Here is a 72,089-nt window from a genome sequence, read left to right as displayed (position 1 = left end):
CGGCATCTGGCTGCAACGTGGACTAAACCACATGTTTCTGTTTCGGTTTTTTGGCTTCAGTCTTGTTGAATGATGGCAGAGTGGATTAAAGCTGCATCGTCGTTTATCGTTTATATCGAGGGCGGTATTTGTTTATACTGTACCAAGACATGCTGCGCTGCTCAGCCAAATCTTTTAAAAGTGCACCAAATTACGCCTAGAACATTTTTTTTACGCGTTAAAACCTCAAACATGACTGGTCCCTCAACCTGATGCTGGTGCGTTTGCCACATGCCTGCTGTTACCATGGAAACATCTGTAAACAGGTCGGTGCTGCGTGAAGCTGACAGAAACATCTGAGAAGAGGGTGATTATGTAGATGGTTTGAGATGCAGAAGCTTGCGCAGATCAACATGACGGCGCCTCTTTGATACGTTGGGATCTTCTTTAATGATCGCTTCCACCATGTGATTGATCAGTTATCGGTAAAACGGGATGGTTTCTCGGGAAGCCGTCTGGAAACGCTCCAGCCAACACCTCTGGCTTGGAGGTGAGAGACTGTGCTGCTTATTTGCAGACTGCTGCTGCCCCCCAGTGTTTCATCAGTTCACTGCTCAACACAAACGGCTTCAACATAATGAGCAAAAAGCAAACCTTGATGTTCTGTTTGTGCATTCTCTGATTAACATGTAGTTGCATCTATAGATATATATCTATATATATAATAAACATAGCATCCATCTCCCCCTGATTTACCTGGACTGATACTAGACCCCTTTACAGCTCCTTTATTGTGTTTTAAATACACTCACGCTGCATTACAAGTAACAAAAGAAATCAGAAATTGGTGCTGCGATTAATTTGCTGCCCCATTTAGCAGCTCACTTTAGTTTTACAGTCAGTGCGAGAGTTTCTTCTGAACGGATTAGAGGAGTTCATGGAGTTTGGGAAGGTTTTTATGTGAATTTTATGTTTGTTTAGAGCTCAGTTTAATACCGTCACAAAGATGTCAGGTGGTAATCTTTAACAGCAGCAGAGATCTCCCAAAACAAGTTTCTCTGCTGCTTTTATTGCTTCAGTAGATAAAATCAGCCAGAAGGGCAGATATTCACGAAATTTGGATTTACTTCACTGAAACTGGAAAAAAGATAAGATATAAAACTAAAAACATCTCGGTCAATCTGGCCCCCTTTCAAAATATTCCCTGGCTGCTTCATTTGGAGCCCGAGTAGCAGGCTGGTCCAACTTTAGCCTTAATTCTTTGTTATAGTTAATAAAATATGCTGGAAACCTTTACTGGAGAGCGGGATAACATCACGGGGCTGCTGCACGTCCACGATGAGAATCTCCATGTCTGGCATATCTTGAAGGTGCTCTGAAGAGCCGGTGTGCGGCGGCGGGGGCCCGGCTTGTTCTATAGGGCTCTGACATTTGCTGCTGATTGAATTTGCTATAGGAAGGAGATTAAGTTCAGCCCCCTCAGCCTCCCTCTCAAGAGTGAGTCTCCTCGTTCTTTCACCCTTCACACACTATGTATCTGCCCAGCTAGTCCATGTGACTAGTTGAGTAGTCAAGGCAAGTTTATTTGTGTAGCAAAATTCAACACAAGGTAATTCAAAGTGCCTTACATCATTAAAAGCGGCAGGACACAATTAAACAGTAAATAACAAATAAAATGAAATAAAATGATAAGAAAAGAGGTAAAATAATAAAAAGCACAAGTTGTTAAAAAGTAAGGGCAGTAGAATACAGCAGGTACATCTCATTCTTACAATGGCAAGAATTATGTTTCTATACGGTCAAAACGTACAAAGACCGGGTCAAATACAGTATTACAAAGTAATCTGTGCCGATTCGTGCGGTGAATCAGACCAATTTGACAATTCTATTGTACGTCACAATGCCTGCATTCAGGGCTTATCCATCACTAGTGTAATTTTGCACAATTTTCAAAAACCATAAGTATTTAATTTAAGAGTGCGCTTGAGTAAACAGTAATGTTTTTAGGCCTGGTTTAAAGGAGCTGACAGTTGGAGCAGACCTCAGGTCTACAGGAAGTTTGTTCCACCGGTGAGGAGCAGAATAACTGAACGCTGCCTCACCTTGCTTGGTTCTGGTTCTGGAACCACAACAAACCAGATCCAGATGAACCTCAGGGGTCTGGGAGCTTCATAGGAACTAACAGATCAAACATGTATTTTGGTCCAAGACCATTCAGGTCTTTGTAGACCAGCAGTAAGATTTTAAACTCTATCCTTCGACTCACAGGAAGTGATTTCATGACCATGTAATGTGGTCCAGTTTATGTATACATTTACATTTATGTGTAAAATTATTTATCTCCACTAATGTGCTAAACATGAATCGTTACACCACACAATATAGAATATCTAAACAAATGCGTCGCTCTTTCAAACTGATGTTTACGAGTTGTTTGTCTGCACTATTGTTTTTCACCATTAATCAATATATGTGTATATGTATATATTAGACCCTCCAGAAAAACGCGGGCAAAAATCCTTTATTCCGCGGGCAGAAATCCTTTATTCCGCGGGCAGAAATCCTTTATTCCGCGGGCTAAAATCCTTGATTTTGCGGGCTAAAATCATTGATTATGCGATTAAATGTGCGGGTTTTTTATGTGCTTTTATGCGTTGAAATTGCGGAATATGTTGGAAGTTGCGGATTCGGCGCTGAGCTCTTCCCTCTAATTCAGCGGGATGTCTGATCTGATCTGAGGTCGTAGAGAAAAAAAAAAGGAGAGCGCAGGTGGAGAGGAGAGGGGCGGTGGCCGTCTCTCTCCCTCCAGCCCGCGGCTCAGTGCTCGGGTGATTGCCGGGCGCACCGCACACACGCACATATATATATATATATATATATATACAAATGGACATACGGTTATGTACGTGTCACTGACTGTATATCTGACTGCATGAACATGACATTGGTACATTTACATGTGTACCAGCATTTAAAGATGTATGTATTCGGGCCGCTGGGTGACTCAGTGGTTAAAGCGAGCGGCCCACGTACTGAGGCTGCAGTCCTCCTGCAGCAGTCGCAGGTTTGAGTCCCGGCCTGCGGCCCTTTGCTGCAGGTCGTTCCCATCTCTCTCTCCACCCCCTTCCTGTCTAACACTTCAAATAAAGGCCACTAGAGCCACAAAATCCTTCAAAAGAAAATAGTTATCTTTACTAATGTGCTAACCATGAATCGTTACATAACACACACCTACCACACAATATATCATATCTAAATAGATGATACACTTAGGATGTGTCGCACTTTAAAATAGCCGTTTACAAGGTTTCTTTCACCATTAATTGAATATATGAATATATATATATATATATATATATATATATATATATATATATATATATATATATATATATATATATATATATATATATATATATATATATATATATATATATATATATATATATACGTGTAACTGACTGTATATCTAACTGAATGAATATGACGCTGGTACATTTACATGTGCACGAGCATTTAAAGATGCATGTATTTCTATACATAGACAGTCTGTACCTGAGAAAGCTTATTCGAACCAACGAGGACAGATATTCTTCCTTCACACCGTCCATCTCTTGTCTGAGGAAGCTAAAATGGCAGGTTGTAGCAGGTTTAGGGGAACTCTGGTACCATATGCAGTCACCTCACTGCCCTATTCACTAAATCAGCCTCAGATGAGAAGACTTTAACGTCCGTATCTTCGTTCTGGGTTAAATAACCACTGTCTTTCAGGCAAACGTCCTGAGGCTGATGACGTAAATCAACTGTTCACATATGAAAGCAGTGTCGTATTTGTTTGTCTTGCTTCATTTCTCTGTACCACTGATGATGTAATGCTCAGGTCATCCTCTGGATGCCTCTATACAGACAAGTGAGTTGTATTTGTGTGTTTTGTTTGGAGCTAAGAGGGTTAATGCCTGTTTTCTTTTATATTGATATCTCGCTAGGTGCTCCTGGTTTGACAAAGACTTGCAAGACCGTTTGGCTGCTTTGAGGTTCCTGTGTCGATGCTGAGTCAGCATCCAGACTACTGGGATGCTATCTGTTTTTATTCCTCTTCTACGTTCTGCCATTTCTGCTGCCGATCAAGTTGCTTAAATGTGTCTGTAACCTTTCTATTTCTTCTAATTCACTGCTTTTCTTTCTTTGTGGCTGGTTTCAGTTACTCCCACTAATGTGCTCTTGGTGTTACTCCGATCTGTCACGGTTGGTGTTTGTTGAGGACCCAAATGCAGGAGAGCAGGAGTTGCAAAAAGGCAGGGTTTATTAATAACCAAAAACCAAAGCGCTGCTTAGCAGGATCAAAAAACACAAAACAGGGATTCAAAAAACTGGAGCAAAAACTTGGTAGGAAACATGGAGGTAGAAACAGTACGGACCGACAGGGAGAAGGGGGATGACTTAACGACTTAATGATTTAACCCCCCCCCCCCCCCCAGCAGCTTGAGCGGTGGATACGAGGCAGGACGGAGCCATGCTCTCATGTAGTTTACACCTAATTCTGACTCTGGCCTTCAGCAGAGGTCCACACTCTTTTCTGATGTCGAGTCATCCATCTTCGGGGAGCCGGGAGGTTTTAATGTGAAGCAGCTTCATTTTCATGTTCTCAGCCGACTGGAGGATAATGGTCCTCTGCTGCTGCAGACCACAGGCTTCAGGGTTCAGCGTGCGGTGCATGCTGGGATGATGTGTTTACTTGAGTTACTGCTGCCTTTGCATCTTCTTGAAACAGTCTGGTTGTTCTGCTCTGACCTCTGACCTCTGACCTCTGTCCCAGAGAGCTGCAGCTCACTGCATCCCTTCGCTTTCAGGACTCTCTGCAGACCCTGGACATGGTTGTACTACGTTTAAACTCACAGAATCAGTACGTACTCCAACTCCAAAAGAAATGCAGTGTCTTTCCATGGGTACGTACCTTACGGCACTGTCGGATCCTGCCGCGTCTCTGTTCTGGCCCTCAGTTTGAGTTGCAGCATGTCAAGTTAACCTTTCGTCTAAACACATCCAGCTGTAGCCGTGTGATTGGCTGATCAGATATCTGGATCAAAGAGCAGCTGAATACTTGCACCTAATAGAGTACCCTGAGAGTATATAAATACTAGTAAGGAAATGAGGTGAATTAGAAGTGGAAAAACCTCCCAGAAGAAGCTGTTTCTCTGCTCGGTTTCGGTGCATCACTTGGCAGGAGCTTTGCCGGAACAATCAATATCTCTGCAGAACATCGGGGGACATGTGTTTGTGAAGTCAAAACAACAAAAGACATCTCAAAGACGGCGCCTACAGCGAGCCTCGAGGCCATAAAGCCCACCAGCCGGCAGCGGAGAACCTTCATAACATAAACCCTTGTCATGTACAGTATAATACTGTTTGCATACGATGGGTCAGAACAGTTGATATTGACGTGTAGTACAAGTATTCATTTTCCTCCAACAGTGTGTTTGGAAAGAGCTCCTTTCACTGCTGCTTCTATAGCTGCATATGTCGGGGTCTTTACGGCTCAAGGATAATAAAAGTCAAGTATTTATACACATCGCATTCTCCTTTCCCTTCAGGGACGGCTACTGCAACTCCTTCCCCACCCTACAGCTTCTTCACATTAGCAATAATTCATTCATCGTACTTTTGTCCAGGCATAATTCATGACAACGCAGCCGAAGGAAAAAGCTTCGACAATAACATCCAGGCAACATTCAGCGTCCACATTCCGCGCCACACAAGTGGCTCAAGGTTGGCGGCACAAAGAGACAACGTAATACAAAGAGAAACAATACGGCAAAAGCGGAGGCCTATATTTGTTCTGCAGATGTAGATTCATACAATTCTCTGAAAAAGATGAACACTGCACCGAGTGTCTTCTGTTAGCTCCCAGACTGACGACTCTGAATTTTGACAAATTTGGGTTTTTTGCAAACTTTGCTGCCTGAGTATTCTTAGATCCTCAGATGTTTTTATGACATATTGAATAGCCTTTATGAGCATCTCACAAAGCTTCTATTGGCAAATATCTGTGGTCTTCTGCTCATCCATCCGCTTTCTGAGGACTGGCCGCAGATTCAAGGAGGGATTAAGATCTGGAGGGTTTCCTGGTCATGCATCAATGCCATGATCACTTAGTTCATTTGATATCTTTTTCCCGGTGACATGGTGCTTCTTCATGCCTGAAACTGCACGGATCAGCACCACACAGCTCCAGGTTTATTGTGAGAAGTTGCTCTTGGAGCACATTCTGATATGAATATTTTGTCATGATGGTCCTATTTGGGTGGAGAACCCCCTCCCCTCAGGAACAACCCCAAACATGGATGGTTTCAGGCTGTTTCACTGGTGCAGGAGTCGTGGTATCTTTAACCTCGTTAACATGTGCATCTGTACACCGGTACACCAGAACACTGGACAAGAGAGGAAGGCGGTAATCTCCTATCAAAAGGTGAAAAATGATAAGAGCCCTACGATTGGTTGCTGGCTGAAGGAGTTATCAACATGCCTTGTCCTTGAAAAACTGACGTACACGATGAAAAAGAAATCAGCCAAATTCCATGAGATCTGGAATCCCTTTCTTTCGTTCTTGGAGAACTGTGATCTTGGAGAATTTTTAGAAACTTGAAGGGGATATATTCATTTAAAAATATTGATGTAACCTCTGCATCATCTATCTGATATTTCAAATAAGTAATGTCGTTCCCTGTTTGTTTGTTTGTTTGTTTTTTCTTTGTTTTTGTGTTTTTTTTTTGTTTTTTTTTTCCTGATTTCCCTTTGGGAGGGGGGAGGGTGGGGTTTTTGCTTAATTTTATGCTTCATGTGCAACTGTTTATGTGCAATACTGTTTTGTTTTGATTTAAAAGAAAATCAATAAACACATGTGTATAAAAAAAAAAGGTGAAAAATTAGAGGGATGATGAGACAAAAAAATTCCTTCAATTTGTTTGGATTTTTTATCATCATTTTATGAAACAATCTGAATAAAGAAAACAAAGAATCCAAATCAAACATTACATTCAAAAGAACAATTAAAGCCTGTATGTTAAGTAAATATAATGAAATATGTTAGTTAAGTTTGATTGACATACCCATAGACGGCGGTAATTTTATTTTATTTTAGTTTTTTATTTACTTCGTTGTTGTTTTTTTAATTTTTAATTTATGTTATTTGTGAATTTATTTCTTGGAAAAAGGGGCAGATTAGATAAGATTCTTCTTCCTTCTGCTCCCTTTTCATTCACAATTTATGAACATGTGTATTTGTATTTGTATTGAATTGTTTGTTTTATTTTTTGAATGAAATAAAGAATAAAATGAAATGAAATAATTCAAAAGTCAAACAATGCTGATAACCTGGCGGCATCTCAGATGATTGTTGTTTCCGGTAAGAGCAGTGCAGTTTAAATTAGGAGCTCCTTTACACAGATTACTGTAGTAAACTGTGGTCGGGTGGGCTCCTGAAAGTATGCCATTTTGGGATCATTTTTCTCGATTTCCTAAACAGATCCCTCTATCCATCCATAATCTATACCCACTCCTCTCTGTCCAGGGCTGCAGGGATCTGCTGGGACCTTTCATAGCGTGGCCCCGATGATTTTTTTGGAGTGGCCTCTATGTTGCCCTCCTTGACACCAGACCATCGTTGAAAGCTCTCGGCCTCACTGTTTGTGCGAACGCATTCACACCCACCAGTTAGCACCGTTGAGACGCTCTGCAGAGATGGAGGGACGATTCATCGGCTGAATCCTCACAAGGAGGTCCTGTGAGTCCCGGTGGCTCCTCAACGTCTGGACGTCCTCAGGCTTCCTTCGCTGCAGCTGAGCCTTTTGTGTTTGATGTTAGTGTTTTTCTCAGGTGGAATACGGCCCGTGCAGTCCCAGAGTCTCTCTTCTGGGCGGCGCTATAGGCTTCCCAAGGCCAATAGCAATAGGTATACATTTTCTTTTATACCAACCGCCGTTAAAATGATCAATTCACATATATTTTAATTATTTTTAATACATTTTTATCATTCTGCCTGCACTGCTGGAAGCACTTCTGCTTTTACTCATTTATTATGGTTACTATGTCATGTTTTAATGTTTTAATTCTTCTTATTTGTATGTCTGTCTTTGTATGATGACTGTTTCCCATACTGCTAAATGAATTTCCCCTCGAGGGACAATAAAAATGACTCTGACTCTCTGACTCTGACTCTGAGAGTGGTTCAGAAGAAGAAATTAACATGCAAAATGTAAAGAGGATACGGACGCCATGGTTCTTGCAAGAACATATTGTGAAAAGAGGAAGAAAATAAACATGACTTTACAAAAAAAACTGTTATTTTATAGTTTATCAACATTTCACAACAAAACTTGTGTTTTGTGGCAAAATCAATCTTCTTTTATTATGTACCTGCCTTGTATTTGTTAGAGCTGCTTTGTGTGGCGGCGCCTCTCCTAACGAGGTTAGCACAGTGATCTGCTGCCCCCATGCGGTCAGAGCTGGTATTACCACCTGGACTTCTGCTCTGGCAGGATAGTTATTGCCAGAATAGAGATACAGTTAATTAAAATATTCATTTATTGCCAGTGGAGGTGTTTCCAGCAGTTATAGCTGCATCTGTTGATTTCATAAAACAACCAAGAAACAAAATGAATCATCTCCACTGAATGAATGTAAGACTGAAGCAGCCAGATGCATCTCTGCCAAACCTTTGACCACAGCTATGATTAGGGCTCTGTGGAGTTCAGCTGCTTGACTTTGCATGTTTGACTTCACTGTTGGTCAGATGCTTTGCTGAAATAGAAACTAAAGTGCTTAAAACTTTTACACTGCAGTGCCTGCATAAAGGACCCATAACCTCCATTTAGAGTAAGTACTGGCTCGTTCAGCGGATCCTGCTGACTGGGGGAAAATCGGAGCGAGATTTCCTGCCTCAGAAGTCGTTGTGCATTTGCACACTGTGATAAAAGCACGTAAATGTGGATGGGGGGTGGGGGGGTCACAGATTCTCTGCTGCTCTGGAGTTGAACTTTCTGCACCAGGAAACCAGTGATAACAAGCAGAGGCTCAGAGCTGCGATCAGGTGTTTAAATGTGCAAAAATAAAGCAGAAAATAAAAGTGGCATCTTGCTGCTGCCACAGGATTTGAGAGGGTAAGTTGCAGCCAGTTGCGGCTAATTATCAACCCTCCATGAGCTGATCGGAGCAGATGTGTGCAGCTCTGTAAAAGCAGAGTTTGGCAGGTTGCAGGTTGGTGTTAACATAATGCCAAGAGGAAAAGACATTAGCAATGGTCTTGTACATCAATCTGGAGGGGGTTATGAGACCATTTCCAGACTAAATGGAGCTGAAGATTCTTCAGAGAGAAAACAGTCCAGACGCGCCGACCATGATCTCCTCTGTGCACCAGGATGTTGCAGGTAAATATGAGGACTTGTGTCTGACAGCTAAAGCTGAAGCAGCAGGACAATAATCTAATGCACACAAGCATATTTACATCAGAATGGCTGAAAAATAAAATAACTTACGTTAAAGTTTCTTGTGAAAGTCCACACCACAAACTATTTGGAACACCTTCAGAGAGCTGTACTTTAGCATATACCAAACAGAGATGTTTTAATCATGTTTATGCACAAATAAAGACCACAACAGGGCTAAAAGAGAGGGTGTTAGTCCGGGATACTGCATGTCCCAGGTGAGTCTTATTGCAGGTCTGGAGGTTTTGCTGGCCTCCAATGTTTCAAAGCAAACATTTTGACCTACAATTACTGGTTTACACCACCATGACTACAACGGAGCAGCAATAAAACCAATAAAAGCATTTAACAACCAGAGAACTGTCAGAAGTGTGTGAAAGAAACACAGTCTTTTCATTTTTCCTCCCTGTTTCCCTCTTTAAACAGTTCATTTTAGCAGCTTTAAGTTGTTCTGCAGTTATTATGATCTGAGAGGGCTGGAGTTAAATTAAACACCTGTTGTCCTAACACTGTTTCTGCTCCGCTTTTATTTATTGTGTCTTCACACATTTCCATCGAGGCCCAGCTGGTTTACTCTGCAGCCGGTGAATGTGCCTCTCCTCCTCCTGGGATTCACTCTGCAGCCCAAACATGCTCGCATTCGGCCTGAAATGAGTTTATATTTGGCCTGTATTATTGCACTTCCACAAATAAAATGCTAGTGTTGCTTTTAATCGAGTTTTTATTGGATTTTTGTGGTTCCTCCTGCATTCGGTAACTCACAGGTGGCACACTTAACAGCAGAGAGTGCATTAGCAGCTTCCAGATTTATTTCCTGCCACAAGGCTGCTCATCTCCTTTCTACCTGCTTACTATCCACCCGGGGGAGGGAATAAAAGTGTTTATTTAGCTCTTTTTTGCTGCTTAGTAAACTTAAACCATACCAGTTTGTCTTTTAAATTAATATTCTCCCTCCAGCCTGAGATCCTGTTAAATGCTCAGACCTCATTGGACGCCTGCAGACGCTGAACTTCATGAAGTGGGTGAGATCCTGCAGAGTCGGCACAAACTCAGCTACTGGAACGACACAATCGACGGATCGGTGCGCCGAACACGGCAGCTACTTACACGGGGAATCAGTCAGAGCATTTTAATGAGGAATATTCAGTTGTTAGGGAAGTCTCTGGACTAGAAATTCCACTTACAACATCTTTTATAAAGATTTTATATTAGGAAATGAGTGTTTTAGTAGATTCTATCTTTGTTGTAACAATGCTTCTTCGTAATAAATCTGATCCCGTTGGAAAGCCTTTTTATTTCCCTTTTAAATGGGAATAAACAGGAACATGCGTCTGTGGGATGAGCTGCAGGGCTGAGTTTGGGGGTTGTGCCCTTGAAACATTCACCAAATCTTCTCTGCCAAGGCCAAACAACTTATTTGGCTGTTGCTATTGACTCTTTAACTGGTGTCGGCAACACGTGCACTGGATCCTGACATGTGGAGTCCAGTAAAGAGTCCTACGGCAGTTGGATCATAGGGTCAAAGGGTTGAAAATATACATTATATATATATAATGTATATATAATGTACATATATGTGTATCAATGTCAATGTCTAAAATGTTTAATCAATGTTTCAATTGGTCACTAGTAGTCCAAAAAAAACTCCAGTTTTTTAGTTTGAACAAATTGTTTTTACTAATACTATTCATGATCATAACACTAGAGGGTCCAGTAATGGTCTGCTTGTATTGCCTCGTTCAAAAACAAATGCTTTACAATGTTCTTTTATCTACAGGTCAATGTCTCTCTGGAATTATCTACCTCAGTATCTCCGCTGTATTTACAGTAAATGCATTTTTAAGAGGAACCTAAATTCTATTTAAGACAGTAATTTCATCCGTTTGGTGTGTTGTGGAAAGGATTTGTTTTAGATGACGGGTTTGTCTATTATCTATTGTATGTATTGTTTTGGCTTTGGGGCTAATGGGGCTCCTTAATTAATATATATATATATATATATATATATAGTCAGTAGTAGTTTTGGAGTGTAACTGGAGCGTCACTGCATCTCGAGAACCTCAGAGGGCGCTCCACTCAAAGGAAGCACCTGGGCAGTCAACACACACACACACACACACACACACACACACACACACACACACACACACACACACACACACACACACACACACACACACACACACTCTCAGAGGTTCACTCAGTCACAAATGGACGACGTTTCCATGGTAGCAGACGATGTTTGAGCTCACATTATTACTTAAATGAACAAGTTTCAGCCTCCAGAATATTATAAGAGCCTTTTACTTTACTCACATGTTTTTATGCAGGTCTACTGAACCTGAAAATATGTACATTTTCCTGGTAAAGGCTTGAAGTGAATTAGTTATGAAAGAAATGATAATTTTTTTCTTTATTCTGAGCACATATTTATGTATCTGAAGTGATTATCATCTCAAAGGCTTTGACATGATGACCTGACACTTTGTTGGGGTTTTCCAGGTCCTTAAACAGATTTCTACAAAGTAGAGCAGTTGTAAGGTAATTATGTGCTTGCAGAGGTATGAAGCATATTTTCTGTAGAAATTTGGACTTGACATCGTATCATAAAGCTGCAAGACTGGTCTTAAATAAGAGCTGGGCCAGGGTGAAGCTCAACCAGCGGTTTGAAACAGCTGTAAAGACATAATGCTGCTCTGTCTGTCTGAGGTCTTTTAACTAAAGCACAGACAGGCGACACAGGGTTGAAAAAGTTACAAAAAGTATTTATTTATAAACACATTTTACAAATTTATTTCATATTCCAAGCGCTTTTATATGAAAAGGGACAAAAAAACGATGCTATATACAAAGTGCTGATTGTAAAATAAAACGTTTGCTGCATTCAGCCTGTATGCCATCTTAACGGAAAGTGGACGTGTCCTCCTGGTCGTGGTTCAGGCCTGACAGGTGGCAGGTGACGGCTTCCTGCCTCCGTTTCTGCTTCGTTTGTTTGATATTTAAAGTTCCAGTGCAATTGATCGGCTCACACAAGCTCCCAGCTTCCAGATTCACCAAATACTGTTTTTTCTTTGCTTTCAGTCTGCAGACATTTCTCTATTTCAACTCTTTCCCTTTTAAACTGTTGTTAAACCTGACTTGAGACATGTCGCACCATTTCGACAAGGTTTCTGTCATTATCAGCACTTCCGATCGCCGATGGTTGCACCTCACCATCACGTCGCTCCGTCCATCTGTCTGATCAATAATCGAAGACGTCCCATGAGATAATTCATTCAGAGTTTAGGCTTCATCAACCTTTTTCGTGGTGTTTTCAGCCCAGAAACAATGTTACAAGTAGTATTTTCCAACCCAAATCATGACAATCGTTGCTCCAGCCAATCACAGACAGGGGGAGGGTCCAGCCTCATGATGGTGTTTTAATATGCTAAATACCTCTATGCTGAGCTGAGTTTAGAGGCTAAAATCCAGATGCTTGAGATTACTAGGTTACTTCTGGGTTCTGAAATGTCCAAATGCCACAAATGGCAGAGAAAAATACATAGTTTCAGTCTGCAATGCCAGTAAAGCCAGTAGATTGCCGTTGTTTATGTTAATCAACCATTCGAACCCTAGTTTTCACAGCAACAGCTGAAAACGTTCAAGAAAAACTTCATAATTTTGACTTTTAAGGAGCTGGCAGAACTGATAATTCAATATCTTGTTTTCTTTTTTTTATGTTTCTTTTCTGGAAAAGAGCAAACCTGCGATCCGTCGTCAGGGTTTAGTTGTCATATGTGGTTTAGATGGTTAAACGTTTTGTCCATACTTTCATATTTTTAGCTCTGACTTGCTCTGACCTCCAGTGACATCTACTGGCATAAGTTGCTGACTGAAACCATCTATTGTTGCTGTTTTTTTTTTTCCTTTTTAATGCAAAACAAACATATTCTTACTTTCTTTACACTTGAAAGACATTTTCTGAATGTTATATTTTGTTTCTGCTAATAAATGCTTCACAAAAGAACTAACCCGTGTTGCTTTTGGCTTTAACTCCATCTCCATCTCTTCAGCTTTTTTATTGCCTCCTCCTCCTCTTTGTCCCCAGAACCTCACTTCCTCCGACGTTATGTACACTTCTGATATGTAAATCACATCTTAATAAGACATTGCCTTTAATATCCCAACGTTTTCTCTGACAGAAACTGCTCGGCCGTCTCTCGGCCACGTCCAGCGCTCAGCTATTGGTAGAGTCCAGAGGGCGCGGCCAGGCCGGGCCTCTTGTCAGAGTTCGTGGGGCCGCTGCCCGTAGCCGTAGCTGTAGCCGCGGCGCCGGCGTCCAGGCCGAGGGAGCGGCGGTACGCTGCTGACAGTCGGTACAGGATGTCGGGCGAAGGGCCCGGGTGGGCGTCGGCCTTCTGCGTCATCAGCATTTCGAATAGCGTGCTAACTTCGGAAAGCAGGGCTCCGCCCAGTTGGCCGTCCTTCTCGGGAGTTTTACCTGACAAGACAAGGGACACGAGGAGGTTTAACTGCTGCTGCTGCAAGGAATCAGACATAGAACTTCCTTCAGAGTCAGCAACCTTGAACAAACAACTCAAAATCACATTAAATCTACGATAAATTCAAAATCAGCTGTTAAAATGTTTAATATCCATAACATTTTTGATTTCAGGATATCAGCACATAAAGATTGTTATCTCCTCAACACAAAAGTTTCACTCAACCTTTATTACTCTATAATTTATCCCTTTATTAGTTACTGCAACATTGCTTGGGCCTGTACTCACCAAACAAAATTACAACCAAATCTTAGGTTGCAGTGACGAGTGGTGAGAATCATTCGCCTCTTCACCTCTAAGAAGTCACTCATTACTTTTGTTTCATAAATCTGGCATCCTTAATATCTATCAGATGAATAACCTGCAAATTGCTCAATTTGTATATGGTTCTTTAAATAAAACTCTTCCTAACTTTTTTCACAATTTATTTTCCCCGAACAAGGAATGTCAGAATTATTCAACCCGTAAAGCCTCCCAGCTTCGGCCCCCACAATCGCCAACTATTTCATCTCAATTTAAGAATAATAATTTGGATATCATTTCCTCCCCACCTTGTCAAACTTTCTCATTAATTATTTAAAAAATCTGTGAAACATATCTTGCTATATAAATAGCTTAATAATATTATGTAAACGTCTACTTCTTACTCACATTTGTCTTTTTTCCTCATTTTTTATACAGTATTGTAGTTTTTTCTTTCTTTCTTTTGTCTTTTCTATTTTTTGGGGTATGTACTTTTTTCTTTTCTTTGTGTGAGTGTGCTGTGTGTGAGCGTGCTGTGTGCGGGGGTGTATGTGTGTGTGGCGTGTGTGTGCTGCGTATGATATGCATTTATGGTCCATGATAATATCCATTTTTATGCTCATTACAGAAGTCCTCTTGTGAAGCCCCTAGAGGGTTTTTTGGACCTCCTTGCATGTATGCTGTCTATTGTTCTTTTGATGGTAATTGTATAACTGACTTTTTAATATGTGCTAAATAAAAAAATGAACATATAAAGGTCGACTCTGCTTTTTACCAAAGGTGGAGAAGGAGGATGAAGAGTCCAGGCCCTCCCGCGGGGGGGGCTCGTCCCCCCCCACGTTGTCGTGGTAATCAGCTGCCAGAGGGAGGGAGAGTCTGGCCATCCAGGCGGGGTCGCTGCCCTCCGAGAAAACATCGTCTGCAGACGGAAGCACATGAGACATGAGACATGAGACATGAGACATGAGACAGGAGACACTCGGTCCAATGAAAATGGTGGGTTTTAAAAGTACCGCAGGAACCATTTCACCGACACGGACCATCAGGTCGTCGACGCAGGGAGGAAGCAGGATCTCATTTTTCACTTTGAGTCAAGTAAAGCGTTTTATTTCATTTTACATTCACCATAAAACCAAGAAGACTCCATTTGTCTTCGTTGATACGTCAGATGGAGAGGCAGCTTGTTCACCTGGTGAAGCCACCAGGAAACACATTCATTCACTCATTTATTCTATAGTTATCATAGTTGTTGTCCAATCAATAATCAATCTGTTATCAGTTTTATTTCCTTTTAATCAATATTATCAGGTTCCTGGGGGTCTGCACATGTATGTGTCATCATTGGCCCAGCAGTCCAGCAACTGAACTTCCTTTTAGTCGTGTGTAATGATAAATAAAAGTAAAAATAATTGGGCCCCAGTGACCGAAGTTAAACCTCAAAGAAGTTTCTGGAAATTGTACAACATTATCAAAAGTCCCAACTGGGGTTCAGTTCAATTTATTTTTTTTCTTAAATATTTTTATCCTGCTTTTTTCCCGTTTTATCCCCCAGTGCTCCTAGCAAAGTCAGTCCTGGGCATTGCTCCCTCTACCAACCCCGGGAGACCCCACACTGAGCTCAAGTCTCATCCTTAACTTTTCAATTCATTTAGTTCAATTTATTTAACACATATTCCACAAAACCCAAAGTTAATTCAAATAATATTTTTCTATTTCCAGATAAAGTAACAGATATGTTGATAATGCAGTTCTCCATCTATGTTATATGTTTCTGTTCGTTCAGTTGTTGGCAGAGTGAGATCATGTGATCTGGTCTTGTTTGGGCCACCAAAATCCCAGGGCCGGCCCTGCTCCTAACCCATATTTCATTCTGAGTAGAGCCTTAACAACAAACGGGATGTTCAAACGGAGACATGGAGCCTAGAAGTCAGTTTTCTTTTGTGATTTTAAAAATCTCTGAAGCTAAAACCTTCTTGTTCCTCCTCTAGTTAAATCTGCAGGTGCAGGGATGAGTAAGTGTGTCCTCGGTAGTTTTTATGTGACTGCTGGATGAAAACAAGGAAGGAAGAGAAGGAAACGACACGGCGGTTTTATCTGGCGGCCGTTAACAGGCCTTTCCTGCCATCCTACGTGCTCTTGGACGTGCGTCGAGCATCACGTCTGCAGAGCCTCGGCGAGCCTATCGGCCTCTGCCTCAGGCGTCTGCTGCAGTCTGAGAGTCCAGTCAGGGCCACAGGCGTAAACATCGGGTGTGTCAGTGTGGAAACACACACTTTGTAATTTTCAATCAGACCCACGGTGATTATACGGTGGATTTCTTCATCTTGACCCGCCGGGGCGAGTTCGAGTGAAGAAACCTCTGAAATCCTTCGTCCTGTTTACGCCGCGTTTCTTCCTGCTCGTGTCTTCGTGTGACAGCTTGATTTCCCTCCGAGCTATTTAAGCTTCATTTGATCTAATTTACCCAAAATAGCATGAAAGAAGCTCTCAACATGTGGTTGGAAGCAGATCAAGTAAACAGCAGACTGCGAGGCAGGTGAGCAGCACAGGAGCTTTATTCTGTCACAGCTGCGACTGGAGAGACACACAAGGACGTTGGGAGGGAATCCTGAAGGAATAGCACCTTTGTCAATATTTTGTAGCCTAAAGTTTCACCCACAAAAAAACTGGACAATTAATAGCTTGATAGCTTGAATTGTGCAATATCTTCTATGTGCATAGTGCAAAGTGCAGCAATGCACTAAAGAGGACTACAATGTATAGAGCAGTAACATATTGGAATAAGCTTCCACCACATTTAACCCTGATAAACAATAAAGCTAGATTCAAAAATAAATTAAGAAAAGCAGTACTTAGCAATGAATTCAGTTTTAGTTAGTTGGTTTATTCTGAAATTCTTGGTTTATTCTGAAATTCTGAGTGTGTAAAATGGAATATTTTTGGTTGTTTGGTTCTGGCTGGTTTCAACAATTTAAGGGTTGAATTCCATCACATCTCAGATCATTTTTGTTTAGATTTAGTTGTGTTTTAATTGTAAGGATTGTATTCTATTGTTTTATGTGTGCAATGTTGGACCCCAGGAAGAATAGTCTTCACTGCAGTGAGGACTAATGGGGATCTGTAATAAATACAGTAAATACAGTAAATACAATACCTCATACACATCCTACCTGGTTTTTTTGCACTGTTTTTTTTTTCTTTCTTGTACTGCACTACTTTTATTTTCATTCCACTGTATATGCTGTTTATATTTTGTAATAATATATTTTTTTCCTTTTTTTATGTGTGTGTGTTGTGTGTACTGCTGCTGCACAAAGAGAATTTCCCCACTGAGGGATGAATAAAGGACAATCTAATCTAATCTAATTCTGCATTTTTTAGACTTTAAAATATACAGACTAACAGTAGAAAGAGCGTGCACAAGCAAAAACCCTCAAAGTACCAGCGTTTCTCAGAGTTTTGAGTCTCAAAATGTCATAAATCTTTTTATAAATGTTTTAGGTAAGAGAGTAAAAAGCTCTTTGGTGCTCTGTTTTGGTCTGATCGGCCTGTTAAAGAGCTGCGGTCGCCTTAATGTAACCACGACCACATGTGGGGAGTAGTACACACACACGCACACACACACACACACACACACACACACACACACACACACACACACACACACACACACACACACACACACACACACACACACACACACAGACGGACCACACCGCCCCCAGAGGTAGCCCCTTCCCTTTCATACACCCCCTTTCCTCTCTTTGTTTTGCTCCTATTTCACCACGAAGCCTTGAAACACAAATCCTCACAAACAAGTCAAATTCCAGCCGTCTTCACGAGCTAAAATCTCGCTTTTAATCAAATCCCACTTCGTCCCTTGTGTTATCAAACCTTTCTCCCGGTCGAGCAAACACACATCGCCCTGACAGATGGACAAAGAGTCACTCTGAGACACACAACACAAAAGAAGCATGCGGTGATTCAGGTGTGAGTCTCTCTGATTTTACAGCCTTCAGGCAGAAAGGTGAGTCAGGCATCACACAGCACTCGGCCGACTCCCACTGACGCTGGGGTTTTTTCTGTCTTCCGTCCTTTCATGCAGCGAGCCGGGCCTCCCACCGTCAGGTGATAAACCCCTCTGGTTGCCCCGAGGCTCGCACCGCCACAATGCCAGGAAGAAACTGTTTAACACACCTACTGCACACATTCGGGAGTGTTGTCCTGCATAACACTGAGGAATTTACCACAAAACAATGAGTTTTGAGAGGGTTGGGAGTTATTCACTCATAAAGAATACTAACTGCTGCTCAATTTACTTATAATCGGGAATGAAGGTAAGAAAGCTGTTTCAGGTCTGGACTAAATCTGTCACATGTTGTGACTTTCACAGCCTTATTTTAAATCATTATTCTGAAAGAAGAACCAAAGAGGTGTTCAAATACATTACATCAAAAGCAGTGGTGGACAGTAACAGAGTAAATTTACTTGAGTACTGTACTTAAGTACATATCCAGAGGATTTGTACTTTACTTGAGTATTAGATTTCTTTGGTACTTATTACTCTTACTTGAATACAGTTCCAAGACAAATATTTTTACTTTTACTTGAGTACATTTCTAGGAAGGCTGAAAAGTACTCGTTACTTTCAGGTCTGCTCTTTTTTCTTCTTCCCTAAAATCCTATTGGACACAAGCTGTTTTTGTCAAAGGAGGAGACCTATCACAGTGCACGCTCTCCACTGGGATGTACGTAAAGCGGAAATACGTCAAGCCTCCTCAAAACGATACCGCCAAAGTAGCCTGCGTTTGTCAAGACAGAGCTGCAACAAGTGAAGACAGAGCCGCAACGATGGCTACGCCTGCGTCAGGAGAAGAAAGACAATCCGCTGAGTCGTCTGAGTCTGATAATGAGCCGGACTCGGAGCAGGGACTTTCACAAAATCCTTGGCCGTATCTTAACTCAATGTTTGAGTTCGACCGAGTAAAAAACGAGGGCAGAGACAAACCACAGACATTTATTTTCAAATGTTTATTGTGACTGCCGAAGCAGAACTACCTCTCTGCTTTCAACAACTATACATCGAATTCTCAGAAACAAGAGTTAAAAGATCCTTAAATTAATTTAGAAAAAATATATTAATTTACTGATGTGGAAAATAAGAAATTTACTCTTACTCTTACTCTTACTTTTACTTAAAGTAAATTTAAAAGCATTTACTTTTGGATACTTAAGTACCTTTAAAAGCAAGTACTTTTCTACTCTTACTCGAGTAATATTTTGACTGAGCTACTTTTACTTGTAACGGAGTAAATTTTGACCAGTAGTATTTGTACTCTTACTCAAGTACTGGGGTCGAGTCCTCTGTTCACCTCTGATCAAAAGTATGAACAAAACAAGCCTCCAGCGTGACCTCTCGCTGAATAAATATATCTTTTCTGGAGAATTTTAAAACTGGTTTCCACGTCTTTTTGTTGCGATGGCGGCAGAGAAAACAGCAGCACCATCAGAGCTGGTTGTCAGGGCGTTAGATCAGGTCGGGAAATTGATGAAGTGAAATTGTTCTAGCCGTTCAACGGTGCAGCCGAGCAGCAGACTGCTCACTTAGCAACTCTAGCGCCTCCAGGGGACAACTATGTACTGCAGTCACCTACGTAAAGTTGCTTTCGTCCACGAAAATTAGGACTAAATATCGTCGTCAATGAAGCTTTATCACTTGAGTCCGTAAATGCGGAAAAATAAATATGTCGTAAACTCAAATTAGAGTCTTCTGTATCTGTAATGAATGTATTCTTGAGTCTTTAAGGTAACAATAATATAATAATAAGATAACCTTGTTTGAATTGTAAAATGGGTTTGGCTAAATACAATCTTTGACTAAAGCGAAACTAAAATGTCATCAGTTTTCGTCGACTAAAATAAGACTAAAATGCTCAGACTTTTAGTCGACTGAAACTTGACACGACTAAAAGGAGAATGAAGGTGACTAAAACTAATAAAAACTAAAATGATAGCTTGACCCAAAGACTAGACTAAAAGTAAAATTGAAACAGCACAGAAACAACCCTACGCCTGCGCTTGGCATATTCTTGTTACCTGCAGGCATGCAAGCCTAAGAGCGTGCACAGGTGAGAAATGATGACAAAAAGATGCTGTTGTGTGACTGACCCCCCACCCCCCCCACACACACACACACACACATACACTCTTATTTGCATCAGCGTGGGGAGCAGCGGCAGACAGATGTGGATTTGTTTGGGATTTGCTTGTCCAGCTGTTTGCTCTGCACAACTTTCCCTTCCTTTTAGAAGCGGCATGCTTTTATCTGTGTTTTCACATCTTGGCAAAGTTGTGGATATTAAGTCTGGGGCAATAATTTTCTCCCGCTGCATCTGTTATTTGCTTCTTTTTTTTTGCAGTGTAAGCAAATGTTATTGTATTTAAGTGGTGCAGACTGACCTGCAGGGACGGGATAAGCCTGCGTTTATGATGTGGAGCTGGAAAGTACCAGTGGAAGGTACTTAAAGTGCAAATGATCAGATATGGCAGACGATGAAAGATGTTCCACGTCTTTATCTTTTCTTAAATTGCATTTACATCATTAGTCTACATGTCACCTTGTTCTTTTTTATTTATTTGTTTTATTTTCTGCAGCAGTGACTGTAAAATGCTGCTGGAAGAAGGTTCCTTATCCTTCCTCTCTTCCAGTTCGTTGTCCAAATCCATGTGAGGACTTACTGAAATATTCACACAAGCCCAACAACCTGCCAACGATATGATGTTAGACTAAGGGACTAAAAGGTAAATGCTAATATTACACATCTCATCTCCTACAGTGAAACAACGGTGAGCTCCACTTATCCCAGAAGTCAGAAGTGAGACTGACAACATGCCAGACATGACTTAGTTAAACACTTACGCTGGGAATAAATAAACATCTTGCTTAATGAAAACACTGGACATGTTATGAAAAGCAGCATGAGTCTTTAGTTTTTCCAGCTTCTGACTCTGAGGGTTCAGTTTCCAGTTTCTTGCTTGGAACCTGGTAATCCCAACCTCTGGAAATGCACTTTAACTGCACAGCAGCTTCACCAAAATCGCAATTAACATCCATCCATCCATCATCTCTCCCCTCTCCTAGGTCAGACCTCCTCTGGTCCTTCATGGGAATGCCCAAGGTCGCCCATACCCCTTTTCCACCAAACCGGTTCCAGGGCTGGTCCTGGTTCACAACTAGTTCAACTTGGAACCAGCTGAGAACCAGTTTGTTTTCCCACAGCTCGGCTTCTAAGGGGAGCCACGTCATTACGTTGCTGTAAACGTCAGTTACGTCGCTGCGTTGGCGTGAAAGTTGAAGCAGCAACAAGGTATTTTCTCTAACAGGACTTGGTCCACGTAGCTCCTCCGTGGACACATCTCTAAAAGACAGGTTGTCCCCTCCTCCTCCCATGATGCTTTGCTGCATCCAGGTTCATTCTTATTTGAAAATGTCTCCGTCTCCCAGTCTTGCTATTGCCGTTGGTCTTAATAACTCCACCCCCTCCGCTTACATAAGCGGTTCTTTCCTCTAAACCAGGGGTTGGCAACCCAAAATGTTGAAAGAGCCATATTGGACCAAAAACACAAAAAACAAATATGGCTGGAAATGTTGAGAAAAAAGTCGAAATGTCGAGAAAAAAGTCGTAATGTCGAGAAAAAAGTCAACATTTCATGAAAAAAGTCAAAATGTCGAGAAAAAAGTCAAAATTTTGAGATTAAAAAGGAAAGGAAAAAGTAAGGAAAAAAAGAAGAAAAAAGAAGAAAAAAAAGAGAAAAAAGGAAAAGAGAAAAAAGAAGAAAAAAGGAAAAAAGAAGAAAAAAAGGTCAAACATTTTTGAAAAAGCTCCAGGGAGCCACTAGGGCGGCGCTAAAGAGCCGCGAGTTGCTGACCCCTGGTATAGACCAGCAAAGAGTTGGTGCTACCTTGGAACCGGAGCCAGTTCTTTGTCGGTGGAAACAGAAAGCTCGGTTCCAAACTCAGCACTGGCCCAGAACCAGAACCAGAACCAGAACCAGCCCTGGAACCGGTTTGGTGGAAAAGGGGTAACAGAGATCTAAATCTCTCCATTGTGTCCTGAGGCATCCCAGCCAGATACCTAGATCACCCCATCAACAGAACTTCTCACCCTATCCTATTACTGTTTAATTGTGTACTGTTTACTGAAGCGTAGTCTTAAATTTAATACTCATGATTTCTGAAAACCGTGCGAAGTTACACTAGTGATGGATAAGCCCTGAATGCAGGCATTGTGACGTAGAATTGTCGAATTTTTTTGATTCACCGCACGAATCGGCACATATTACTTTTGTAATACTGTATTTGACCCGGTCTTTGTACATTTTGACCGTATAAAAACTTAATTCTTGCCATTGTAAGAATGACATGTGTACCTGCTGTACTCTACTGCCCTTACTTTTTAACAACTTGTGCTTTTTATTATTTTACCTCTTTTCTTATCATTTTATTTCATTTTATTTGTTATTTACTGTTTAATTGTGTCTTGCCGCTTTTAATGTTGATGTAAAGCCCTTTGAATTACCTTGTGTTGAATTGTGCTATACAAATAAACTTGCCTTGCCTATCCCTAAGAGAGTCCAGCCTGGAGGAAACTCATTTCCACCGCTTATGCATGAGTCCTTGCTCTTTCTGTCACCACCCACAGTGTGTTGAGCCCAGCCCAGGGTGGGAACGTGGATCAGCTGCTAAACAGAGACTCTGAGCAGAGACTAATGTGCTTTGATCATATTTCAGGAGTCTAACTTGTCACATCGTGTGAACCGTGCTCATGAACTCACGCAGCACATTTACAGCAAATCACTGATGTTACTAACGTGTTAACGACGTCAACAGAACTGAGTTCACATTTCTGCAGCAGGATTTTCACTTTTGAGAGGACGACGAGTCTCAAGTCGTTGGCATCTCGGAGACTGGATGTTAGGAGGAACCACAGATGAGAGGAGTGTGTGGGTGCCTCTCTGTTATTTCCTGCTGTCTTCCTGTTTTCTCCAGTTATGGCGTACGTTCATTGTTAGCCGCCAGTCTGTATGTTTTTCAGGAGTTCAGTTTGAAGTTCGGTCGCTCTCGTCTGACAAAGCAAAGCGTTTTGATCGGAGCTCGATGCTAATCTCAGAGATTCCTGTTTAGATTCGAAACAGACGACGCAGCGGTCACAAGATCAACATTTACAGAACTTAAGAAAAATAGATTTTATGTTGGCAAGAGAGTGGTGCAAGATATGCACGCAAGTACCTCACAATGTCTTTATTAGGTGTAGTTCATACACAAAGAGGGGAATTGTTGACCACATTAAACATCAGAAGGAAAAAAAAAAGCTATAATTCGTAAAGTGATGTGCAAATTTGTGACTAGTTCCAACTTGGAGGCCGGGCAGCAACATCTGGACACTTTCTAAGCGCACTTGTCGTGCAACATCATCAGTTTTCTGTGCAGGAGATCTTTTAGCTCAAGTTCATCGATGTTTCTTTTTCTTTTCTTGTTTTTTGTGAGCAGAGGTGTCACTTCGTTACCTTACTTAAGTAGAAATTTTGGTTATCTATACTTCACTGGAGTAATTATTTTTCAGACGACTTTTTACTTTTACTCCTTACATTTTCACGCAATTATCTGTACTTTTTACTCCTTACATTTTAAAAACAGCCTCGTTACTCTATTTCATTTCGGCCTTTAAAAAAAAAACTATCCAGTTAAATTGCTCCATCCGGATAGAGTGAATTTGATTGTGGTTGTTTCAGATGTTCTTGTCCAGTTTTGTTCTTACATCCGTTCCCTCAGATTCCTGCAACTAAACTTGGATGTACATTCCAATAAAGGTTAGGATAAATGATAACATGCCTCTGAAGTTTGACTTTTTGCACCATTACAATACTTATAGGCAACTAGTCATCATATCTCCTGCTCTCTGAAACACATGTTAATGCTCAATAGTACACATATATGGTTCTTTAATATATTTGCATTATACTAAGATGCATTCATTTTCAATGGCTTTTGTCCTTAATGGCTTTTTTCCCCCTTACATTACTTTTACTTTTATACTTTAAGTAGTTTTGAAACCAGTACTTTTATACTTTTACTTGAGTAAAAAACTTGAGTTGATACTTCAACTTCTACAGGAGTATTTTTAAACTCTCGTATCTATACTTCTACCTGAGTAATGAATGTGAATACTTTTGACACCTCTGTTTGTGAGGAATAACTCATATTCAGCCCTCAGCTGATAATTCATGTTCTGTTGTGTCAGATAAACAGTGGTGTCTGTGCGGTGTTGGATCAGCGTGAGTTCACCTGGGTTACTGAGCAGGTGGGTCAGTCCCTCCTCCAGCTGGGGGTCTATGGGCGAGTCTCGTCCCGGTTCCCAGTCCACGTCCCCGGCCTCGCTCTCCCCGTGCCCGCTGTCTTTGGTGCTCTGCCAGTCCGAGCAGTCCTGACCTCCATATCTGCACACAAGCGCCGTGAAACATCACCACCCACATCTGGATCTTACCTGTTCACTTTTATGTGAATAAATATTGGACGAAAGTTTTTGGTGAACATTTGGTGGCTTCAGCTGGGGCTTGCTAACTCAGATTAAGTCAAAGGTAAATACTGTACTCCATTTACACGATGTTAATACACAAGCGCTGCATTTATACGACATAGATTAATGTTGTCAAAACCGATCTTGGATCTTACCTGTTGACTTTTACGTTAATACATTTTGGTCGAAAGTTTTAGGTGGACATTGTTTGACTAAATCACCATTTTTACTTTCTAATAATCAGCTTCAGCTAGGGCTTGCTAACTCAGATTAAGTCAAAGGTAAATACGATGTTAATACATAAATGCTGCATTTATACGACATAGATTAATATTGTCGAAACCGAAAAGTAGACTAAATAATAGTATTCCTGAATCTAGTCAAAAATCTTATATTAACCTGTTAACCCAGAGGGATTTTGGAGGTGAATTTCACCTGAACAGGCCTATCCAAATAAAATCTACAATATCTCCACAATTATAAGGACAATATGCATAATCTTGGTCTCAATGGATAGCTAAGGCCTTACAGCCTACATTTCCAGTATCACAAAATTGTGAATGTTCACATGCCTGAGTGAATTATGATAAAACAAAGAAAAAAAATGAAATTTTTATCCTCGTCTAATTTATTTTCAGTTTCCACAGTGGAAAACAACATGATAGCAATGCATATAATTATAAAGACACCACTGCCTGGATTCAGCAACTCCTTGACTACAACTGTATCAAGTTACATGAGAATAGCTTAAAGCACATAGATTTTATAAAGGTTTTAGTGTGGATAGTACCAGGCCGACTCTCTATTTGGTCACTTGGATACCTATACTGTGCCAAAATGTGCCAAATGTGTTTTTTACCTCTTTGAAGGGAATCCGGCTATAAAATACTTATGACAAAGATTAATGTTGTCATAATCAAAGAGTAGACTAATACAAAATCTTACAATAAACTACAGTAGTAGTAGTAGTAGTAAACCTTTATTTTACCAGGCAAGAATTGCTAAGAATACATTCTTATTTAAGGCAATGGCCTGGTAGGAGGTGAAAGATCTCCTAAGGGGAAGGGAGAAGGGGAGTAACATTAAGATATACAGTAGACAATAAAAGCACATACAACAACAGTGACACAACAGAAAAGGAATAAATGAGACTGTAACAAAACAACAGCAGCTAGTCAGGTTAGTGAGGTGACAGGATCAGAGAGAGCTTTGGCTGGGACAGCTGCAGGTATATTTCATGGATTTAGTTATGACATTTTTGAAGGAGTTGACAGAGGTAAGAGTTTGTAACTGTAAGGATTTTTGGAGTTGATTCCAGCTGTCGGCAGCAGCAACCTGGAAGGAGGAACGGCCCAGGGAAGAGTGCGACCGTGGGGCATTTAACAGGATGAGAGGGGCAGAACGGGTGTTGTGTATAGGAGGAGGGCGCAGATGCAGAAGCTGTGTTAGGTAGGGAGGAGTAAGACCTAGGAGGGTTTTGAATACCAGCATCAGCCAGTGCATGTTGCGCCTGGTTTCCAGGGGGGGCCAGTTTACCAGGGTGTAGAGGTCACAGTGATGGGTCCTGTATGGGGCGTTGGTAGCAAATCGAATGGCGGAGTGGTAGAGAACGTTGAGCCGTTCAAGTGCTCCTTTGCAGGCAGATCTATATATGACGTCACCGTAATCAAAAAGTGGAAGCACAGTGAGCTGGACCAAGGAGCGTTTGGCAGTGGCAGTGAACGAGGAGCGGTTACGGTAAAGAAAGCTGAGCCTGGCCTTCACTTTTGACTGCAGAGAGGATAAGTGCTCAGTGAATGACAGGCTGCTATCTATCCAGACTCCCAGATATTTATAAGAGGATACCAGGTCAAGTTTATGGTCGTCAGCAGTAATTTACTTCATATTATCCTACATCTATCTATCTATCTATCTATCTATCTATCTATCTATCTATCTATCTATCTATCTATCTATCTATCTATCTATCTATCTATCTATCTATCTATCTATCTATCTATCTATCTACACTGTAAAAACACCTCCTCTAGAAATAATACTATTCCCAAATCTAGTCAAATGTCTTATATTAAGCAAAACTATCTGGCGATGGGGTAAGTGCATTTATCAAGACTAGATTTCTTGAAACTAGCTAAATATTCTCCCCACTAAACAAAACGTAAGACTAATTTTCCTGAAATAAGGCTCTTTTTTTTACTTTTTTAGAAATATTTTTTTCAATAAAGTGTTAATAAAAAGTTTTTCATAGCTGAGCTTAATTTACAGTAAAAACAGTATCTGCTAACAATACAAATGATTACATAAGGTTATCTTGACTTAAGACGGGTTAAGAAGATGACTATCCTTTATTATCTAAGACAGTGCTGTACAGTATTACATCAACATGAAAAATGTATCCGTAGTAAATATGATCTGTTAGTAGCCACTATCGAGCAATCTTACTTATCCCTTTTTTTTATTTGTTCTCCCTCAAACACCATAAATCAATCAGGACAGATCTGTAGTTCAGATTTAGAGATGTAGCTGGAGGCTGCGTGTCTCGGGGATGAGAGAGGTGATAACATTCCTGAGGTTTTCTGGAGACAAATCCATCGATAACCACACGACCGCAGCAGCAGGCGGCTCAGACAGGAAGTTCCCCGCAGACACCGCTGAGCTCACACGTGAGTCACGATCATAACTCTGTTTTTACTCTCCACCCCAAGATTTATAACACTCGGTTTTATCTAACTGTGGGCGTTAATGTTTGTTTTTTAAGATGCTCAACAAAAATCTGTTGTTTTTGTTGTGACTATGTTCAAAGGTCTTCAGGAAAAAGCGGCGTGTATAAGTGCGATACCTTCGCTGACACGGTACCCGCCGAGTATCAAGGTGGTGTCAGGTCTAATCTCATCGTCACGGTGACGGTGAGCTAGCTGCTTCCTGTCAGGGCGTCTGAATCACTCGGAGCTGTTTTAACCTGCCTTCATGCACGATCGCCTCCGCGGTCTGGGGTTATGAGACACGCTTCCTGTGACATTGACTGTTTGACTTGACGTCCTGTTTGCGGGTTGCTGTTATTTCAGTCTCAGCAGGTCAGTCGGTCAGACATTCATCAGCTGCAGCGCTGAGGCCTTCGCCCAAACCAGAAAGAAGTAAAGCTCCGTCTGGGAGGCCGATAACGTCGTACCTGCAGGTCCTCGCCTCGATCTCAGAGCAATCTGCAAAGGTCTGAAGACAGACAGGCCCGGACTGGGAGGGAATTCCTTAAATGTGACGGAGCTTCTTCTACCGGACAAAGAGTTTAATGTCACACCTGGCTATTTATTTATGGTTTATTCCCTTTTAACTACAAATAGTCTGTAGTTTTAACTGTTAACCCTTGTGCTGTCTTTGGGTCAAGGGAGTAAGGAAGGGAGAAAAGAAGGAATGAAGGAAAGAAGGAGAAAAGAAGGAAGGAAGTAGGAAAGGGAGTAAGGAAGGGAGAAAAGATGGAAGGAAGGAAAGAAGGAAATAAGGAAGAAAGGAGAAAAGAAGGAAGGAACTAGAAAAGGGAGTAAGGAAGGGAGAAAAGATGGAAGGAAGGAAAGAAGGAAGGAAGGAAGAAAGGAGAAAAGATGGAAGGAAGGAAGGAAGGAAGAAAGGAGAAAAGATGGAAGGAAGGAAAGAAGGAAGGAAGGAAGAAAGGAGAAAAGATGGAAGGAAGGAAGGAAGGAAGAAAGGAGAAAAGATGGAAGGAAAAGGAAGGGGGAAAAGATGGAAGGAAGGAAAGAAGGAATGAAACAAAGAAGGAGAAAAGAAGGAAGGAAGTAGGAAAGGGAGGAAGGAAGGGAGAAAAGAAGGAATGAAGGAAAGAAGGAGAAAATAAGGAAGGAAGTAGGAAAGGGAGTAAGGAAGGGAGAAAAGATGGAAGGAAGGAAAGAAGGAAATAAGGAAGAAAGGAGAAAAGAAGGAAGGAACTAGAAAAGGGAGTAAGGAAGCGATAAAAGATGGAAGGAAGGAAAGAAGGAAGGAAGGAAGAAAGGAGAAAAGATGGAAGGAAAAGGAAGGGGGAAAAGATGGAAGGAAGGAAAGAAGGAATGAAACAAAGAAGGAGAAAAGAAGGAAGGAAGTAGGAAAGGGAGGAAGAAAGGAGAAAAGATGGAAGTAAAAGCAAGGGAGAAAAGATGCAAGGGAGGAAGGGAGAAAAGATGGAAGGAAGGAAAGAAGGAAACAAGGAAGAAAGGAGAAAAGAAGGAAGGAAGTAGGAAAGGGAGTAAGGAAGGGAGAAAAGATGGAAGGAAGGAAAGAAGGAAATAAGGAAGAAAGGAGAAAAGAAGGAAGGAAGTAGGAAAGGGAGTAAGGAAGGGAGAAAAGATGGAAGGAAGGAAAGAAGGAAGTAAGGAAGAAAGGAGAAAAGAAGGAAGGAAGTAGGAAAGGGAGAAAAGATGGAATGGAGGAAAGAATGAATCGAGAAAAGGAAAGAAAGAAGGGAGGGAAGAAGGAAGGAATGGATAAAATAAGGAAAGAAGGAAGGAAAAGCAAAGAAGGTAATAAAGGAACGAATGACGGAAGGGAGGTAGGAAGAAAAAGGAGTAAAGTTGGGTAAAAAAAGAAGAAAAGAGGAAAGGAAGAAGGAAGGAGAGAGCAGGAGGAAAGAAGGATAGAAGAATTGGGTCATTTTGACCCGAAGACAGCACAAGGGTTAAGTTAGCATGCTCCTGGGGCGGAGGAAGGTTGGGAGGCTCGTGCCACAAGAATTTACTTGCACTAAGGAGAGACGCTCCTCTAATCCCGTTATTGTCCTCATCCTCATCATCTGGTGACTCACCACGGCCTTTCAAGAGGCCCGGGCACTTTGTTCCTAAAGCTGGACTTTACAGTTCCAGATTGTTTACCAGTATCAATACCTATCCTCACTCTTATCAAGTATTCCGTTCTGTCGTTTAAAAGCAAAACAAAAGGACATGCCGTAACACTTAACGGTTTTCAAACATCACCAGAGGACTGACATTTCTAGCATTTTTCTGTCTAGTCGCAGTCAAAACCTCCCGAAGCATGTTGTAGTGTTTATGTGCAACCCGCTGGTAATGAGAGGGATAACACTTAGATGGTGAGTGGTGATAACACTTTACATGCTCTGAATTCCTCAGAAATAGCAAAGTAATGCTCTCAGGAGGTTGAGATGACACGCAGGAAATCATAGGACTCTCATTATAGCCAGCAGGCTCCAGAATTGACTTGTTTAAAAAAAGGGGTTTTGTGTTTTGCATCTGGAAAGACTAACGATAGTTTGATGGGACGGCTTTCACATCAGGTTCAGTTACAGGCTAATGACTTTGTCAACCGTCATTGAGATGTACCTGGACTGTAAAGGCTTGGGCCGGCCCCGGGGAGGTCAAATCAGGCGCGTAGCCGGTAATGGGCCTGGGTGGCACTGGCCCACCCACATTACTCACTGGCCCTCCCAGCCAACTTTGATCAAAATACATGTTTCACATATGTAAACATATTCTAAAAAATGGCCGTATTTTCCGCACTATAAGGCGCACCTAAAAGCCTTTAATTTTCTCAAAAACCGGCAGTGCACCTTATACAGTATATGATCATTACGGTAATTTCTGTTACCGTAGTAAGGGGGATTGTGGGTAATGTAGTTGGTGTCGCCAAAATAACGACGCTAAAAACGTCAGGAATCGTCACAGACGAGCAGCGACGCCGACTCGCATAATGGAGACTTTGATGAGACGGAGCAAAGCTGGTTTTTATTTTGTTAATAAAGTTTGACATGCGGTACTTTTCTTCTTGTTTTTTTTTTTGCATTTGTTGTAGGATTTTGTAGCATTTCCTGTAGCGCAGCTCCATCAGGTAGATACGTAACTCAACTCCAGCCACTATGGTACGGTATTTTACCATATATTTAGTGTGCCTTATAATGCGGTGCGCCTTATATATGGGAAATGTTTTTAAATACGTCATTCATTGAAGGTGCGCCTTATAATGCGGTGCGCCTTATAGTGCGGAAAATACGGTATATGAGAAAAGGTATAAATATGAACATGATTTGTTGTTGACTTGTGTTCAGCCTTTTTTTTTTTTTCTTCTGATTAAAACAGAACTTTTGAAACAAGTTGCAGGGATCGAGCCTCGGGACATAATTGATTGCCTTTAGCCAGCAAGCTAGCCGGCGTTGCAGCCGACTTTATCGCCACAACAATGGCTGAACAGAGTTCATTGGTTAGTTATTTTAAAAAAACAAAACTTGAAGAAGACACGCCTCTGCCAGGGCCTCGGACTGAGTCCACCCAGCCCACTTATTCACACTCAGCCCCAGAGGAGGTTCGGCCTGCCGCTAGAGGAGGTTAGCCCTGCCGCTAGAGGAGATTAGTCCTGCCGCTGGCTCGCCGGCACCAGCTCTCTCTCCCGGTCAACCTGCCCAACCCCTCCATTTATCCACGATTGATGAACCACCTTCACAGTCAAGTCTGGGTGTATTTCCAAGCACAGTCAAGAATGGAAAATCAAGATGCTTCTCATCAAAGTGGTACGGAAAGTTTTCTTGGTTAGAATACAGTTTAAACAAGGACGCGATTTTCTGTAAAATGTGCAGACATTTCCCCAGCGGAGCTGGTATACACAAGTTTTCATGCTCTGTTGGTTGAACATGTTGTGTTTAACTGTCATAATGCATTTGTAATGCAGATTACAAAGTAAAATTGACACTGCCTTTAATCTGTCTGTTTGTCATGTTTTCTGCTTAAAAGTTTTTATAAGTCTGCTTTTTCTGGGACAATATGGCCGACCCATTTTTGTCCTGGACCACCCAAAAAATATTTCTGCCTACGCCACTGGGTCAAATATTGATTTCTGGTATTAAGTCTGACCGCTGAAGTGTTGTTTGACACCACAGCTGATCACATCTCACACGCTAAACACCCGGATGCTGCAGACGCAGAAGCCGGCGCGTGAATCTGTTACAACGGCTCGGGACAAAACATCTGTGACTTCTGGAAATTGGAGCCATTGTCCTTTTTTAAAGTCGGCTTCCCCCGCTATCGTAGGAACCGCAGCTGGATCAGAGAGATTCTGAGGATCAAAGCGTGAAACCTGCAGCCAGCTGGCCGTGACACGGGCCTCTGCTGATGAAGAGGGAGGAGGAGGAACCAATCAGCATCAGGATCTCTCCTGCAGGGCTTCTGTTTTGAAGTCAAACTGCAAAGGGGGGGTTCCAAGGTCGAGGGGGGGGGGGCTTTGAATGGACTTTTATGAAACATTAATGTCAATTTCCTTTTGAAAACTAGTTAAGGAAGTAATTGGGTTTGTAGAAACACATGAAAGCTCACATCTGGCCGTCTGACGTGACCAGGAACTGTGAGAGCCCGTAGAGGGCTGTGTGGCGGAGGAGGGACTTCAGGATTACCTGCCATTGCGGTGTGAATACTTGTTTCCGCGGAAGTTGGTCTTTGGCTGCAGCTGGCCCTGCCGGAGGAGGGTGAGGAGCTGGGAGATCTGCTGCAGGGAGGAAGAGGAGAAGAGGAAGCATGAAGGGGACATAGAACAACATCAAACAGTCTAGCCTTCACCTCTTTGAGCACGTGATAATTTACCTGAACATTTTTGTATGTAAACGTTTCAGTGTGACACTTTCTGAAGATGTCTTAAGGGTTCAGCCTTTCATTTCTTACATGATGTGTGAGAAGTTTAAGTCTATTTATCTTGAGTAACCTTTTAAATGAGTGTCTGTCGGATGAACACGGTCAAGAGCTTTAAATGTTGAGTTTTTTGGTTTTATTTGAGCATTTGTCTTTGAAATGAAACCCTTGATTTGTGGTGTGATCTGATTTCAGAGTTCCAGGTGGGAAGTTTTGTACTATTCTATTTACTTTGAGCCACACATACATTGATCTGCACTCTATCCGTTACAGCTCGCACTTTGGAAACTTGCACTGTGATCAGCTGCACATTGTTGGACCGCTCTCTTCATTCAACTCACTGAATCACTTCACCATGTATATAATATTTAGAAAAATCTGTTACCAACTAAACCAAAACAAATTCCTTGTATGTCCAGTCACGTACTTGGCAATAAACCTTTTTCTGATTCTGATTCTGATTCTAATGCTCGCGGTAAATGTGTGTCATACTGTATGAGATATGGTAAGATGTGGTATATGGTAAGACGGCTTGAGCGCTGCTGAAATCAGACACTCGGGAGTCTTCTGAAGCATCACTTTATATGAACTTTTCCTTCTCAAGGTCAGAAATGAAGACTTGAAGATGAAATAAAAGATTAAATCTTTAACAATTTGTGAGCTCTTATATTTTTGGTCAGCAAAATCAGCAAAGCCTGGCCTAGAACCTCTGGAGTTTAAGGTGATTTATCTTGAGTAACCTTTTAAATGTGTCTATTGGATCAACTCGGTCAAGACTTGTACTCCAGCGTGGAAACGTTAAATCTTGTGATAAAACATTTAAAGTGGAGTTTTTTTGTTTTTATTTGAGCATATATCTTTTTAACATGAAATGGAACCTTGATATGTGGTTTGATTTCAGAGTTCCTGGTGGGAAGTTTTACTTATTTTATTTACTTTGACCCACACATACACGTAATAGTTTCCACTTTCTATCACCAATTCTCGCGGTAAATGGAAGTGTGTCATTCGGGAGTTATTTTCCTTTCAAGACATTGACATGTAAACTCATCCTTGTAAGAAATTTTTCAAAACTTCCACCTGTGATTAAGAGAATATCTCTGAATATCTCTGGGCTCTGGAAATGAGCGCTGCTGACATCAGATAGTCGTGATTCTGAAGCATCTCTTTCGATGAACTTTCCTTCTCAAGGTGAGAAATGAAGACTTGAAGACGAAATCAAAGCTTAAATATTCCCCATTTCTTAGTGAGGAAGTAATCAGCAGCCTTTTTGTTGCTTTTTCAGAGTCACAATTGCCTAAATGAGTTGATGATGTCGAGGTTTCTGTCCTGCACCACCAGAACCAGCGAGTCTGATTGTGTCTTAATTCAGGAGGAAGTGCAGATAAGCTGCTGAGACGCTCAGGCCAGTTCCCCTTTCCCCTTTTCTCCATATCTGCACACGAGCGCTGTGAAACATCACCACGTCACACCTGGATCTTACCTGTTGACTTTTACGTTAATACATTTTGGTCGAAAGTTTTAGGTGGACATTGTTTGACTAAATCACCATTTTTACTTTCTAATAATCAGCTAGGGCTTGCTACCTCAGATTAAGTCAAAGGTAAATACGATGTTAATACATACATGCTGCATTTATACGACACAGATTAATGTTGTCAAAACCGAAAAATAGACTAATACAGAATCTTACAATAAACTGCTTTAAAACTACAGTCATTAACTACATCTACACTGTAAAAACACCTCCTCTAGAAATAAAAGTATTCCTGAATCTAGTCAAACGTCTTATATTAACCTGTTACCCCCGAGGGATTTTGCAGGGGAATTTCACCTGAACAGGCCTATCAAAATGAAATCAATATCTCCACGATTATAAGGACAATATGCATAATCTTGGTCTGAATGGATAGTTAAGACCTCCCAGCATACATTTCCAGTGTCAGAAATATTGTGAATGTTCACATGCCTGAGCAAATTTTGATAAACCAAAGAAAAGAAATTACATTTGTATCCTAGTCTAATTGTTTTAAAAGTTTGCACAGTGGAAAACACCATGATAGCAATGCATCTATGCATAAAGACACCACTGCCTGGATTCAGCAACTCGAGTGGAGTTAAATCTTTGTTTCGTCGGCTGTATTTGGATCTGAGCTGACTTCTGCTTCTCTTGCTTCTCAAACAGAGCAGGTGGAAAGTGAATTTTCTCTGTGTGTGTTTTTCTTCAGTGTGAGAACCGGGCGAGTGTGTCCATCTCACTGCTCGGAGCTTTCTGCTGACAGCTCCGTTGTGCAGCGGATACACACCACACACCAGGGAGGAAACACACACACTGGGAGAGGTGTGTGTGTGTGTGTGCGTGCGTGCTGATTTATGACTATTGTAGCAGCGAGCGCTGAGTGTTTTTACACGTGCATTCTGCTGCAGCGACAGGAAGAGGCCTCTACGTACGAGTCTATTCTTCTCTGAGCGGTTTCCTTCCAGGATGGACGGCGGTGTGTGGACGAGTGTGTGTTTGTGCGCGGCGTGGGTGTGTGTTGAGGTGGACGTGAAGGGTAAATCCCCCTCATTCCCGCCGGCTGGCTTCCTCTGCGACCTTGAGGGAGGAGAGAAGAAACATCTGAGGCTCTGCGACTGGGCCAACTGGGCCGACTGCGAGGGCTGGAGCAGGACGGGCCGGGCACAGGCCCAGTGGGCCTGATGGGATTCACGTGAGGCTGGAGCTGGTCGAGGGCTTTGTCCGTGGGCAGGGCGTCGACGGTGACTTTCACCCTCGCTGATGCAAGCTACCAAGATAGCGAGTATATGATCCTCTAATAGGGCTGTTCGATTAATCGATTTTAAATCGTAATCGCGATTATGTGATTAGAACGATGTTAAAACGTAAAAATCGTAAAATCGATTTTTCACTTTTAAAAAAAAAAAATTATTTTTATTTTATTTTATTTATTTATTTTTTTTTTACCTTGTCTGCACACATATTAATGATTGATGGAAATACCTCTCAATACCTGCGACAAGTGCCCCATGGGAGAGGCTCTTTAGTGTAGGAGGGGGCGTTGGAACATGCCACCGGTAGACCGGCTCGTGTTCCTTGCAAAAAACTAATGAGTGACATTAAACACCTTTACCTCCTTCATGGATCATTATTATTTAGCATGCAAAGACCCAGTTTAGTTTAATTAGAAAATGTCTTGTTTTATTTAATTGGAAATATAACTTACTGTATGTTTGCAAGTGCTGATTTGCTGATTTTTTTTTCAGAGATAAAACTTTATATTTTATTATATTTTTTAAAACTTTTTTTCAACTTATTTTAGAGTTTTGCACTTGATTCATTCATTTTTGGTTTAATAAGAGCAAAGTTTGCACTTAAAGCCCAATGGGGCAAATGTTCAATAAAAAAACAGCATATTTGAAATCATTTCTTTGCCTTTTGTCAATTCACAAAATAATTGTAATCGTAATCGAAAATCGGATTTTGAGAGAAAAAAATCGAGATTTTATTTTTGGGCAAAATCGAACAGCCCTATCCTCTAATGGCGCTTTTCCACTAGTACCTACTCAGCCCAACTCGACTCAACTCGGTTTGATGCTTCACTCCACTCCACCAGGGGTCTAACGTGCCGAGAAGATACTTTTTCTGTAACTACTCTGCCGAGGTTCTAAGCAGCTGAGTCGGGCTGTGACGTCATCACACTACAGGCCACGGATTGGTCGGGGGGTTGGAGTCAGACGTCTGAGTCAGGATGTGACATCAGAAAAAGAGCGACTCTGACGGCGGCTTCTTGTTCAAAATATGTCTCAGAGCTCCTACATGTTTACACTCCCTCGAGGTCTTTGAGGTTTCTGCTCAGTCACGTCTTGTCGTTCCTAAAACCAGGTCAAAAAACCAGGGGCGACCGTGCTTTTTTAGCAATAGCCCCTAAACTTTGGAACGACCTTCCTCCCCACATCAAAATGGCCCCCACACTCGCAATTTTTAAATCTCGTCTTAAAACGTATTTTTATTCTTTGGCTTTTAATCCAGCATGAGAGTTGTGTGGTCTCTGTCCTGTCTTTTATGTTTCTGAATCACTGGTTGTTGTCTGTGTGGTGTGTTTTTATTTCGTGCTTTTATGTGCTCTTATCTATTTTACTCTGTTGTTAGTTTTTACTATTTTATTATGTCTTGCTTTACTCATTGTGTGGCACTTTGGTAACCTTTTTGTTTTTTAAAATGTGCTATATAAATAAAGTGGATTGGATTGGATTGGATTTTATTCCACCAGCAACGGCAGCAGAAGTCTGTTTCATGATCCAACTCTGAGGTGCAGATGTTCATAAACCTGGTGCTGAGGAGAGAATTAATTAAGGATCTAGACGGGCGATAAGGAACGACCAGATCTACCAGGAGCTCTGTCACTTCATAGCTGCTCAGCTACCAACAGACTTTTCAGCAGCGCCGAGACAAACAACAAAAAAAAAAAAAGCGTCGCCGTTTGAAGTTTCTCTCACTCTCATTTTTTAACTTGATATCGAACACAAACCGCAGACCCAGCAGCACATCTATCATCTCCTCCAGGTTCTAAATCTTTAGTGTTGTTGTCTTCTCCGTTTAGATCACACAATCAAATAATCAAAGCAGCTTCCTCCCACCTCCTACTTCTGCTCCAGGTGCTGAATTGTAGTGGAGAAGAAACCAGGCCGAGCTGAGTTGAGTAGAGCCGAGTAGGTACTAGTGTAAAAGCGCCATAAAACTCGTCGTTCAGTGAAATTCACCTGGATCTCTCCGGGTTGTTCAGTCAGACTCGGAGCTGAGCTCACCGAATAACGGTGGTATTATGGTCTCAAATTATCCAAAGTAAATGTGAAAATCGTACAAAAGAGGTGCCGAACCCACAGAGCATCATCATTTGTAATATCCTCATGGGTTTCAGCCTTATAATTTTTCTGCTTGAAATGAAAAAGTTCTAAAGTTTTATTTGCTAAAAATAGATGAATAAAAGCACCAAACAGCACACTGCTGTGCTGCAGTTCTTCGTCCTGATGGCGTCTGAGCAGTTCGGTGTCAGGCCTGAAGGAGAATATTAATCCTAAAACAGACCAGGTAACTTTTACAAAACACTTCCGGTCTGACCCGACACTTCAACGGGTGGCAAGCGCAGTGAAAGACTTTTAATATAAGAAGAATTTCAGATGTCACGTGTGATTTGTTATGAGCTGTGAGAGGAGCTGGATGGGTTTTATTGAGAGGTCCCGTAAATAAAGTTCTGTTTGTCTTTCAAATCTGCACTAAGTCAATTTGTATTAAACCTTAATAACACTCCTGAGCAGGTTTAATAAATGTTTATAAGTCTAAACTAAAAGTGAATTAACTCAGATGATTAAATTATAACTACAAGTGAGTTAAATTTTAATGAAAGTTTGCTGTTAGAATGAATACTGCATGGTTTGTGCTCTGCTCGTATATCGAGCTACGAAATAATATGTCAGAGTTTGCAGACAGGAGGAAAGTCTGAGACGTTATTCTTAGTCTCCTCCAGTGTGGTCGGGGCCGTGTCGCTGCAGCATCTGGTTCAGTGTCCTGCTTTGCACTCGGGGCTGCTGTTTTTAGGCCGATCTGTTTTTCTTCCCTCCTGCTGCAGCTCGGCTCAGTAAAAGTGATTTTTAGGGTCATTTATCACTGACAGAGCAGTGTGTCAGGGCGGTGTTGGCTTACACTACAAACACATCACAGCTTACTTTGGCCCACTTTAACCCGCCCTCCCCACCCCCACACACAAAAAAATCACCCTTGACATCCCGTAAGACATCCCATCCTGCAGAAAATGAGCGGAGCCCCGCCCACCTTCAGGTTTCATTATGATTTGACATTTGATATTCAACAGGAGAAAAAAAAAGGTTGTGTCTCACGGGGGATTTTTGTCTGTGACACATGAGCACCTGAATAAACTCAGTTTCATACTGATCCATCAGCATACCCCCCCCCCACCAACTCTGCTCTACCCAACTCCAGCCTTCAGGCTGCCTGAGTAAGCCATCACATCAGAGGCAGAGAGGCTGCTGGGAAAAAGCGTAAGGGTGTGTGAGTGTGAGGTGGAGGGAGGGGGGTGGGCCTTCATCTTTACTCTCTAATGGACTTCACTTCAGATTAATCTCAGAGCCTCTGGGGGGGACATTTAATTACTCCAACGCTAACTGTAAGCACATGTTGAAATGAATGTGATCACACGTTTCAGATCTGCGTAAATGGCATTAAAACGAGAGCCGGCAGCAGAGCATTAGCCGCCGTGTCGAAGCTATAGAGGAGAATGTAAATAAGAACACATTAAAAAGTCATCATGCAGATTAGAGAAGTCATTAATGCTACATGAACGGGTGCGTTTGTCTCTCTGGCTCGCAGTAACGCCGATATGTCCTACCATCAATGCAGCTTCTGAATATACGATAATGACTTAAAGGCCAGAGGCATAAATTAAAAAGAGTTTTAATGTTTAAAGTTTTTTTTACAGAAGACATGGCACGTTTGATTGATAAGGATTCCCATGATGCAGTTCTTAAAGTGTGGTGGCTCCTGGTGTGGATACATCCCCAAGATATCATTTCTCACCTCAGCGTCAAGCCAGGTATTTATTTATTTATTTATTTATTTATTTATTTATTTATTTATTTATTTATTTATTTACAATGTTTTTCATTTTTATGATGTTCGTGATTATGTTTTAATGTCTATGTGGGGGGGTATGTGTGCTGTGTGGGTATTAAAGTGAGGATGTGTGTGAAAATGACCAGATTTGTGTTTTTAACCATGAGTGTGTGGGTTTTTCTATGTTAATGTTGATTTTATGATGTAAAGATGTAAAGCACTTTGCATTACTCATGCATGAAAAGTGTTATATAAATAAAGTTGGATTTGATTTGATTTGAAAGCATTGGGCCTTGTTTTGTCCTTTCATGTTAATATATACGTAACTTTTCCCCCCAGATTGCATTGCAACAGTGTTAACATCATAAATGTGCAAGTTATAAAATACACCTACGCTCACACTAGTTTTATTTTGAAAGAATGAGTTAACTAGGGGACATCTGAGTAAAAACCCCTCTGTGACCAATGGATACTGAGAAGAAAGTAAGATACAACTCACCTGCACCTCTGGAGAGGCTGAGGACAGCTCGATGGAGTCCCCGAACGCAGCCATGGAGAGTCGAACCAGGTTGCGCAGCATCTGCCGGCGCTCTGCCTCGTGTGCTCCACGACCATCCGCTGTCTTCGGCCTCCTGAGTGTCGTCTGAGATGTGGAACGTTGCGACTCCGTTTCTTCTCCTTCTGGTTGCAGCTTATGGCGTTTCAAGGTGCTCGAATGTGAGACCGAAGAGGACGAAGATGAAGGGTTTCTGGATTTGCGAAGAGTGTGATATGACGAAGATGGCGTCAGAGACAAAGACCCATCGAGTTCGATGTTTCCAGGTTTTCGGAGTGTTTTGCTGTGATGGGTGAAAGTTGGATTGGTATCCCCGTCCAGGTAGCTCTGGGAATGGAAACTAGCGTTCATGATTGAGGGTATGAAGTTGTACTGCCTCTCCGTTTGTTGATCCTCCGGCATTGAAGGTGGAGTGAGTGGCTGGGCTTCGCTGTCATCCTCGGGAGGCTCCTCCTTTCGCCCTCGGATGACGGGAATCAGCTGGATGTCAGACTTTCTGATGTTCTTCTGTGGGCGGCGTGGATGGCGGGTGTAGCTGGACTCAGCCTGTCTGCAGTTGTAAGCCCGGTTCTCCCGTTTCTCCGGACGGCAGAACGTTGTCACCAAGGCAATGGCCAGTAGAAGAAGGAGGCATGTGGCACCAAGGCAGATTGCCATCATCATGGTGAAGCTGAGCTGTCCTCGATTTCCTGGTGAGGAGTTCTTCAGATGATCCTTGAGGTTGATGAAAGTCACCTCCAGAGTCATTTTGGTGGCCATGCTGGGAGTGCCCATGTCGGAAATAGTCACTTCCATGTCATAGGTTCTCCCAATGAGCTCGGTGGCATTGGTGGTGTTGACGAACAGCTGACCTGTATCTTGATCCATCCAGAAGAGGCCATGCTGGTTTCTGTCAGTGATGAGGTACTGGAGTTTTCCATTAAGTCCTGAGTCCAAATCTTCAGCCTTTATTGTGGATGCAAGAAATCCACTGAGTCCATCTCTGACAGACTGATTAAATGGCAACGTGGTGAGTCCATCTTCGATTTCATTCCCAAGCTCCGTCACAATCTCTCCCTTGTATGCACTGACAGGAACACTTATGTAACCCACACCTTTCCTTGGCTTTGGTTCATTGATGACTGGGTAGTTGTCATTTACATCCTCAACGTCAATCTGCACGGTGGCCGTGGCAGTCAGTGGGGGGTGTCCATGATCCACTGCCTCCACGGTGAATGAGTAGGTTTGGGATTCCTCGTAGTCCAGTGGGTGCTGGACCGTTATGACGCCAGTTCTTTGATGGATGCTAAAAGGTCGTGTTCTGGTCTCCTGGTCGGTGGGACCGTTGATGAAGTATGAAACTCTTCCGTTAAACTCCAGGTCGTCATCATGGGCTTCAACCTGGAGAACCTCATAGCCTACAATGCTGTTCTCCTTGAAGGAAGCGCTATATTTGGAGGTAGAGAACACCGGTACATTGTCATTCTCATCCAAAACAGAAACCGGTAGGTGTTTTACAGAAGACAGGGAGGGAGCTCCATGATCCTGAGCAAGTAGGGTGATGTTATAACTCATAACCTTCTCTCGATCCAGGTAGCCACTGGTTTCGATCATGTAATTGCCGTCATGGGTCTTTCTAAGATGGAAGGGACCAGATCCATCCTTAATGACAGCGCTTACTTGTCCATTTCTATCTGAATCGGCATCGTAAACAACCACCAGAGCTAGGAAGGTGCCGACCTCTGCTCCCTCCAGCACAGTCGCAGCAGCTGAGCTTCGTGAAATCCAGGTTGTGTGAATCCTTGGCGCGTTATCGTTTACATCGATGAGGTCGACATGCAGTTTACAGTGAGCAGGGATGGCGTTGGGACCACGATCAATGGCCTGTATGATCACCTCATAGGATGGTGCAACCTCATAATCCAGATGTGCCTTTACGATCACATCCCCAGTTTGTGGATCGACGTGAAAGAGCTTTTGAACCTCTGGGCGCGTGTGCTTGCTGAGCAAGTACTCCACCTCCCCATTGGCTCCCTGGTCTGGGTCAGAAGCCTTGAGGTTGATGATGGTTGTACCAATGGCTGTGTCCTCACTTAATGTCACAGTGGGACTGCCATCTTCAAATGTAGGACTGTTGTCGTTCGAGTCCTGGATTTTAACATGAACTAACGTGCTCCCGGACATTGGTGGGTTTCCTTTATCTGACGCCACCAGGGTGAGTTCAAAGGATGCCTGAACCTCCCTGTCCAGTTCCTTCATAACCACCAGCTCTGGCTGTTTGGTCCCACCCGGACCAACCATCACATCCAGGGCAAAGTGTGGGTTGTGAGATAGTGTGTACGTTTGGAGGCCATTGGACCCTGCATCGGGATCAACCGCCCGGTCCAAAGGGATACGCATCCGGAGGCTGGCGGTCTCTGAAATCTCCACTTCCTGCATAATGCTGGAGAAATTGGGACTGTGGTCGTTCAGGTCCATCACCTCCACACGAACGCGCAGGCAGTTCACGGCGCCGCTTTTCCTGTACAGGACGCTGAAGGCCACCTCGCACAGGTCCGAGCCGCGGCACAGCTCCTCCCTGTCCAGCTGGCCTTGGGTGGAGACAACCCCGTCCCGGCCGGTGACGGAGAAAGGAAGGGCCTTACCCTGCTCCACCACCTGGAAATCCTCCAGTAAGCCACCTTCGTCCCTCTGCCGCAGGTCGTCCACCAGGCTGCCGACCCGGGTTCCCGCAGGCTGCTCCTCCCAAACCCGGTACTGGACGGTTATTGATGACGACTCAGAGGACAGAGTCTCAGAGCAAAGACTCAGAACCAGAAGCAGAGCCAGCAGCATCATGGTGCGAAGTAACAAATATCTCTCCTATACTGGCTAAACAGACATTTTTGTTTTTGTTTTCAATTGCAATGAAAAATGTCCTTTTTTTTAAAAAACTAACATTGAAGAGATGTTAGATTAAATAAAGAACCTCTCTGAGATGATAATGTAATGATAAAGTCCAAATTTCCTTCAAAAGTATCTAGAGTTGCATCTCATATGCCAAAAACACTGTTGTCGAAAATGCTTAAAAATTGGAATAAAAACAAATACATAAAAATAGAAAAAACTTCCAGCCTGGTGAATATACAGCAAAGACAGAAACTTACAATAATAATATCATCCTGTCTGTCTCCATACAGTCCCAGCGCCGCTCTGCCTGGCTGCTGCTGTTACTCACTCACACAGCTGCTGGCGTCCTGCCTCCCTGTTCATCCTTCCCAACTCAGGGAAGTTGTGCCGCAACTTAGAAAGTTTGGATGTGGGTTTCCACATGCCAGCGGAGCCGCGGCCAATCCCAGAGCAGGAGGAGGGTCATATGTAAATGATCCCAGACCGAGCACAAAGGGAAGCCGTCCTGCCCCGAGGAAACTCTGAGCAGCTCTGGAGTGCTTTCACAGAAACGCGACACCGCCTCTCCATCACTCAACCCTCCCGCCCCCCACCACCACCACGAAGGTCTGTGTAAACTCATCAAAAGCTTCACTCCTGGACCCTTAAATCACTTGGAGAATTTGTTACCTCCCGGAGGGACGGAGCCATGGGCAGTTACCTGAACTCCATCACGGTGACGTATGGCCTGCCCCCCCGGCAGCAAAATCACAAACACAGATCGGTGGATAAGCTGTCATCACAACGGGCCGCTCTGTGTCCAGATTAAAAGTGACGGTTGCTATTGGACTTTACGTTCACGGTTAACCAAAGAATGATGTCCTTTTCTTCTCTTTCAGAAGGGAAAAACAATCCTGGAAAAGTAAACAAGCTATGAAGTGAAGTCTGCCCTTAAAAGTGACAAAACCCACATTCCAGTTTTCCCCCCAAATATAATTACGGGTTTCTTCTGGAACCACATGGCCACGAGGTCAAAACACTTCCCGCAAATCACGGCAGACGCTCGTTTCTGTCATTCCTGTGCAGTTACAGGTTTGTTTATTAGTCAAAACACTGAAGGTTTGAATCCTAGTTTATGAGGGTTTTTAGTGACTGTTTACAACGTTTAGATAGAGTTTCATGACACTTGTCTGAGAGGGTTCACGCTTGAATTAAATGTAAGAAATCAACTTCAGAACAGGGAAGGCTCATGTCATTATTATGCACACACACTGACCACAGGAGGCAGTTTGTTCAATTATTTAGGTTAATATACAGTTTTGATCATTTCATTTGCATGTTTACGTCCGATTACTGACACTACACTTGTGTTTGCACATGTGGACATCAAACAATAAGCTTGCCGAGCTCCAGAACCGCCTGATTTATCCCTCAAGTGGTGAATAAGAACAGAAAAAAAAGTCAACCTCCACGTTACTTTCCAAAAGAATCTTAATTTAGTTTTTAATAACTGCTAGGTCGTTGTTCCTTCTGAACTCAGACTTGATAAGGTAAAAGAAAGCATAAAGTTTGGATATTAATGAGTTTAAATTAGCTGATTTGAAGCTGCAGCCTGTTTGAACTCCCTGTTCTGGTTCTGGTTCTGGTTCTGGTTCTGGCACCAACGACAGACATGAAAGGAAGGTCCCCTAAGACTTTGAACCTCACAAAACCAGAAAAAAGAGCACCTTTTTCACTGCCTTTAATGCTAATTACACAGAGGACCACGATGTCGCCTTCAGCAGGAAACTACGTCTGAACTTGGAGGCCTATTACCAACTACTGTTGTGTTTAAGTAGCTTTTATTTGAAACGACTGACTCGGTTTCATCGCAGCTTTACTCATCACAACCTCCTCGGTCGAGACCTGGAAAACACTGACGGTGTCCGTTTCAGCAAAAGCCACTAAGTACTGTAATGTAATATCCTTCTCCTGGACCACTGGCTGTGTGCGTCCCACATGACGGGCCCACGGGCCGCACCGGCCGCACATTCTGCAGACACCAAAACCAGAGGCGGTTCTGCATCCATCCAGCTGGTCTGGATCAGACCTGGAAGTAGAGAAAACTGCAGGTCCTCCACCGACCACAGCGACGGCCTCCGAAAGCCAGTCCGAGTCCGTCGAGACATCCGTGGAAAAGTATTCCGTTCGCAGTATTTAACTGATTTTTTTGCTTCACAAATGTAAGTTTCGACGTGTTAAACTCTGATGTTGAGGTGATTTATCTGTATATATGATCAACATCACTATTATCCATCTTCCTTGTGGTCAATGTGTTTTTCTTTTGTTTTATTAACACGTTGTTTACATGTGAATAAAAAATGAGCCTGAAAAAATTACATCAACATCTTTCAAGTTATTCACTGCTCCCACTCTCAACACATGACACAGCGTTTAATTTGTGGCATCGAAGTGGTTTGAAATGCTTCAATGATCTCTTTATTGACAATACAGGACTGTCTCAGAAAATTAGAATATTGTGATAAAGTTCTTTATTTTCTGTGATGCAATTAAAAAAACAAAAATGTCCACAAATTAACTCCATATGTGACTGATGTAAATTGGAGAATGCAACATTAATCCACAGGTTTTGGCTCTGTCCGAAGTTAAAGGGGTATTGGAAGGCTGTCTTCAAAGCTCTCTCCACAGTGTTAAGAGTTAAAATCGACCCAAACCCTCTGGTGTCTACAGGACTGTCTCAGAAAATTAGAATATTGTGATAAAGTTCTTTATTTTCTGTAATGCAATTAAAAAAACAAAAATGTCATACATTCTGGATTCATTACAAATCAACTGAAATATTGCAAGCCTTTTATTATTTTAATATTGCTGATTATGGCTTACAGTTTAAGATTAAGATTCCCAGAATATTCTAATTTTTTGAGATAGGATATTTGAGTTTTCTTAAGCTGTAAACCATGATCAGCAATTTTAAAATAATAAAAGGCTTGCAGTATTTCAGTTGCTTTGTAATGAATCAAGAATGTATGACATGTTTGGATTACAGAAAATAAAAGGACTTTATCACAATATTCTAATTTTCTGAGACAGTCCTGTATATTCACCTCTTTTATGGAGTTGTCCAAGAAATGTAATCTACCCAATTCCCATCTATTTAGATACTTCCAGATAAGGGATTATGTTAAGAGTGTTCTTCCACAGTTCCCCAATAAACCCTCTAAATCAATCAAAGATGACATTATATCGTTTAACCCAACAAAGAAGGGGGCAATCTCATAGATACTCGGGCAGGTCTCAGAATTAGACTCCCCTTCCTTGGCTAGAATAAGGATTGCATGGGAAGAAGACCTCGAAACATCGATAGATGACGGAACCTAGTCAAAAATTGTGAAAAGTTCACTCGTCTTTGATGTGTGCACGACACTCACTAGTCCAATTTAATGTGATACACAGGGTGCACCTTTCAAAAGCAATATATCCACAAATTAACTCCATATGTGACTGATGTAAATTGGAGAATGCAACATTAATCCACAGGTTTTGGCTCTGTCCGAAGTTAAAGGGGTATTGGAAGGCTGTCTTCAAAGCTCTCTCCACAGTGTTAAGAGTTAAAATCGACCCAAACCCTCTGGTGTCTACAGGACTGTCTCAGAAAATTAGAATATTGTGATAAAGTTCTTTATTTTCTGTAATGCAATTAAAAAAACAAAAATGTCATACATTCTGGATTCTTTACAAATCAACTGAAATATTGCAAGCCTTTTATTATTTTAATATTGCTGATTATGGTTTACAGTTTAAGATTAAGATTCCTTTTTCTTAAGCTGTAAACCATGATCAGCAATATTAAAATAATAAAAGGCTTGCAATATTTCAGTTGATTTGTAATGAATCCAGAATTTATGACATTTTTGCATTACAGAAAATAAAGGACTTTATCACAATATTCTAATTTTCTGAGACAGTCCTGTATATTTGGGATTATTCCTGACAGGATGAAGCTACCTGTAGCGTGACACAAAGTAATCGCTTTTACCACCCTCCTGGCACGCCCCCTGATACTTTTGGGGTGGAAGGAGACTGTCCCACCCTCAGTTTCCCACTGGATAAGGGATGTGCTGTCAAATTTGAAACTGGAGAAAATCAGGTATACACTACGGGGCTCTGAAAAGAAGTTTTTTAAAGTGTGGAGACCTTTTTTGACCTTTTTTGATAAACCCTCCACACAAATGTAGTAGTTAATTTTTGACAGATACCCGTATTTGGTTGCTGACGTCTAAGGCCTCGTCATGCTGCTTCTACAATCCGTTTTAGTCTTCAACTATACTGTGTTTCACTAAGTGCCTTGTAACCAGGAGCCAGTCACCGCACTCACGACCAAAATATGCCAAGGTGCCAGAAAACCATGTGTAGACTATGTAAAAAAGAGGATCTGCACACTTGGATCAATGCAAGTATCTTTAATTAACCAAGCTTTCGGTCAGAAGACCTTACCCTGATGAAGGTGCCTTGTAGCAATCGGTTTCTCACTCTGGACATTTTTGTTATACAAACATATGTTGTCAAATTTCAGTAAGCAGAGTATTCCTAACATCATTGAGTGACAGCAGGGGTAAGGGAAGTTCCCTGTGGGGAGGGAATGTTTAATGTTTTGTTTATGTGAAAGTGAAAATCAATAAAAAGAACTATGAAAGAAAGAACATCTTTCAAGTTATCTAACTCACGATCCATGCTCATCAACTCTTTTCAGTCTGTGAGCTGATGTCTTAAACCACATATGTACCGCACTGACACGAAGGAAAGACGTTCAGGCTGAACGACTTCCCCAGCTGAGGTTAAACTTCTTCCCATCATGCACGACGGCTGCGTATCACTGAGTCACCAGAATGTCCTGCGGACTGACGCGGAGTCGGGCCCAGGAAGGTTCAAGCATATCGCTTTCCTCTGCGCTCGGAGGGAGGCGGACCGGTGAGGCCTGAAAGTATCTTGCTGTCTTTTACCTGCCAGCGAAAGATGGATGACGGCGGAGTTCACAGAGAGCAGCACGGCATTAATGACAGAGCCGGGAGTCTGATTCCCAAAGAAGATCCCAGGACACAGTTGGGATTCTTGTGTTTCGACCCTCCAGGTATTTGTACTCCTGAGTGAGAATTTCCACGTTCAACGTTGTAAATCTCAACTTCCAACTTCCATGAAATTGTAATTACAATTCAAACAGTTGGAAATGTCTCGCCCGCTCCAACTCCTCCTTAGCTTACAACGACTGGCCCGGCGTTTGGAAAGGTTCACTGAAGTTTTCCTGTTTGATTTAATTTGATTCTCCCATGGTGTCACATAACGAGGGAGTACCTTAAAAACCATCAGCAGGTGGGGCTCCACTCATCTGTGGTGACTTTCACGAGGTTCTTATTTCAAAACACTCTCTCTGGTCTTGAACTCTGAATAAATGACAAAATAAGGAGACAACCTGCATTTGCACTCAACATTAACAGGCACTAAAGCGACATTGAAAAAGCCGCAGATTCAAATCACGGGTGGCTTGATTGTAGGAGACGCGACCCCGAATAACAGGTTCTACGAGATACTCAGGAATGAGATGACGGCATCCTCTGGAAACAGAACTGTACCATTTATCCTTGAATCTTAAACCCGGGTTAAATCTTGCATGTAACTAGAAACGCTGAAGATGATCTTTGACCTCCGGGGACGTCTGCGCTGTGTTTGGCCGAACCCGAGCTGCAATCTATCCTGGCAGATCAGGGGTCGGCCAATCAGACGAGGTTATCTGCAAAACAAACAACACCGGCCTTCTGTCTGCAGCACATCAGCTGACGCTGAGTGTGTGTGTGCTTGTGTGTGTGTGTGTGTGTGTGTGTTTGTCCAAGAACACAGGTCTGTCTCCAATTAATCTACCACCTGTATGAAAGTGTGTGTGTGGCTTCGTTCACTGTGAACCGGCGGTCAAGTTTTGCTCAAGTTTCAGAGTTTGCTTTGCTTCATCTGGACCAAATCTATACACATTTGCTGGACAATGTAATGCTGATTTTTGTGTGGGCGGGTAAACAAGTTATCGGGTCTTAATATTAGTGAAACAAAGGTTTTATTTCACCCTACCGTCATCTATTTAACATAAAATACGTGAACAATAATAAGTACCTCCACGATTCGGCGGCATTTAGCTGTAGTAGCTTGAAGTGGTGGTTGCCTGGCCGAGTTTTCCGGTCTCTGACATGACATCATTGTGGAAGAATTTGGCCAGTTTCTTCTTCTCTTCAGCGTTGCTTCAGTTCGATTTCACTTTTATTCCTGCACAGCTCTTTTAGGGTCCCAACGCAGCTCTCCAGTTGTGCCGAGCTTTGGAGTTTGACTCGGCTGTCCCAAGAACGTTGATTCTTTTATTTTTGAGCTTTTCTAAAGTACGTTATGGAGGTCTGAGGTGTTTTTGTGGGAATTCTGAGTTTGGTTGCGAGCTTAAAGGCCAAACAATTCCACTCTCTTTCGTGTCGTGCTTTGTCGACGGAGGAAACTGTTATGGACTGCTCAGTGAGGCCTGGAGGCTCTGAGATGAAGCGCTTGTGTTTTTGTGTATTTTTCTGATCATGGCGTTGCACGATTCCACCTTGGGTTGGGTTCGGAGGAACATCCACTCTGGGAAGACTGACGACTGTTTCTGATGCTTTTTACTTGAGACTGATCTTTCTCACGGTAACTAGCCTTTCCTAGACTGATCTAAAACAAAAAAGGCTTCTTTTGGACCATTGCTTATGACTTTTCCTCTTGGCATTGTGTTATCATGCACCTGAATTCTCCAGACCATCAGACATCTGGTTTTATAGAGATCTGCACAGCTGCTGAAGTTCATCTTGCACCTTACTCTCTTAAGTCCTATGGAGGTTGTGTGGGGATACTTTGTGTGACCCACAAGAGTTGTCTTTATTCTTGCACGCTAATATTACACTGTATTTACTAACTTTTGCAGATGATTATACTTTCTAGCTTCTTACCATGTCTTAATTGGATTATTTTTGTCCATGCAAAAAAAAACATGTGTTAAAGAGAGATGGAAAAATGCTTGCAAAGACATATAAAAGAAAAACTATTTAAAAACAACCACAAAGAAAACAGTACTGTATATGACCAGTAAAAATAATAGATGGGCTATATAAAGAAAGAGAAGCACCAAATGGAAGATTAAAGTAAAAAGGACATAAAATAAAACAAAACAAGTGACGGTATAAAACAGACAAAAACAAACAACCAATCACTTAAAAACAACCGCAAAGAGAAAATGAGCACAGAAAACATTAGTAAGACTTGCAGAAGAGAAGCCATGCTCACGCCCACGTCAACAACAAAAAGGTATAAAAACACGAGGACGAGATGCAAATCAAGAACACAGATGCAGAAAGTGACTGAAAAATGCAAAGCTACCAGGAAGAGATACAAGTAAACAACGAAAACATCTAACTGCTGCGGCAGGTGGATGCAAGCGGGAGCTGAAAAACAAAGACCCACAGATGGAGCACGAGGACACTTATCTGCAGCATGTGAAGCGTCGTGTCTCCAATTCTGGATGTGTGTTTCTCTTTAACCAGCTGCTCCTCACATCTGTCCGAAGCTTCCCTCTAGAAGTTACAGTTACTAGAGGTTACAGTCACTAGAAGTTACAGTCACTAGAAGTTACAGTCACTAGAAGTTACAGCCACTAGAAGTTACAGTTAATAGAAGTTACAGCCACTAGGAGTTACAGTCACTAGAAGTTACAACAACTAGAAGTTACAGTCACTAAAAGTTACAACAACTAGAAGTTACAGTCACTAGAAGTTACAGTCACTAGAAGTTACAGTCACTAGAAGTTACAACAACTAGAAGTTACAGCCACTAGAAGTTACAGTCACTAGAAGTTACAGTCACTAGAAGTTACAACAACTAGAAGTTACAGCCACTAGGAGTTACAGTCACTAGAAGTTACAACAACTAGAAGTTACAGTCACTAAAAGTTACAACAACTAGAAGTTACAGTCACTAGAAGTTACAGTCACTAGAAGTTACAGTCACTAGAAGTTACAACAACTAGAAGTTACAGCCACTAGAAGTTACAGTCACTAGAAGTTACAGTCACTAGAAGTTACAGTCACTAGAAGTTACAGCCACTAGAAGTTACAGTCATTAGAAGTTACAGTCACTAGAAGTTACAGTCACTAGAAGTTACAGTCACTAGAAGTTACAGTCACTAGAAGTTACAACAACTAGAAGTTACAGTCACTAGAAGTTACAGTCACTAGAAGTTACAGTCACTAGAAGTTACAGTCACTAGAAGTTACAACAACTAGAAGTTACAGCCACTAGGAATTACAGTCACTAGAAGTTACAACAACTAGAAGTTACAGTCACTAAAAGTTACAACAACTAGAAGTTACAGTCACTAGAAGTTACAGTCACTAGAAGTTACAGTCACTAGAAGTTACAACAACTAGAAGTTACAGCCACTAGAAGTTACAGTCACTAGAAGTTACAACAACTAGAAGTTACAGCCACTAGGAGTTACAGTCACTAGAAGTTACAGCCACTAGGAGTTACAGCCACTACAGGCAGCGTGACACACCTGAACAGTTAAAATCTCTAAAGGTTTTCATGATGAGGAGAGTCTGGAAGGTTTGACTCTGGTTCGTTGCACCAGCTTGTTTTTGTGTTTTTATTGGAGACCACCAATGGTGCAAGAAAGAAAAAAGAGAAAGAAGTTCCAGAGAAGGATAAAAGTTTCTGGGGTTGAGAATCTCTGCGAGGTTGAAGAGCGGCGACGGTTCAGAGCTCCACCTGATCGTATGTGGCTCATTAGCAAGGCAGCCGGCAGTAAATGTACCTTTTGTTTGGCCTGAAGCGTCGCTGAGAGCAGCTGAAAGCCTCTCTCCTATTAGCTGTGTGTGTGTGTGTGTGTGTGTGTGTGTGTGTGTGTGTGTGTGTGTGTGTGTGTGTGTGTGTGTGTGTGTGTGTGTGTGTGTGTGTGTGTGTGTGTGTGTGTGTGTGTGTGTGTGACGCAGGATAGTTGATCTGCTGACCCACTTGTTGCCAGATAAAGATCAGAGTAGAAGAATGCAAATAGCACACTCTGGAGTGTGTGCTTGTGTGTGTGTGTGTGTGTCTGTGTGTGCGAGTGTGTGTGCGTGTGCGTGTGCGTGTGCGTGTGTGTGTGTGTAAATTTTCACCAGATCTAATTTTAACTGAGGGCAGAAAATATTTTGTTCAGCTGCAGTTTTAAAAAGTCACACAAACACTGACTGTCTTCATTTACCTACGTGGCACTTCAAATATGATTTTCTTTTTGAATAACACATTATGTGTATACACATAAGACCTACATATATACATACATATATACATATATACATATATACATATATATATATATATATGTATATATATATACAGTATATGCATATATATATATATATATATATATATATATATATATATATATATATGCATATACTGTATATATATATATATATATATATATATATATATATATATATATATGTATATATATATATGCATATACTGTATATGTATGTATGTATGTATGTATGTATTTTTGTGTGTGTATATATATATATATATATATATATATATATATGTATGTATGTATGTATGTATGTATATATATTGGAGGTCACCTGTCCTGCAGGTTGTAGCTGTTCTCAGCTCTAACACACCTGGCTCAGATCAGGGGAGCACCGACACACCTGTGGAGACCCTGACGATGGTCCAGTCACCTGAACCAGGTGTGTTGGGGAGAAACGTCGAAAGCACGCAGGACATTGGTCCTTGTGGACCAGGGTTGGAGGACAGTTCTTGAGCGGATCCCAGAGACCGTATGAAGAGCAAAGACCCTTCGGGGGTTTCTGGTGGCTTTGTGGGATATGTGGGTCACCTTCCCCACTGATTATGATCACGTGACATGAAACCTGGAGAAGTGGAAGGATGTAGAATATCCGTAAAATCCAGAAACGACAGATGAATCCTCCTGAAAGGGCGCCGTCGTCTCCGTGACAACAGCTGATGACACGGGTCTGTTGCCACCCAATCAGTGACGGCCTGAACTCCTTCACCTCCACTTCTATTGTTCTTCTTGTTTACTCGTCCCTATCTGACCTTTCAGCCCCCCCCCCTCCTCTACATGACCTCCTCTTCCTCCACCCTGCTTTTCTCCCTCCTTTTCACCTCCCTCTCCCTACATTCTGCCTCCTCCTCCTCCTGCTGCATCTTTGAACGAGCTTCCTGTCGGTGGAGGTCAGAGACGGGATGTCCTGCAGAGGAGTGGAAGTTGCAGGCTTTATTGCTGCAACTGGGACGCGTTATTTAGAGGCCGAAACAGGAAGTCCATCGGTCGGTGGGGCCGTCTCTGGTCGGAGCCTGAAGACGGCAACAATCGCTTTGTTTCTGTTTGTGTGCTCGTCCCGACTGTCTTGTCCGTGTCTCCTTCCTGTGGGTGTTTTTATGTCCACGCATTCATGAAATATTGAGATCTGTCTTGGCATGACATGTTTCACATTTCCTGTTTGTTTGCAATAATCTGAGGAAACAACAACAAGCCCTCATTTCTGTGGCTTCACAGCAGAGCTGGCGCCAGATAAACACGTCTGCAGGAATCCGTGACTTCATCAGGGCAAGCATCATCAGACGCCGTCAGACCTGTCACAGGTGATCAAGGTGGAGCAGGTGGTGCCTGAAATGCTCTGCCTTTTCTTCCTCCGCCTCCAGAGATGACAGAAGTATTTAAAGGGCACAAATTGTGTTTTTCCTGACTTCTGGAGGTTCAAAATTGTCTCCAAAGTGACTGATTCTGCAGAATAAATTAGTGGATTTTGATGAAACCACTGACAGCCATGTGAGAAAGAAGCTGGTACTCTTGAACATATGTTACAAAAATGTCATACATTCTGGATTCATTACAAATCAACTGAAATATTGCAAGCCTTTTATTATTTTAATATTGCTGATCATGGCTTACAGCTTAGGAAAACTCAAATATCCCATCTCAAAAAATTTGAATATTCTGGGAATCTTAATCTTAAACCGTAAACCATAATCAGCAATATTAAAATAATAAAAGGCTTGCAATATTTCAGTTGATTTGTAATGAATCCAGAATGTATGACATTTTTGTTTTTTTAATTGCATTCCAGAAAATAAAGAACTTTATCACAATATTCTAATTTTCTGAGACAGTCCTGTATATTCTTGTAAAAAAAATGAACACCTGTGGAAAGGGATTGTTACCCTCTTAAATGAAGTGCTCAAAGTCGATCTCGTAAGTCCCCAGCTCTGTGTATTTTGGGTTTGTTGCCAGAGAATATGGGTACGTTTGGCAACTCCAACAGGATGTAGAATAATCCTGAGACACTGGAATCATCTGCTATGTGTAGTTTTATGGATGAAGGGATTGAACTAATGTCTAGAATGGCTACATTTGAACGGGTCACTTACAGAGTAATGGGGAGAGAGGAGATCTTTAACCAAGTGTGGGGCTCGTTTTGGACTTTAATAGAGGGGATGTCTGATTAATTATGTTGCACTTAATGTAATCAGAGGTGGACAGAGTACTCGACCCCAGTACTTGAATAAGAGTACAAATACTACTGGTCAAAATTTACTCTGTTTCAAGTAAAAGTAGCTCAGTCAAAATATTACTCGAGTAAGAGTAGAAAAGTACTTGCTTTTAAAGGTACTTAAGTATCCAAAAGTAAATGCTTTTAAATTTACTTTAAGTAAAAGTAAGAGTAAGAGTAAGAGTAAATTTCTTATTTTCCACATCAGTAAATTACTATATTTTTTCTAAATTAATTCAAGGATCTTTTAACTCTTGTTTCTGAGAATTAACTCTTTGAAACCAGCTTTAGGGAAGAAGAAAAAAGAGCAGACCTGAAAGTAACGAGTACTTTTCAGCCTTCCTAGAAATTTACTCGAGTAAAAGTAAAAATATTTGTCTTGGAAATGTATTCAAGTAAGAGTAATAAGTACCAAAGAAATCTAATACTCAAGTAAAGTACAAATCCTCTGGATATGTACTTAAGTACAGTACTCAAGTAAATTTACTCCGTTACTGTCTACCACTGAATGTAATAGATTTAAGGGTCAAATGTACATTATATGTAAGGCACATGTTGTTTTTTTTTTGCTTCTTGTATATGTTTTCATTTAAAAGAGCACAGTGAACATCATGTATGTTTATAATTTTGTGACGATATATCTGTTCTGTTGCAAAAATATTAATAAAAAAAAAGAAACCCCTGACAGCCGGTGTGGGGGGGGGGGGGGTGATTTGATATTGTAATGAGATGATCTACAAGCGTTTCTGCGCGTTTGGCTGATGTTAAGGGGATTAGGAGCTGCAGGGTCCTCAGAAACCATCCCAGAATTACAGCTGAGGTCACGCCGTGAAATAAATAAAAAGTTCCTTAAATCGGGCTCATCTTTCAGGTCGGCTTCATCTGTGAACCCTCTAATCCTGGAATCAGCCGCACGCGCAGCATCCGGATGAAGCCAGTTTAAACTCGGTCACGCTCTGACGGCATTAGCGGCACATTCAGCTCATTTCTGCACAATTTTAATCCGATTCTGGAGAGAGAGAAGAAAAAGGGCTAAAGAAGGAAAGAAAATGTCGACTGATTTAATTTTCAGCTGAAGCAACTTTAATGTGTCTGTTGGATTTGAGAGGAATTCCTCAGAAGGGGGGGTGGGAATGCTTCTTCCCGGCATCCTTGTGCAATAAAACTAAACTACATAAAACTAAACATCATTTGCAATTTTCAACTTAAAGGTCATTTCATAATTTACAGAGTAAAAAGGACACACATGGTCATTTATTTAGTTGGCTCGCCCTCACGATGAAAACCTACAGGTTGAAACCTTTATTGTCCCAATCAGTTGTCAAACAGCTCATGACATTTAAAAAGAGGAAGACAATCAGAAACCAGAGTTGACAATGCAATAAATATAATATATATATATATATATATATATATATATATATATATATATATATATATATATATATATATATATATATATATATATATATATATATATATATATATATATATATATATATATATAAACATACTGCTGGTATTAAATATGAAGTGCTGGTAGTTGCTGGTAGTTTGCAGAGGTGTCAAGTAACGAAGTACAAATACTTCGTTACCTTATTTAAGTAGAAATTTTGGTTATCTATACTTCATTGGTGTCATTTTTTTTTCAGATGACTTTTTACTTTTACTCCTTACATTTTCACGCAATTATCTGTACTTTTTACTCATTTACATTTTAAAAACAACCTCGTTACTCTATTTCATTTCGGCCTTTAAAAAAAACTATCCAGTTAAATTGCTCCATCCGGATAGAGTGAATTTGGTTGTGGTTGTTTCAGATGTTCTTGTCCAGTTTTGTTCTTACATCCGTTCCCTCAGATTCCTGCAACTAAACTTGGATGTACATTCCAATTAAGGTTAGGATAAATGATAACATGCCTCTGAAGTTTGACTTTTTGCACCATTACAATACTTATAGGCAACTAGTCATCATATCTCCTGCTCTCTGAAACACATGTTAATGCTCAATAATACATATATATGGTTCTTTAATATATTTGCATTATACTAAGATGCATTCATTTTCAATGGCTTTTGTCCTTAATGGCTTTTCTCCCCTTACATTACTTTTACTTTTTTACTTTAAGTAGTTTTGAAACCAGTACTTTTATACTTTTACTTGAGTAAAAAACTTGAGTTGATACTTCAACTTCTACAGGAGTATTTTTAAACTCTAGTATCTATACTTCTACCTGAGTAATGAATGTGAATACCTTTGACACCTCTGATAGTTTGATAAAGTGTCATGTACAGATGATCATGCGTGGGGACGCAGCGGTCACGTGTGTTACCTGCGCGCGCAGCAGGACAGGTGAGCGGATGGATCCGCTTTAACCTGAGCCATGTGCGTCGGAGGATCTGGACTCAACACCCACAACATTTGTGCACCAGACTGAACACTGTTGCTCCACATCACATGTGCGTTATTAAAAACCAGCCTTGATGAGCTGTTGAGGAGAAGCAGTTGCAGGCGCCTCGTTAATCCAGCCTGGACCAGGAAGCGCGCTGAGTGGACCGCAGCCGCCGCACTTTAACCAGAACTGAGGGGATCTGGCTTCAGTTAGGGAGCATGGCGTTAATAGTAGCGCGCTTCATTCATAAAAGCACCGTTTTGAAGCTGCTTCGCATCTGTCTGGCCTCTCGGCTGCAGGAGGAACGACTTTAAAGGCTGTAGTTTGAATTAATGTCTCATTTAATTGGGGTCACGTGGTCTGTAAGGATCCCACCGATTGGTCCGTTCAGCTGCATGGCCTCATGTCGTGTGGCACAGTACCGGTACCATGTGAAGCTACCGTCTCATTCAAATTACTCAACATCCCTAAGTGCGGTTTCATAAAGCTTCCCTAATTAAAATCCTGATGAGAGGATCAAACTACGTTTTTCTCTCAGATCTCACATGTGAAAAGCGGAACTTTGCTTCTTCCCAGAAGTCCCGGTTTCAATGAGCAAGTTTAAACCCAACACCAGAACCGGCAGGTGTTCTGCCATTTTTTGCTGCTTTGCCAAAAAATGCTCCCTAATGGTTTTCTACCTTTGTACAGCTACAATTTTATTGTGTTTTACTCCCTAAACCACGTCCTTTTCCCCCAAGTGGTCCTTGTCTCTTGCCAGGCCGTCATTGTAAATAAGAATGTGTTATTATGACCTGCCTGGTTAAATAAAGGTGAATAGCCGAATGAATATCAAATAAAGCAATAGAATTGTTTTTTTCCCTCTTTATTGTATAATTTTCACAAAGTGTAATGCAATTCATGTCATGGGTAATGTGTTTTGAAGGATCAAATACTCGACATCCCGTATTATCCTTTTTACATCGTGCAAGAAATGATTGGCGTGGCAATCAAACTTTGAAAATAGACTGTGCGCATGCGCAGAACCACAAAGTAGCATTTTCTGGCAGGGAGCATAGAATGGCAGAACACCGGTCCAAAACCAGAACATTTTTTTGTTTTTAAGTTACTTCATCTTTCCTGCAATGTTTGAACAACAGGGTCAACTCAGAAGGGTAGCCCGAGGCCTAGAAGATCAGAGGATGGTCCCACACTCCCACCACAGTCCTCAGGTGGGGGGGCACTTTCTGATGCCATGTCTCACTATACACTACAGGCTATGAACAGAACTGGTGCTGTTTATCTGTACTCTGTATTATTTTGCAGCATTTTCCAGAAATCATCTTGAGAGAAAAGTGCATGACTCCCCCGACCAGTCAAAGGTTTGGACTCTTACAGATAAAAGGTTTTGACTGGTAATGAATGTGACTTGTTTTTCTGTCTCATGCGCGCTCTTGTACGTCACAACTGTGCACGTACTCCTTCATCATTGAAACCCCCCCCACCCCAAAAAAAAAAAAATCACTGGGTTGTTTGTATGTGTATATTTATGTATGTGTATGCATATATATATGTATATATATATTAAATATAGTAATAATGCACATATATATGCCTTTGGTTTCTACCGTCATGGTATCAATCATTAATATGTGTGCAGACAAGGTAAAAAAAAAACAAAAAAAAACAGCATTGTCTGATGGATATACCCCCCCCACCTCCCAAGATTTAACTCCAGCTCTCTCAAACTGAAGATCTGTCACAGTGGAGGCAAGGCAAGTTTATTTGTATAGCACAATTCAACACAAGGTAATTCAAAGTGCTTTACATCAACATTAAACGTGACAAGACACAATTGAACAGTAAATAACTAATAAAATGAAATAAAATGATAAGAAAAGAGGTAAAATAATAAAAGGCACAAGTTGTTTCTATACGATCAAAACGTACAAAGACCGGGTCAAATACAGTATTACAAAAGTAATCTGTAACAATTCGTCCGGTGAATTAAACCAATTTGACAATTCTATGCCACAATGTCTGTTTCCAGGTCTTATTTCACACAACTGACGAGAATTACGTTTCTATACGGTCAAAACGTACAAAGGCCGGGTCAAATACAATATTACAAAGTAATCTGTGCCGATTCGTGTGGTGAATAAGACCAATTTGACAATTCTACATCACAATGCCTGCATTCAGGGCTTATCCATCACTTTGCACGGTTTTCAAAAATCATGAGTATTTAATTTAAGAGTACGCTTAAATAACAAATAAAATGACAAGAAAAGAGGTAAAATAATAAAAAGCACAAGGGAGCTTCATAGGGGAACTAACAGATCAACTACTTCCCAGTCGTTGGTCTTTTCTGTTTCATGTTTGCTCTTGAACACACTGTTGATTCTGCACGGTCTGAGGTCTAAAACCCAACAATCTTTCACTTAAATAAACCTGAGAACTTTCAGTTTTTCTTGACTTGGTGTCGGGGCGTGTCAGGAAGGATTGACGGTGGGTCCCGAAGCCAGACCAGATGAGAAGTACTGGACTTGTCCCTGCGAGCGGTATTCGCCTCGTTTGCAGCAGCAGAGAGGATTAAGCCGAGCTGCTCTTACAGATGCACAGACTCGTCTCAAACACTACGTGCAGTTTTAGCTCTTTGGTCGGAGGGCAGGCGTCCAAACGAATGTTTTCTTCACAGGAAAACCAGAGGAATGCTGACGCTGGCGCGTTCCCTCTCTTTGTAGGATACTTTTAGCTCATGTGGGGGAAAAAAAAAAACATTCAGCAAGTCCACAAGTCTACATTTGAACTCTGTATCTTATCATTTCGAGACGTTTGCGTTTTAACTTCCATCCAAACAGCAGTTGTGAAATGCTGCCCCCTAGCGACGGTGCAGGAGAAGGACGCCCATCAAATATCCAAGTTGATCAGCTTGATTTCATTCCTTTTACGTCATCTCATTGATTAAATGTCCCATTATAATAAGGATAAGGTGATCCTCTGGGCCCGGTTTTTCAAAAGGTTAAATCCGGATCAAATTGATCCGGATTTAGTAACCCTTTTTTTTGCTATCCAGGATCACGTAATCCAGCTTACTTTTGAGCCGGTTTTTCAAAGCAACATCGGATTGGATCAATCTGATCCGGATAGAAACTTTTCAGGATCACCAAATCCGGATAACCAGTGCTCAAATAGGGTAGGAAACACAATGTAGAACTATAGATATGTAAAGAGCAACAAGTAGAATAGCCAGTCAATAAAGTTTATTTGTATTTGAAACGAAAACACACACACACACACAAAAAAACACCCTCTTCTGGCAGTCCGCTCATCTGAGACCTACAACAAATAAATAAAAACATTCAAGTGGCCTGGGTCTGTCCATGATGCACGCATCCTGAGGGAGAGTGCTCTATATAGAGACCTCCAAACCAACCGACCGGATGGCATAATATTAGGAGACAGTGCCTACCGACTCCTACCATGGCTGATGACCCCTTTTCTGACAGCAAATACACCGGCGCAGGCACGCTTCAACACCACTCATTGCAGAGCAAGATGTGCAATTGAGCGTTTAAATGGAGTTCTTAAGAGGCGCTTTGCATGCCTTAACTACCTGAGAGCAGAACCACAGAAAGCATGCAACATAACCCTTGCCTGTATTGTCCTGCACAACATCGCTACCAAGCGCAATGTCCCTGTCTGTGCTGACAATGATGCACCTGAGCCCCTTGGAGACCCTGACCAACCTCCTGCATTCTGCCAGAACGAGCAAACAGGACGTGCAACAAGGGACGCAATAGTTAGACACTATTTCTGATTTGGATTTGTTTTGGATTTCAAAAACCAGTGATGCCATTGCTTTGTTATTCTGTTTTATCATTGCATGCATCACTAAAAAATCATCTAAAAACAAAACAAAAATATTTTTGATTGTGATGAATTATAATATTATAATTAGTGACAGAATGATATATATTATTTGTGGTCAATATTGACAGCTGTTTGGGGGATTATTTTATGAGGCCAAACTCTTTCTACTTTGCTGTAGGCCTATACTGAAAGGCTGAATACGTTATAACCTACCTAATCACTGTAGCCTGACGGATGAACAAATCAAATTAAAACCTTATGAATAAATAGGATATCTTGTAGGCTATACTGCATGATCCAAATATAGTGTTATTTGATACAATTTTAAAGTTTCATTACATTTTGGGCCTGAAATCTACGCTGAATCCACCCTTCTGATGGGATCAGTTTAATCCCGATTTTTTGGATCAAAGTGATCCCAATCCTACTAAAAAGTTTTGAAAAACCCAAACTGAAGGTTTGATCCAGATCAAAACCAGGATTGGATTACGTGATCTAATCCGATTACGTAATCCGTTTTGTCTTTTGAAAAACCCATTTTCATGATTTGATCCAATCCCTTATCCAAAATCCGAGCGGATTACTTTTGAAAAACCAGGCCCTGGACTTTAACACCTCGTTGTTCTGAAAACACACTCCGGTATGATGTAAGTGTGAGATCTCCTCTTCTAAAACTGAAGATCTGTCAGAGATGGACTCAAACACAATGGAAGTGGTTGGGTTTCATCTGACACATTTACAGCGTTAACTAAAGGGCAGAGATGACTTTTGCACCGCAGCACATGAAAGAGTCCTGCAGGATCTCAAGCAGAAAACCAGAAATAGAGCACATGTGGGATGAAAACCAGTCTTTCTCAGGAAAAGCAGGAATGCTGACTCCGACCGTCTTTGTGAAACACGGGAGGTCATGTCAGCCCCTGTGATGGAAGGTGCTATTATTTTATTAGCACTGCTGCTTGTGTCTAAGCTCAACCAAGAATAAGCAGTAGATAAACACTTTCAGCATCAGGGAAACACTTGGGAGCAATTTGTCAAGTTATTTCTGTTTAAAATGGTGCAGCTCGAGGTCGCAACTCAGCAACTGCTGCCATTTGCAACTTTTGTCTTGTATGTCATTTTTGAGTCTTATCAGCAGCTTAAATATGATTTTAAGTGTTTTCAGTTAAGGATAAAGGCTGAGTTAAGCTGTTTTAAGACTGAAACATGAGCGCTGACGGGAGACCTTAGATGTGAAATGCTGCCATCTTGTGGTGAAACATGAAAACGTCAACAATTCCACAGCTCAGTCCAGGGATGATGAGACTTATAAAAAAGGTTTATTCAAATCTTTACACAGTGTGGGATCAGTTACAAGCATGAGATGTTTTAAGCAGTTTTAATCATTTTTTATCTAACAGCATAAAAACTATTCTAACCTTGATCAACTGTTTATAAATCAACACAAATTCCTCTACGATTCATTAGTCCCTTTCAGTTTTCCACCTAAAGATGTAATCAGGCACTTAAAAAAAAAACAACCCAGAAATGAATCACACATAACTAAAAGTATATCCACATGTGCATCCTACTTAAAGCTCAATCAAAAACCTTTTTGCTGGTAGAAAATAAAAATGAATCATCAAAAGAAAAAACACAAACCGAAGTGTTTCCTTGGACCAACTTACATCTGCAGAGACAGAAACGCCAACAGGTTCCCTCAAAAATGGTTCACATAGAATAAAAGAAGCCTCTTCTGGAAAGTTTAATGAGCCAGAGCACATGAATTAAAACTATTATTGCATAAACTGATGGGAATTAAATGTGAATGTGTGAAGAAAATAAACATCTATGAATGAACATCCTCAGTTTTTTGAGAAGATGTAAACTTGTTTATCAGGAAACAAGTCCCAACTGTGTGGCTCATGAAGACAATGTCTAAATACCTCCAACCTGAACAGAAATGTGGTTAAATGAGCCCAAATTAAGGCTCAAATGTAATTATCGAATCAGCCATTTCAGCGTGTTTGTCTCGTCCTAATGTCTCCGTGCATCTCTGTCACACATATACTTCATAACAAGCATCCTTTCTGGGGGTTTCTTGTGCTCTGCAACTAAATGTGTCATTGCAACAGTAGAAGTAAAGACTTAGGGAGTAATGGATCCATCGGCTCATGTGAGGAACTGCAGATTTCATGCATAAGACCTTTCTGAGGAAAACCTCCATGAGTTGCAGGGAAACCAAAATACCTGCGTGAATGTCTACATGCGAGTGAAATGGATGTCATCTGTCCTGCAGATAATTGATGTTAATAGATATAAACACACAAACTGAGATGGCGCCGCGCCAACAGCCAAATTTTGTGTTTGAGCGTCAAGTGTCCGACTCATTCGTACCTAAAACTCTGCCACAAACCTAAAGAGGCAGAAAAGGTCAAAAGCATATATAAGCATATAAAAAAACACGAATCACAAATTTTAAAATCTATGAAACTGCAAAAGAGAAGAAAAAAAATCAATTTAAGATTAAAAGTTACCCTTTTTTGTTAGAAATGAGGAAAAAGGTTGCTTTTTAAGGAAAAAAGCAACGTTTCCCATCTGATCATCTTTCAGAGAACTAATTAAAGCTACATTTGCATACAGTTGCAAAAGTGCAGCCCTGATGGATGTTTGTACCGATTAAAAACTGCTTTTCTCCAATTTTGAAGAAGAAACAATCAGATTTATCTTCTGCTTTAATGAAACCCAGTATTTTTGTTTGCAGCAGTACCTGAACTGTTTCCTCTCTCTCTTTTTTTTCCTTTTTCCCATTATTTTGTGCAACTTCTGCTTCCATTTCCAGATTGTGAACCCGTTTTATGTGCAAATCAACACAGAGCTGCTTGATTGTGGTCACTCGGAGTGGATGGACAGAGCGATCTTCAGGCAGCCCAGCTCCTTGCCCCCGGCGCCCAGGACGCCCTGGACCCGGTAGTTCCCGTTGGTCAGCCAGTGTGGCAGATCCACGTAGGGCAGGTAGAAGTCGGACTTGGGCAGCGAGTACGAGCCCTGAGAGGAAAAGATCACACGTCAGCACGAGGAAGACGGAAGAGAAACAGATAATCTGATAGCTTTACTGTGGGGGGGGGGGGGGGGGGGGGGGGGGGGGGCACGAAACTTTGTCTGCTTTGAGGATATGCAGTTGTAAAAATTATATTTGCGCATGTTAAATAAATAAGAAATAATATCACACCTAATGGAATACTGTAATCCAAGTCTGTATAAACCCACGTAGTATTTTAAAATGACCAAAATATATTTCTAAGTTATTTAGCAGGATAAAAATGTAATAACTTTTTATTATATCATTATTCAACATTTTATCATACTACTACTCTGACAGGTTGTTAAAGGAAAAATGTTAAAAATGTTTGCGCTCATATTAAGAGACATTTTCCAGAAATTATTTTATGTCCTTGCAATTATTTTCTGTATGTATTTTATTGATTTGGTGACACAAAATGAAGGTGAGAAAGACAAAGTCATATGTATACAGGGTAAACTAAAGAGAAATGTATCACAAAAACATAATTAATGTTAATTTTTTCAATTAAAGATTTGTAACAAATCACTTTACTCTTTTGGTGCCAGTACGTACGGGTCGGGGGGCCCGGCTGAGAATATGAACCAAAGAAATTGTCAAACGTGAAGCAAACCTTCCTCTTATCCTCCTTTCTCATCCTTGGGGTCCCACAGGGCTCAGTCTCAGGCCCCCTTTAGTTTTCTATACGTCTGTTTCCACTTGTTTCCATATTTATGAGTTATGCCATGTCTTTCTACTGTTACATAAACCACATTCAGATTTATTATTTAACTAATTAATCAGCTACTTCTATCGAGGCAGAGTTTTGAAACGGTAATCCACGCCTCCGTCACAACTCGGCCCTTTACATCATCCCCTTACCAAAATTATTGAATCAGGTGTGTTAAAGCAGGGAAACATCGACGACATGCAGTACGTCCACGTGACGGTCAGGAAACCGACATTTTATTTCTCCTCAAAACGATTTAATAAACTTTTCCCTTTTCAAAGTTTAAGAACACTTTTTAATGATGATGCCATAATGGCAACTTCTTTGTTGTTAATTTCTCCTAAATAATTAGTAAAAACCAGGAAAAGCTGCCCAAATACATATTTTTCAGGCTGAAACTTGCCCAACCTGGCAACACAGATTTAGAACCTCCGCAGGAGATTCTCCTCAAAACGATTAAATAAACTTTTTAATGAAGACTGGATACTTTCCCTTTAAAATTAAGACCCTTGGATGGCGATTTAAGATAAATTAAGACATTTAAAGGCATTTTTTTTTTTTTTGCGAGAAGTGGCAGAAGTAGACGGCTTCTTTTGCCCAGATGCTCCACAGAGAGAATTAGGAAGTCCTTTGTTCCTGCAGCAACCAGACTTTTTAATTTGGACTGCTGATGTCATGTCTGGCTGCTTTACTAATCCTTGTACTGCACATTGCACTTTAAACTGCAGCCACTCTTTTAGGCTGTCATAACTTGCTGCCATATTTGCTTGTACAGTGCACTTTTAATTGCAGCTATATTCTTAGCTGTTTAACTTGCTGCTATACTTGTCCTGCACATTGCACTTTTAAATTGATTTGTATTCTTTTTTCTTTTATCTCCCTTTTTTGGGGAGTAATTTTCTAGTTATTTTGCTGTTGTATTGATCCACTGCTGTCCCTAGGTGGAGACATTGACTGCATTTACATGCAGTCAATAACCCTTTTGAAACCCGAATATTGTCAATAACCCGAATTTGCACGGCCATGTAAACACCAATAACCCCTTTGAATAACCCGAATTTGCTCATATTCGGGTTTTTAAAAACCCCAAATATGACCCCTGGGTTACTCCTTTTAAAACCCGAATATTGGGTCATGTAAACGCCAAACGGAATATCCCCATCAAACGGAACATGAATTTGTTTTCTGCGCATGTTCTGTTCACAAGGAATCCTGGTCTTTTGAGTCCAGGAAGTTCTTATAAACACGGAAAAACGCAAGACCAGGCCACACTTTTGGAGTGAGGAGGAGACTAATCACTTCATAAATGTAATGAAGGATATGAACATTTCTGCATTTGTACAGTAGACGGTAGAAAGTACCGGGATAGCGAGATTTACAAGAAGGTGAGCGAAAAGTTGCGCGAAGCAGCATTTGTTTTGAATTTGGATACAGGAAGAAGAAGCAGAAATGACGGGAATTGCGTCATCACGTTCTCCGTGCGTTGCTGGTTTGATCCAGATATCCCGAATGATTAATTACCATGTATACAGGGATAACCCTGTTTGCTCACGCATGTAAACGGAATATTCTAATGTTTCAGTAACCGGAATATTAACAATAACCTGAATTTTGACTGCATGTAAACGTAGTCACTGTTAATGTGTATTGTTGATTGTCTTATGTTGTATTGTTGTGGCCATGGTGGCAATGAAATTTCCCCTTTGGGGATTCTTAAAGTTGAATCGAATCCTATCCTATCCAATGTAGTTTAGGACTTTTTAAGGACCCGCGGCCGCCCTGCCACATCATCCAAACTCATCTGGCCTGTAACCTGAAGCTCAGTCAACAATGTTGAGGGACTCACGGCCTTGAAGGGGCAGCGGCAGGGCAGGCCGTAGCTGTGCAGCGGTTCTGGACAGTCCTGGCCCGGCGGGATCAGCTGGTCCAGCAGCTGGCAGCCGTCCTGGTAGTGACAGCTGCCCAGCTCGTCCAGACAGGGGACCGTCACCCAGAAACCCGCCACCTCCCGCTCCAGCGTCACGTTCACCTGCAGAGGAGAGGACAAGGATCCGGGACACGTTAACGTCACGTCTGAAGCACGTGTGCTGCAGAGGACAGAAGTCTGGTCACATAATAAGGAAGTGAAAAGCACTGAGGCTCAATGAGGCTCGAGTGAAAGTAGGAAGCGTGAAGATTAAAACAAAAGAAGCCACGCGAGGAGGCAGAACCAAAGCAACAAGTTAAAACCACAACAAAGAGATATATTCATGCAACTCTACTGCTTGAACTTCCCCAAACCTTCTTCTGCGGTTCCTGAAGCAGAAACGAGGGAAAAATGTGCACAAACATCCATTATGGGATGCTTGTCCGCGGTCCGGCTGGATAACTCTACTCTACTTGTAGGAAAGCTGGTGAAACAGTCAGTGAGAGTCTGCACATGTATTGTTTTTAACTAGTTCCTTTTTTCCTTAGTTTTATTATTATTAATTAACTTATGTTCCTGTTTCGTTTTTGTCTCTTGTAGGCTCAATTAGTCTGTAACTTTGTGTTTTGCTGCTGCTGCCTAAAACAGGTCTCATATATAAATCAATGTAAATAATTTAAAAAAAAAAGAATATATATATATATATATATATATACACACACTATATATATATTTTTTGTTTTTATTATTTATATTGATTGATTATTATATATACATATATACACACACACACTATATATTTTTTTTTTTATTTATATTGATTGATTCTCACACACACACACACACACACACACACACACACACACACACACACACACACACACACACACACACACACACACACACACACACACACACACACACACACACACACACACACACACACACACACACACACACACACACTTTTTATTATCTATATTGATTGATTTATTTATGCATTTATTGATTATTTATACATTTGATTTATTTATATATTTATTTATTGATTCATTCATTTATATATTTAATGATTGATTCATTCATTTATAAACTGATGGATAATAAGCCTGAAAGGCCAATTTGTTCACCGAGACGGTCACCGGGAGTGTCGGGAGGATGGATGGATGATGGATGGATGGATGGATGGATGGATGGATGGATGGACGGATGGATGGATGGATGGATGGATGGGTGGATGGATGGGTGGATGGATGGGAACACCACAGGGGGAAGATGAATGTGGGTAGAGAGGAGACGCCACCATCTCACCGAGCCACTGGCGGGAGGGAAGCCCCAGAAAATCTGATGTGTGTTTGTTTGTTTGTTTGTTTGTGTGTTTGTTTGTTGTTGTACTCACAGCCAGCGGCGCGGCCAGCTCCACAGCCGTGGACCCGGACGCTGAGGCCGTCAGGTTCCCCGGAATGGCGATGGGGTCCGGAGACACAGCCAGGGTCTTCAGGACCGCCGGGGCGTCGGGCTTCCCGCAGTTCTTCCAGTCGAACCCGAGGAGCTGCAGGGAACAAGACCACGTTTCAATTCCTGTTCCCCCCGGACACTCAGGCCTTAACGTGAGAGCAGCAGTGAAAGTAGGTTCAAGATTAAATGGATGTTCTCAGTTTGCCGTTTGAATAATAAAACCTTGTGGTTTTGGTCTTTAGAGTTAGTTATCTATCATGCACTCTTGCTCCCCCTGGTTTGATTGTTCCTCCCTGGCTACTGGAGGACTTTGGCCTAAAACCCGATCAGCAGCCGTGGAGATTACTGAAGCTGGATCACATGACTTTTATAGGGACTGATATGGAAAAGGTGGTGTTTGTCTCCGTTTATCTTAACCGAGATAGTCTTCGTCATGTTTGTGCTGCTGACCCAGAAGCAGCTGACCGGAGACGGTGACGGAGAACTGAGTCAGAGCACAGGAACACTGAGGTCCTACCAGGACAGATGTGGTTGTTCAGGAACATCTGGGACGGTGCTGTTTTCCCCCCGTTCTTCCCCCGAGGCTGAGCACGTCCCGTTCATCCCTGCAGCCTGTTAAGACTTGTTTGTTTATGTGTGTTAAGAAAAAGGGACATTTTTTCTTTCCTGTTCGTAGTGAAACTGTCTGTTACTCCACGATTATTTTAATAAATCGCAGAAAATGGGTTAAAATAGTTATAAAAACTCTTTTGGTTCTTTTGTTCTTGGAGTTTCAGGTTTGATCAGAAAGTCATGAGTGACATTTCTGTCTGAAACATCCCTCATATCAGTTTTATTATTCTTATCTCATCATTTACGAATCGGTTTGATAAATGTTTAATCATCCTGACATTATTTTATGCTAATCTAATCTCTTAAAACAAGAAACGTCATTACAGCTGGGTGTTTCCTTGTTTATGCTTCTCACCTCTAAAAGTGACTCGATTAAACCACTTTTTTTTTAATACTTTTTATTTAGTCTTTTTCAAGTTTCACAGAAAGGAAAGAGAAAAAATAAAGAATGATAGTAACAATCATAACATAACTACCTGGGGGAGATGTAATATTTTGCCATTCTTTTCTTTCCCTTCTTTAAGGGCATGGCTGGGATTTGACCTTAAATGTAGACCATTTTTACCACTTTTGAACAAAATCCCTTCCTCTAATTCTCAAACAAAAAGTCAATTTTTCCATGGCGTATATTTCTTCAACAATGTCTAGCCATTGTCTCAGGTCTGGGGGATCGCTTCTCATCCAGAGTGTTCTCAGGGCGTTTTTAGCAGCAACAGTCAATATTTTGAAGAGGTAGATGTCTCTCTTTTCCATTACTTCAACAGGGATAAGTCCCAGATATACAGTCCATGGGTCTTTAGGTATCCTTAGATTTAGAATTTCCTCCATTGTTTGGATAACATTATGCCAGAATAATTGTATTTTTGGAAATGTCCAAAAGATATGCGAATGATTGGCTACTACTTTGTTTAGTCTGAATGTGTGGAGTGATAAAAAAGCGTATCTTCTCGAACTAGTTGAAGATTGCTGTGTTGCACGTGGAAAGCCAATCACTCACTGACAATACAACATTGAATTCTTGTTCCCATTTTGATTTGATATGATATATTATGAGATATTTGGTTAAACCACATTTACGTGAAGTAATGAACATATATGAATATTTGATTTTATGGCTTGGTTTTAATCTGCACAAAGCTCACATAAACGAACAGATCAGATAAACCACAGCATAAAGACCAATTACAAGCATTAATTATACATGAACGATAAAACGCGTTTAAGGAAACTTTAACTTGTTTTTGTCTGCAAACACTAAAGAAACCAGTCCATGCCAGGTTGGGTTCGGGTTCCAGCTGGTCGGACTCACCTGCGCGCGCATCACCCGCTTCAGCCCGGAAGAACCGCAGTCCACCTGCTGCGGAACCGCCGCCACGAGCAGGGAGAGCAGCAGGCTGGCCGTGAGAGAGAGCTCCATCCCGGCCACGATCAGACAGCTCCACGCAGCTCCACGCTGAACCGAGGAATGGAAGCAGGAGCCGGACACCATGGATCTATAATAATAACTGGATCGGACGTCAAAAATGGCCGCCCATTCATTTCAATGCATTCTGCTCAGCCAGCGCATCCGCCGAAAAAATCTCTGACTTCCGGGTTTACTTCCGCATACAGCGGCCCATAGAGCATGCGCAGTTGAGTCACCTCCCATGATGCTCTGGGGCCTCCCATCATGCCCCGGGGCAATGACGCGAATATTAATATAATATGTATTAATATAATATATTAATTAATGTATATTATTACATGTATAGCATTACATATATTATTAATGTATTAATATAATATAATTATATAATATATATTAATATAAAACATCCGTGGAATGCACGGACACGGCTGTGACGTCATCCGTGACGTCACGCCCAGAAAGAGACTTTTCTTTTACTTTTCTGGCCGTTATAAAACATTTTTGACGGATATAAAGTCCATGACTTAAAAATATAGAATACAAAGATTAGTAATTGCCGGGGATTACAGCTGGAGGTGTCCTGTGAACAGTTTTAGAGGCTTCTCTTTTACTATTGCGGTCTATGGGAAAAAAGCTTTCTGGGCCGCATGGGATTTTTGGTTGCAGTACCGCGGTTGGCCACTGGAAAAAATCGGCGCGCCTTCTGACTGCCAGACCCGGGGGCTGCCGGACACGCGCTGCTCGCTGCGCGCTGCGCTTCCGTGTTTACCGGCGCCGCCGTCACGTGACCGGCGAGCCACGTGACCAGCGGCTTCCCCTGTTTTAAAAAACACAGAATGCTCACAAATCTGAATTTACACTTCGTGGGATCTATCAGGGTGTTGTTACAAATTTGAGAGAGAATTACACCGTTTTTTGTTTATTTGTTTCAGGCTTTGTGAGTTTAAAAACTCTAAAAATTATTTTTTTTTAAGTTAAATAGAGTAACAATATAACATAATAAACAATATAACTATTCAAACTTAGAAGGCTACTCACTTGATGGGAAAACTCCCTTCAGTCTCAGTCTTCTGGATGTCACTGTTCAGCTGTTGGTTTTCAAACCAGCTCCCTGGTCAGCGATGCGCTCAGAACGCGATCCGATTCCTCGACGGCTGCTCAGAGGAGCACAGGTGGATGAAGAACCTCACCTGTTATGTGCTGACAACGATTCTCCCTACCTATACTAGTGAGTCACGCGCCACGTCACAAAAAGGCTACTTGGCTACATATACTTGTCAGTACACAGATACAGTACAAGTTATGTTTGCTGTTTCTTGCAGGTCACGAATTTGGTGAGGAGTGGAGCTGGCTGACTGCGGACGAGGAACTAGGGCAATACATACTTGTGCACATACACATAATGAATAATAATAATGACTTGGATTTATATAGCGCCCTTCAAGGCACCCAGAGCGCTTTACAGAAATCATTATTCATTCATACACATTCTCACTGGTGGTGGTAAGCTACAATTTGTAGCCACAGCTGCCCTGGGGCAGACTGACGGAAGCGTGGCTGCCATATCGCGCCTAACGGCCCCTCCGACCACCACCAACATTCATACACATTCACACACATTCACACGAGGCAAGGTGGGTAAGGTGTCTTGCCCAAGGACACTACGACAGCAAACTGGGACAGAGCGGGATTCGAACCTCCGACCTTCCGATCATTGGACGACCCGCTCTGCCACCTGAGCTACTGCCGCCCCAGCCCCACATAGATGACTGCATATCTATTCAGACCTGTAATTCATGTCATTTTCACATAGCTGTAGATAATCTTTTTTTTTTCAATTCTCTACTATTTATGGTTTCATAATGACTGAGTCACCGTTAATACAAATGAGCTCCAGCTCTAATACTGCTGCTGTCTGTAATATGTTTCTATTTAGATTATTTGTCAGGATATTTTGTTAATATTGTCCCTATTTCTCCTTATCTCCCTGTCTCTGTCTCTTTGTCTCACTGGCTCTCTCTTCCCCCTCCACCCAGCCACCAGAAATAGAAATAAGGGACGCCCCCATTTCAGCAGCGCAGACGGCATAAAAAGGGACATCCCCAAAACTTCTAAACTGCATAGAAATATATATATATTATGCGAAAAAAACAAAATGCTTTGATTTCAAGTTTAAAGTGCTTTAATAGCATTTAACTTGCATGACTGTACAGACAGCCAACCATACTAGCAACTGAAATAACCTCCTATTCTACGTATGTGTAATAAAAAAAGTATGGTGTAATATATGGTGTATATAGTGTAAAAGTTAATGTATTTCAATACTTCAACTGAAAAGGTGAAACTAATATATTACATAGTCTCATTACATGCAAAGCAATATATGTTAAACCTTTATTTGTTATAATTTTGATGATTGAATTGTTTATTGATTTCATAAAATATTCTAATTTTTTGAGATTTTTTATTTGGGGTTTTCATAAACTGTGAGCCATAATCACCAAAACTATAACAAATAAAGGCTTGAAATATCTCATTTTGAATGTAGTGGGAAATAATACATTTGTTTCCCCTTAAGTTGAATTTACTACGAATAAAGTTTTGCAATATATTCAAATTTTCCG

At 41.4% G+C, this 72,089-nt stretch overlaps 2 protein-coding genes across 2 annotated transcripts; both read right to left on the bottom strand.

Moving 5' to 3' along the window:
• Positions 1-12,202: 12,202 nt before the first annotated feature.
• pcdh12 (protocadherin 12) lies at positions 12,203-42,851 on the bottom strand. The gene is made up of 5 exons (XM_061724841.1): positions 39,557-42,851; positions 32,198-32,289; positions 24,588-24,739; positions 15,018-15,161; positions 12,203-13,938 (listed from the first exon to the last, which is right to left on the bottom strand). The coding sequence occupies exons 1-5, from the start codon at positions 42,428-42,430 to the stop codon at positions 13,679-13,681; spliced, it is 3,522 nt and encodes a 1,173-aa protein (XP_061580825.1). The 5' UTR covers positions 42,431-42,851; the 3' UTR covers positions 12,203-13,678.
• Positions 42,852-61,606: 18,755 nt separating this feature from the next.
• On the bottom strand, positions 61,607-69,528 carry LOC133447467 (ganglioside GM2 activator-like). The gene is made up of 4 exons (XM_061726157.1): positions 69,367-69,528; positions 67,387-67,539; positions 65,928-66,110; positions 61,607-63,338 (listed from the first exon to the last, which is right to left on the bottom strand). Exons 1-4 carry the CDS (start codon positions 69,472-69,474, stop codon positions 63,183-63,185), a joined length of 600 nt encoding a protein of 199 aa, XP_061582141.1. The 5' UTR covers positions 69,475-69,528; the 3' UTR covers positions 61,607-63,182.
• Between the last annotated feature and the right edge of the window lie 2,561 nt (positions 69,529-72,089).

This window comes from Cololabis saira, chromosome 7 (genome assembly GCF_033807715.1).
Source record: "Cololabis saira isolate AMF1-May2022 chromosome 7, fColSai1.1, whole genome shotgun sequence".
In the NCBI taxonomy this organism is placed as follows: Eukaryota; Metazoa; Chordata; class Actinopteri; order Beloniformes; family Belonidae; genus Cololabis; species Cololabis saira.
The sequence above is the reverse complement of the archived record's forward strand: the minus strand, read 5'-3'. Positions and strand labels throughout refer to the sequence as shown.

Bases quoted from the DNA above. Each gene is read 5' to 3' on its own strand.
- pcdh12 (XM_061724841.1), bottom strand. From the start codon at position 42,430: ATGATGCTGCTGGCTCTGCTTCTGGTTCTGAGTCTTTGCTCTGAGACT. The intron at 32,290-39,556 runs GTGAGTTGTATC...TCCTCCCTGCAG, and splicing joins CAGCCTCTCCAGAGGTGCAG to CAGATCTCCCAGCTCCTCAC. The intron at 13,939-15,017 runs GTAAAAAGCAGA...TTGTCTTGTCAG, and splicing joins ATCCTCCTTCTCCACCTTTG to GTAAAACTCCCGAGAAGGAC.
- LOC133447467 (XM_061726157.1), bottom strand. From the start codon at position 69,474: ATGGAGCTCTCTCTCACGGCCAGCCTGCTGCTCTCCCTGCTCGTGGCG. The intron at 67,540-69,366 runs GTGAGTCCGACC...TGTTCCCTGCAG, and splicing joins AGCGGGTGATGCGCGCGCAG to CTCCTCGGGTTCGACTGGAA. The intron at 66,111-67,386 runs GTGAGTACAACA...TCTCCTCTGCAG, and splicing joins AGCTGGCCGCGCCGCTGGCT to GTGAACGTGACGCTGGAGCG.